The 59,098-nt window shown below is 47.0% G+C and overlaps 2 protein-coding genes across 9 annotated transcripts; one reads left to right on the top strand and one right to left on the bottom strand.

The window, feature by feature from the left end:
• Positions 1-2,357: 2,357 nt before the first annotated feature.
• CUL4A (cullin 4A) lies at positions 2,358-40,624 on the bottom strand. Of its 3 annotated transcripts, XM_073212311.1 has the most exons (20): positions 40,324-40,624; positions 39,705-39,820; positions 29,247-29,351; positions 25,098-25,166; positions 23,830-23,903; positions 22,780-22,942; positions 22,259-22,348; positions 21,138-21,220; positions 19,559-19,626; positions 17,145-17,263; positions 14,796-14,988; positions 13,366-13,470; positions 12,958-13,068; positions 12,791-12,876; positions 12,289-12,396; positions 10,604-10,717; positions 9,454-9,559; positions 9,122-9,294; positions 5,230-5,382; positions 2,358-3,665 (listed from the first exon to the last, which is right to left on the bottom strand). In XM_073212311.1, the coding sequence occupies exons 1-20, from the start codon at positions 40,475-40,477 to the stop codon at positions 3,570-3,572; spliced, it is 2,286 nt and encodes a 761-aa protein (XP_073068412.1). In that variant the 5' UTR covers positions 40,478-40,624; the 3' UTR covers positions 2,358-3,569. The 3 variants fall into 3 exon arrangements, with proteins under 3 accessions (XP_073068412.1, XP_073068413.1, XP_073068414.1); XM_073212312.1 differs by lacking the exon at positions 10,604-10,717; XM_073212313.1 differs by lacking the exons at positions 29,247-29,351; positions 39,705-39,820; positions 40,324-40,624 and adding an exon at positions 28,255-29,161.
• A 134-nt stretch (positions 40,625-40,758) lies between these two features.
• PCID2 (PCI domain containing 2) lies at positions 40,759-57,289 on the top strand. Of its 6 annotated transcripts, none has more exons than XM_073212323.1 (14): positions 40,759-40,933; positions 43,662-43,751; positions 45,301-45,374; positions 46,446-46,511; positions 47,441-47,482; positions 48,411-48,465; positions 51,116-51,219; positions 52,291-52,366; positions 52,954-53,095; positions 54,242-54,342; positions 55,204-55,277; positions 55,420-55,545; positions 56,359-56,482; positions 56,824-57,289. In XM_073212323.1, the coding sequence occupies exons 1-14, from the start codon at positions 40,898-40,900 to the stop codon at positions 56,911-56,913; spliced, it is 1,200 nt and encodes a 399-aa protein (XP_073068424.1). In that variant the 5' UTR covers positions 40,759-40,897; the 3' UTR covers positions 56,914-57,289. The 6 variants fall into 6 exon arrangements, with proteins under 6 accessions (XP_073068424.1, XP_073068423.1, XP_073068427.1 ...); XM_073212322.1 differs by having other exon boundaries at positions 40,883-40,954; XM_073212326.1 differs by lacking the exon at positions 40,759-40,933 and adding an exon at positions 41,074-41,182.
• Positions 57,290-59,098: the final 1,809 nt, after the last annotated feature.

Here is a 59,098-nt window from a genome sequence, read left to right on the forward strand (position 1 = left end):
GTTTTCAACTTCTAGACAGAACATGTGATGCCACCTGGCCACAGCTGTCAGAAATTAGAAGAGGGGGAAGCCCCAGGGAGTATAGGCATCACTTACTCACTTCCATCCATTTTCTTCAGAAAAAGTAAATTCATGCATTGAGAACATGGAGGTTTCAACATATCATTTACATAAAGGTAAATATTAAAACTGACAATGATGTGGCACGGGGCACGGGTAGGGCGTGGGTCCCCATGGGCTGGCTGATGCCTCCGCTTTCACAAGGGAGGGGAGGCTCTAGGAGGTGGGAGGTGCAGCCATCATGTCTTAACAATCTGTGACTCATTAGTTTTATTTATACCATAGTTTCAGCAAAAATTCAGGAAGCATAGTGGGTATGCGAAGAGGTCCCCATCCTCTGTCCCGTCTCCTGGGCTGCAGAGCGCAGCCTGCGATGTCTGCATGGCCCAGCACCCTCCTCCAGGCCTTCCTCACACCACATGTCTCGTCACCCACTACTACCAGTGTCCAGGTCTCCTCTTGGTCAAAGCTTCACAACAGCCTTCTGCAGACGCCACTGAACCAGCCAGCGGGTGGACCCTCAGGACTCTGTTCTGCACCTGCTGTTGAGGGATGGGGAATCATTCCCCGTGAGCAGAGGGCATGGTGGGGAACCCTGGCTGCTGGCTGGTGGAGCCCTGCCCCAAGGCTGAGGCTGCCTGCCTCCCGGACCACATGAACCCCAGCCACTCGGACCCTGTCCACCCCGGGTCCATGGCGGCTTGTCACCCTGTCCTGGGGCTTGGACACTCCAGGGGGCTTGCCGACTGCACGCCAGTTTCCCGCTTTGAACCCCGGCTTCTCTGAAGCATACCCAAGGCCTGCAAGCTCCCTCCACAGGCGGTGCTCTCCAAGCCCGTGGCCGCTGGCCACTCCTAAAGGTCCCCGTGCTGCTCTGCCGGCCCTCTGTCCACCAGGTCCTGTCCTCCCAGCGACGCCAGACCACCTCCAAGCCCTTACCACTTTCCACCTCTTGGCCAGCGCCCATACATCCCCTCCCAGCTGATCCTGGGATCGTGTCCTAGCCTACCTGTCCCTCACTCAGCACTCAAACCCGGGACAGACCCCCAAGGCACCCCCTCCCCTCTGGGTGGCCTCCCCACAGGTTGGCCCAATACCTGCAAAGCCCCCCTTCCTCCAGGACCCCAGGGCTGACTTGTAGGTCTGCACTCAGTCTTACTTTTATCCAAAAGTTTTCCAGCTTTTAAAACTGTTCCCTGGGTAGACTTTTAAGAACATCACTTACCATTTGTAACAAATAAAACGATCTTAATTCATGAGTAGACTTTTTTCCACTTTGAGCATTAAAAAATTGGGTCTCATGTTTTCTTACATTTATGGCTTCATTAAAAAAAAAAAAAAAACAGATCTTTGACACCTGGAATTTTAGAATTAAAAATGAATGTAGTTCAACTTTGTTATTCTCAGGTGGTAACGCAAACCTGTCCCTGGCAGCACCCATACCCCAGCCAGACTCTGTTCAGCGCCTGACTGGGCCCAGGGAGCCTGTGTGCCCTGCCAGCAGCAGCCATCTCACTTCTGCTGTGTTGTGACAAGGTTTTAAAACCTTTTCTGGCTATTCTTGTCTATTTGCTCTTCTGACTTCAGACTCAACTTTGCATCTGTGTTTTAACACGAGGGAGTTTGGCATCTCGCGATGCTGCGTGGGTAAACGGGTAAACAGGAGAACAACCCCCTGCCTTCCCTTATGCAGGTTCTCTCTGTATCCTAAGTCAAAGTGTTTTCATTTGGATATTTTGTGCTGGCTACGTATTTTGTCATTTTTGTTGCTATTGAAACAATCATCTTCCATTTTATCTTGACTTTTGTCAATTTTGTGTTCAGTTAAAAACTTGCTTAACTTTTTTTCCTGGTCATAGCTTTTCAGCTGCTTTCCTTAGATTTTTGGAATACGCTACCATTTATCCATAAATAGCCTCACCTCCTTTCCAATTTTATGATTTTTCTTGTCTAAGTGCCTTTTCTCTTCAATCACTTCCTCTATACTATCTGTTTTGCCACACTGACCTTTAATCCAATTGAATGACACTGGTAAGTGAGAGAACAGAAACAATCACAAGAGAGGGCAGAGTGTGCCGCTCTGAATCACCAGGAGCCCAAGGGCAGCCTGCAGACCTGCGGACCCTGCGCTGGGAAGCAGTCTGCCCCAGGGCGTGGGGGAGGACCGTCCCCAGGGCGGTGGTGGGTGTGGCCCTGCTACTGGTCCTCCACTTGCTGAGCTGGTGACAGAATCTACGTTGCTAGAGTGATGGGAGGAATGTTCAGTTTGCATACCACAAAGTGTAATTAGTGTAATGTTAAGGCCAATTAAACTGATTTTATTCAGGTAAGTCTACATTAAATTACAATATTGACACTCTCTAGAGACAATGAACTTAAAACTTGACTAGTAAAAATCTCTTTAGTCTTTTACAGACCACATACTACAGAGCTCACAAATGAAAATTCACAGATACAGAAATCAGGATGATACCTAAGAATGAGGATTTTCATATGGAAGCCCACAAGATATCAGATTTTAAACACGCATGTTTCAAAAAGGGAGAATCTTTTAATAATTTAGCACAAAATCAAATTATATAAACTTTGTATATTCCAGAAAATATTGCTTTAAACACTTATACCATGATCAAAATTCCTTTGGTAGCTTTTAATCAAAATGAAACATGCTATTATGTAAAATATAAAGTACTTTTAGATGTTACCACAAAAGTATCTTTGTTACAGCTACAATGACAGCCACTCCCCTCCAACCTCACTTGTATACATACACATGTGAAGCCAGGTGCCAACGAATCCTTTCAATCTGACAAAATTATCTCTGCCTCCCCACAGCAAGACTCCAAGTTCCCTACAGAAGTGCTTGCAGCGGCCCTTCCGTGTGCACGGCTGTGAACACAAAACCAGACTTTCCCAGAGCAATCACACAGTGGTGCAATTAAAGCAATCAAACAGGACTGCTAGACTCAGTCTCAGAATGGGAAACACAAACACACTCAAACCCTTCAACAGAAAATTCACAAGTAACTGTGGAAATAAAGCCACCAATGGCTTCATGGCATCAACACGTCAGACCCAATGCTGTCTTGGCATGGCAGAGACCTTACCGAGAAACCTCATTATAAAGAAACCGGTCCTCAAAGTTGGAAACTTTCTGAAAATAAATGAAACAGATGCCAGCGTAGCTTGCGTAACTGATTAGCCTGTTTCAACACTGACCGTTTCCTCCTAATGTCTCTCGGCTACAGGATCTTCTGGTCCAATCTCACAGTCATTCTGCAGAGCAACTGAAAAGATTTAAATGCCGAGAACAACCAGAGGGAAAGACACATTTACCATCTGCAGGCCCTTAGGTCTTGTCAAGCAGGGCCAGGAGCCACCTCCTGTCCTTCTGATCCACAAGTGCCCGCGCTGGCTCGGTCCCAGCAAGGTCCAGGGACAGCGCGGAGCACTCACTGCTCTGAGATGCCCTCTAGTGCCTCAAGGAGGGCGAGCGGCCGGCCAGCGCGTCAGGCCACGTAGTGGTACTGATTGGGACTGTCTCTGTCTCTCTCCATGTAGTCCCTGTCTATGAGAGATTCAATTCTCTTCTTCAAATCTCCAGGCTGAAAAAGAAAAAAAACCCCAATTATGCTGGCATTAAATTTACAAAAAAGGGAATATAACACACATGAGCCAAGTGTGTGATTATAATTATGTATGTATATTACATAATTATGTCATTATGTATACTTATAAATTATTTACAAGCTAATTATAAAATGAATAGCACAAAACTCTCTACCTCAAACACAGTATTACTACCCACTGAGTTTCCTGTAAGAGTGGGGCTTCCTGGGGGAGTGGTGGCTCTGAGCCCCTCAGTCAGCAGCTAAGGACACATAAGCATGACAGATCCTAGGGGACGCATTTCTGTACGCTTGAAAGGCAACTCTGCTATCCCAGGGCATTTTATCCTTGGCAAGGACATTTCTCCCCAGGTACCATGCTGTGCTGTTACCATTTACTCCACAAGCTGCTTACATGGTACAACCACAGATCCTGAGTCCGTCTGTTAATAAAACAGCTGGCAAAAAAAAAAAAAACACAAAAAAACAGCTGGCAGAGCTGAGGTACCCAGCCAGGAGGAGCGCCCATGCTGACTATAAGCACACATTTCCTGGGTGAGTGTGTCTTCCCATCTTCCAAAAGGCACACATTCCCACTCGGTGACAGAGGAGACATTTATAAGATGTGTCTGAAGCCCAGTTACCTGTCAAAGCCACCCCAGGTGCCATGCACGGCTAGACCCCTTGCCATTTAGTCCTTTGTTTAATTGCTGGGTTTCTCATCTGCAAAGGGGAAAGTCAACCCTTGCCCTGGCAGGTGGCAGGAAAGAGGCACTGTTTCACGACTGTGCAGAGCACATGCCACCACTGGAAGGCGCAGGAATCCAGGTTAGTCGGATGGCCCTCCTGCCCGCAATCTCAGTGCTGGCTCACTGGCCCAGCTCCAGTGACTTCCAGTGACCCCTCCTTGATTCTCTAGTGAGAGGAGGGTCAGCTGTTCTCCGAAGTGGACAACACAGAGTCAGGGAACTTCCACCCCAAAGCACAGACAGTGCTTTGGTCCCTGAGAGGCCAGGCTTCATCAGAGTCCCACACTTCCTAGGCCAATACGTGAATTTTAAAGAGCTTTTCCTAATGCTTTCCTGACAGTCCAGGGCTCCACATACAGGCAGGACAGGCCCAGACTGAAAGGTTTCAGGGCCAACTTTCCTACCTGACAGCATGAGGACATGTTGCTGAGGTGGGAAATGCCTTGGCTTGTGAAAGCTGAGTGATACTTGTGAGTATGATTTCCTCAGAGTCCCGTGAGATGACCTGAACTGCTGCAATTACTGAGAACATGCGTGTCCTGGTTTCCAGGGAGGCCCTCCCCTCCCTGAAAACACTGGCTGCACGGCATCCCCGCCGGCCGCAGTGGCGGGCATCCTCACTCCTGCAGTGACGACCAAGAACACTTGGGATCAGACTCCACGATCACCACCCGCCTTCTACACTTGGTGTAAACGTAAAGGATCCCGTCAGTGTAGGACAGACGATGTGATCCTGAAGGGACGGGATGAAATGCGCTCTGTCCGCTGTGTTCACACAGCGCCGCACGGTCGATCAGGCAACAGACACCCACCTTCACTGGGAATTTCAGCTGATCATACAGCTCGGAAACCAGGAGGTTGTGGCCGAGAGTCTTCCTCGTCTTCATTATTCTGACGATAGCGGCGTCGATCTGGTACTGCCTGTCCTGGAATACTCGCTCGGTGGTGCTCACCTGTTCTTCAACCTGGATGGGGAAATGATGGGAGTGTGAAGATGTGCTTCAGTGCTGATTATTTCCTACTGTTGTGTTTGATGAGAAAACTTTGATGCAAAGGCAGGCTAAACTTTGGATAAATCCTACTCCGTTATGCATTTTTATTTATTCTAATAAACTGACTTATCGCAGAAACAGTGCAACTTCAGTACCAAAACTGGAAAAAAAGAATTTTCAAAGTTCCATCTCCCTTACAAAAAAGCTGCACAAATCCTCTATGATAAAAAAAAAAAGAATCCTCTATGATCATGGCTCAAACCAAGCAGCACAGTAAAGAAACAGAAAAAAATCACATGAGCCACCATAATTTATTCTAGGAACCTACTAATGTCACTGAAATCGTCATGAAACTTCAAGGTTGGATTATCTGATCACCTTGACAGAAGCTGCAAAGGCATAATAAAAGTGAAAATCTATTTGATTTAAATCTAGCATATAAGAAATAAGGAAAAGAACCTGACCCTGGCAACAGGCTGTTAGAAGCAAAATGCAAACACTGGTAAGGGCCTCGTCAGTCACAGAGCCACCTAATAGGAACCTGCAGAGGGCGGAGGCAGCAGCCTGTGTGTGTGTGTAAGGTAGGCGTGGTTCAAGCAAGATCCAAGCTTTTGTCTTATTTTCCAAGAGTGCCAGTGATCCCGAAACGTTAATGTTCTTGCGCTGGAGAGAAAAAGTTCAGCAGGAGGGGGTCTGGCAGGACCACGACTTTTTCAAGGTGCCAGTGAAGCAGCAGGAGGAGCTGAGGTCTGACCCCTTAGTGCGATGCTGAGCGGGGAACACGGGACCTCTGCAGATGCACAGCAGAACCCCAAACCCACAAAAAACAACAAAATGCCATCAGAGTCAGTGAGAGTCATGTAAAGTGGCTGGACACAAGTAAATACACAAACAGTGTTATACACATACTGGCAATAATAAGTTATACATGCGGAGACATGTACGGCCTCTTTACGAGGTGCCAGTATTTCACTGGCCCTTTGGTGCCTCCCAAACCCTTCCTGGGTCTGACCCATCTCTCTATGACTGGCCTGGCCTGCCTCCTCACATCTTACCTGGCTGGGCTTCCCCTTTAGTGGGAAAGCCTTCCCTGACCCATAGGGTCAGACTTGACCTCCCTGTGCTTCTCCACTGCCACTTTTATCTCAGTTGTGACAAGTTCATCAATGTGTGGTCATCTGGTACCTGTTTGCTGGATAAGACTCAAAACTCCTTGAAACAATGACTTATTCTTTATTATTAATGGCTGAATTCTCAGGGTTGCACAGAGGACCTGGCCCATAGTACGTGCTTAGTAAGTGTTTATTTAATAAGAAATATCCAAGACTTTAACTTGAAAATCTGAAGAAATTTATGCATATTCATGCATACACACATATTTATAAATCAGAAGATTTAGTATGATAAAGGTGGAAACTGAAAATTAATGTAATGCCTCTGATAAAAAATGTCAATGTTTTATTTGGAGGGGCAAAGACATGACAAAATCATTCTCAAGTTCACTGGGAGAAAAAATTTATGTAAATAGTTACATTGACTCAAATAATTTAGGTGCTGACTATGAAAACAGATCAACAGAATTAATAGAACAGAATTGAGAAACTGACCCATAATATGTGAACTTGGTATATAATAAAGATGAAAATTCAGATAGGTTGTTGGAGACGTGTACTTTCAATTCAGTTTTGGAATAATGAGGTGTAGTTAGACTGCTTTCTGATACTAAAATTTCTACATTGCTGAAGAGATTTAAATGAAAAATTAGTAGAAAATACAGGTAAATATTCTTAAGATTTTGGGTTAAAGGAAGGTCTTTTTCTTAGGCATGCTCCCCAAGTCAGAGACCATAAAAGAAAAAGACTATATTTGAGAACTTGAAAATTTTCACATGTGAACAAACCCACTCAAAACAAAAAATTACCTGTCACAAATAACAAGGGATCAATGTCCTTAATATATAAAGACCATCTACTAATCAGAGAAAGAATATTCCAATAAATGTACCACTGACTTGAACAAGCAACTCATCAAAAAGAAAAAAATACAAATAGCTGCCCATAGAAAATAGCTGCATCAACACCTATCAAGTGCTTCTGACCAAGAGTTTTATAAACACTGTTCATTTAATTTTCACAACCGGAAGTAATAATATGCATATTTTTCAAAATGAGGAATTGAAAACTGCAAAGATCATGTAATTTGTATAAGCTACCGAATGGCGCAAAGACACACAGACAAAGTCACACTGAACGGCAAGGCCCGATTTCCATGCCTGGGGAGCAGGGGGAGAGGGCAGGCTACCCTCTCGTGAACGGGGAGACTGGAATCTGGTAAGTTAGGCCAGACTTCCCCTGGGAAATGAGTGGTCAGACCAACAAAATGGCACCTTCTTTTCAGCAATTCCAGGGTAAAGATTCACACTAAAGAAATGCTCTCACGGGGTTACATGAATGCCTGCACCAGGACGCTGACTGTGACCTTATTTCCAGTGGGGAGAGACGGCAGAACCCAGATGGACACCTTCCAACAAGGGCTCTGCCCAGCTCCCAGAGCCATACGTGGATCACTCTGGGCCCACTGGGTGCCAAGTCCTGACAGGAAAGAGCCCAGGGCAAGGAAGGGAAGGCCAGGAGGCAGCACACGCAGCGACCCCAGGAAAGGAAGATCGCAGGCACATCAGAGGAAAGCTGTGGAAGGGGCTGTCTCCGGGGAGGGGCTGGCCGCCATGGCCCCTTTGGGATTAAAGCTCCAGAATTCTCCATTTAATCAGTCTCTTATAAATTCCTAATAGCGAAAAAAGATGGATCAAAGGATACGTGCATGTAAATCTTTAACAGATATGTCAAATTAGCTACTAAAAACGCTGTACCAGTTCAAACATCTTAAAAAAAGAAGCCTGTTTTCCCATACTTGCCAACCATGGATATGACCAAACTTTTAAACATCTCCCAAACTGGTAGATGAAAAGTGGAATATTATTCTAATCTGAATTTTTAAGAAATTACTGGTGGGAATGAACATCTTTTACACACGCATCAGCTTCTGCATTTCTCCCTGTGTGACTGAGACCTGTCTCCTCACGGGGCCGCACCTGAGACCTGTAGGTGAGCAAAGCAAGATGCATCGGTGGGCCAGCGGGGGGCATCCTGCCATAAATGCAGGTGCTGGGGTGCGTCTGTCCCTCCGCCTAACAGCAGCTGGGGTGCAAGGGTGTCTGTGTCTGCGTTAGTAAGGCCCGGGGGCAGTGTCCCAGTGGACACGGGGTGCTTGAGAATCTGATCAAAACCATAGCTGCTGGTCTGGACACAGGGCAGGTCCAACGCCAGCGGGTCTGTGACACCACGACCACCCCCACTTCCATCCAGGAGGCTGCGGCTGAGGGAATGACTAGAATGTGCTATGCAAACAAAAGCCAAGTTCCTGGGCATTGCAAATGATGCGCTCTCTGTGCCAGCAGGACCTGATACGGGGGGGAGGCCACCTTACTAGCATGCCACTTGTGAACAGAAGTAACAAACCCATCTCATTCTGATTTTCATTGCTACTGTGAATATGAACCGAAAAAAGCTACATTAAAGTGAGGACGTTTGAAAACATAACGTGTTTAAATTAAGTATTTAAATGCTTCACAACTTCTAGTCCAGAAATTACTATAAAACTAACCATTTGTTGGTGAAAACGCCCTGTAAGAAAATGGATAATGTTTACGTACAGTTTCCTTCATCTGGATTTGGTTGATCTTTATCCGAAACAGCTTATGCTTGAACTCGCCATTGAAGACGAACCTGTCCCCATCTTCCACCTCTTTTCCTTTAGGGCTTTTAACCAGAACACGCGCTCTGCCACAGGCCAGGGACTGCAGCGTCCTTCGCAGCTCACTGTCCTCTGAGGGGGAAAAACCAAGCACAGGCCAGCACTAAAGTGAACAGCAATGTTCAAGTGGACAGCGGAGAACCGCCACCCTCCCCAGGGGACCAGCAGAGGCCAGGCGCATCTCCCAGAAACCGGGGCCCTCAGAGGCGACCCAGTCAAACGAGACCATACCGATGCCCGTGGCCGTTCTTATCTCTTCGAAGCCGAACCCGTCCCCATCATTGAACATGAGCAGCACCAGCGTCTGGAAGAGGGACACCTGGAACTCCTTCTTCCCCTGGAAGAAAGCAGGCATCACATGGGGCTAAGCACCTCCGGGGAATTTTAAGAGGTTTTGTTTTGCTCTCAAACTTTGCTGGGTGGGGAGGGCTAAGAGACTGCCAATCAGCCACCAAATAAGAAATGCTGATACGAGAATAAAATGACTCTGTGTTGCACTCAGAAATTCTTCTTCTGAAATAATGTTTCCTAAGGTAGTGAAAAGGTTTGCTGGTAAATCCTGTTGAACAAGAAGGGTGTTAGTGTCCCCGCGCCCCTTTCTGGCCTGCAGGTCCTCTTGGTGACCAGGCAGGCATGTGATTTACATGCCATTGCAGGTGCGCATACACAGTTTATATGATAATGCACAGGTGATGTTTTTAATAGCTAGCAAAGTAGGAATTTTGTATTTTTCTGCTTAGTGTACATAATTGAATTTTACTTACAAAATTGAAGTTAAATGCAAATATAAAGGGGCTGTTTTGTGTCATGTTTTTCACTTATAAATATGTTGTATGCTTCTTAAATTAAAACTTTCAATAACAGCACTGCAACAAAAATTCATATTCAGTGAAAACATCTTACTAAAATGAATTTGCAAAACTGGAGTTTCTGCAACCAAGCCAGTGAGTTTAAGGTTTTCAAACGCACCGCCTCGCCACCTGCTCCTCCTGGAGTGGGACGCTGCCATTCCAGTTTTATTCCTCGTCAGTTTTACAGGCAGGAAGTGGCATTTTACCCTATTTTAATTTATAACCTTTAGAGAAGAGGTGGAACACGTGTTCATGGATGTCGACTCTTAATCTTGCTTTTATGAGTTGCCTCTTTACATCCTGTGCTTTTTTCCAATTAGGCAGATACTTTTCTTTTGTATTTATTTATTTATTTTTATTGATTTTTATCGACAGGAATAGTAATCCTGCAACCATTAAATTTTATTGACCTAGAAAAGCCAGTGCTGAGTTATATTAATCTTCTCCATTCTTTGCTACCAAAGTTTAATTATTATTTTAAAAACTCTAATAACGTACTTAGAAAATAAATGAAAAAGACAAGAACTTACTTCCTTAAACTCTGCCTTTAAAACGGCATGCCCCAGAGTAGCCTGCCACTGCAGTTTTCGGCCACTGTGCTTCCCGAGATAAAATGTCTTAAATACTTCCTGAAGCTTAACCATCTGCCAAGTGCAGGAAAACAGATTTAATTATGCTAAACACCATTGCCTAAACAATCACAGACCACTTGGTTCACAAAGGCTTTAAAGCTCTTCACAGCCACTGAGGAGTCAGGTCTGAATGGTGGCAGCCTGTTCTGCACCCTTCACCTGTGGAGGCCCTCAGAACAATGCTTGGACATTACATGTGGGAGGCTGAACTGGGGCTTACACAGACAGGATGTGCTCCGCAGTTTCTACCCCCCACTCCCAGGCTTCCTGGCCAGTGGCACGTACAAGACCCAAAGGCCATCCTCAGTCTCTGTCCCAGGGCCCAGCTGTGCCCTTCCAGGTCTCTACTCTCACTGCCTCACCTGTGGACCAGCAGTGACAAGGCCCTGGCCTGTGCCACTGAGGGAATGGTCTCTCTGTGGGCCACTGTGGCTGGACACGCATGTCCTGAATGCAATCACACAAGCCCAAACTGAGGCAATCTATGAAAACTAGCCTGTGTTTTTAGGGCAGGTGGGCACAGAGGTTCCATCTAGAGAGTCACACCTGGAGGCCAGGGCCATGGTGCACTGGGTGTGTTGGGCCTGGACAGAGGTGGCAGGCCACCCATGTGGGTGAGAAAGGCCATACAGGGCCTGCACACCAGGGACAAGCTGGTAACGCAGCGGACACACTTCCACAGAGAGACTCAGGGACGAGGGGGTGATGACAGCAGCCCTGGGTACTGAGTCTGGGAGGACTGTGCACATTCACTCAGGTGGGCGAGCAGACCCAGGGCCAGAGGCACAGTGCCAGTGGGGGCGGAGCTCATGGAGAAGGGTAGGGAGGGAGCTGGGAGGGCTCTGGAGGACGTGGGCATCTGGGTGCAGGTGGGGAAAAACAGAGAAGGAAATTATATGGGCAACTGGCCAGCAGGGTCCCACAAAGAAGGAAGAGACAGGACAGTGCGTGGGAATGTGAAGGACAACTTTCAGACGGGTTGTTTCTGATGAAGGACCCAGCTTCCATGACTCCAGGCCTCCGCCCACTCTGGAAGGCCCACCGCTGTTCAGCCCTTGGTCCCACACAGGAACCAGCACTTTCCCCATCATCTGGTGCTCTAACGGTGGGCCTGTGCTGCCCTGCTGGGCCCACTTTAGGTCTTCAGCCCAGGATTCTCCCTCATCTCTGCAAATGCCCAGAGGACCCAAGGCTGCGCTGACACAGGACGGCAGCCCTCAGCAGTGCTAGACACTGGCTCTCACATGCCTGACATGTCTGTGACGCAAGGAGATAACGAACAGACAAGAGCGCCCACAACCTGGGCAGTGGCTTTTAAGGAGAGTGTCTGTGAGGGTCAGCATGGGGCTGGCAGGTGAGTCAGAGGAGCTGCAGGCCACGGCAGAAGCGGGCACTTCAAAACGCCACTTTCCAGACTCTACAGGAACTTGCTGAATTTTGCTTGTCTGATTTAGGAAACCGCCTTAAATACTTCTTCAAAGATAATGTGTCTGTTCACAGAATGAGGGTAACGGAAAAAGTCACCGTGTATCGGAAGCCCTAATTACTAGAAACAAAGGACCAACAGTCTTTCAAGCACTTACTTCTGGAGTCAAGTGCACCTCCACAGGCGTGCATGTCGGCCAGTACCCCATGGTGAGGATGTTCACCGTTAGATCGATAGAGCCTGGGTCGCTCTGGTTCTGCATATACTGAAAACAAAGAGAATCCAGATAAAGTATGTAAGATTATCAAGAAAAATAACTTATTTTTAAAAAAGGAAATGGTGTGATTTTCAAAATACAGTTCAACATGTATTTCTTTTAGTCCCTAGAACACATTTCACTGATGCCAAGGTCACTTGAAATATTTTTTCTTCTCTGGTTATGTTACCAATAAAATGTACCAGTAGATTCACTTAAAATTAACTTTTTGTTATGTTTTCTTGGGATTTTTTCTTTTCCTTTCTGAATTTAAGTTATTTGAATATAAGAGATAATAACTGTAATTTTTAAGGACAAGGGTTTTACATAATTTATATGATTTCACATAAATTCCAAGTGAGATACTTTAAAAAAACTTTTACTTGAAGAAAACACAACTTGCCTGCTTGAAGTGAATCATGATGTCCTTGGAGAGCTCCATGTCCTTGAACATGCCTTCCAGCTTGCTGGTAAAAGCCGCACCACACTCTGGGACACGGGGGGGCGGTGAGGCACCAGGACATGCGTGGGGCCACACTCCCCACGCGGAGCCCCAGGCCCAATGCTTACCGTGCTTTAATTTTGACAGCATAGACTTTTCAGCATCGACAGAGGCACTTTTTCCAACAAGGAGTCTTTTTGCCAAATCTTTTTTATAAAATGCTTCAAAGACATCTTTACCTATTTGCAACCAAGTGAGAGTAATGAGTCATTAGACAGTTAATATGCACACGTCCACTTTAGCTGGTGAAACCCCTAGGCATGCTCACAGCTCTACGGCACTGAATCTATGAAATTCCGGCAAAGGACCGCTTCCAGCTACAACAGCGGGAGCTCACCCCCCCATTTCCCACGTTAATGTGGAAGTGGACATTCAGCTGACCTCCCCCAAGAGCCACGGGCCCCATACAGACATTCTGACCCCACGGCCCTTTCACGGAGCCCGATGTCAGTGGGACAACACGGAGCACGCCTTACCATGCAGGAACCGGAATATGATCATGATTTTGTCCAGCGTCCTCTCCAGTTCTTCGTCCGTGGCTTCTTTATTACCCGCTCGCAATTTCGAATCAACATGCTTTGCTGTGGGATCAGAGGTTTCAATTACATGAAAAACAAGGATTTGTTATGTAATACACCTTCTAAATAGGAGAAGGGAAAACTTCAATTTCTACAAGTGAAAACTGGACAGTAACATTCTAGAACCTTTTCAAAATGACATATTATGAGAAAAAGGAAAATTATGTGTTTTCTGAGATGGATAATTTCAAGACATGTGAGAATAAATACTTTAATTATATGCTTGGATTTTATGCCACATCATTGCTCCAGAAACTGGAATACCCCATCTTCAAGATGTGCTTCAATAAATTCGGATGACTTTCTTATAGAAAAAGGATTTTTCTCAGGGCTTAGAGGGGTTACATGTGAGGTGACACTGTCTCATCCCCGAGTGCAGAGGTCAGAGCCATTCAACTGGGGCTTTATGTTTCTGGGACCACACACAGCAAGTGCGCTCAGGAATCTAGAAGCCTGAACTTCCAAGAGTTGAGTTCATCTTTATAGAGACACCAGAGTCAGTAAAATGGTACACGGCCCAATTAAATTGCCTTATTGCTGCTTTTCTTAGTTTTCTTTATAATTTTTATTATGAAACATTCTGAACACACACACAAGTGGAAGACTGTATAATGACTTCACGCTCCTCCGATACACCCTAATCACTGAGAAGCCCGATTCTGTAGTGCTGTATTACACCTTTCTTTGCCCTTTGCCTCCTGTGAATTAAAAAAAATTCCAACTACTGAAATTCTGAGTCCAGAAATACATTTTGATAGGATGACATCAAAGTGGTAATTTAAAAAGTTTTTCATCTTAAAATATGCTCTTTTGAGACCCCATCCAATTTTACTCATTTCAATACTGATTAAAGGATGCAAAGACAATGACCAAATGGTATCTCATGCTAAATAAATACTCTCTACAGATTGATAAATTGTCCTTATAACAGAGGCATTCATACATAAGAAACCTTCTCGATCCCTTCTCTGAGCAGACATTACTTGTTTGTAATCAAGATGGAACTGCCAATCTCCACAACCCAAAAACAGCCCCTCCAGACAAGAAACGCGAACTGAACAAGCCCCTTCTCCCTCTCCTCTTCCATGAGGTCACGGTTCATTTCTTTACAAATTATGACTGTGTTCTCCCTTGGGGAACTGCCCCGACTCATGCACACATGTAATACACATATGCATACACGTGTAGACGGCTTTTTTTGAAAACGTGTGTCTTAATAAGGTGAGATTCCCCACCCTCCCAGTGAGGAGGTCTGTATTCTGGGAAGACATGCTTGCGTTCCGCCCTCCTTCCCCTGTTAAGGAAGTGTGCAGGGCGCGCTCTCCTACCGATGAGCTCTGCAGGCTTGTTTGGCCTCTTGTTGATGAACGTTTCAAAGGACTCTTTCATGAGGCTGACGAACTTCTCATTCCTCTGGAAGCAGACCTCTACCACATGGTCCACCCTGTCCTTGAAATCCAGCAGGTCCTGCACCATGTCTTTATCCTTCTCAGGATTGATAACAATTGTTGTCCCAAAAGTCTACAGAAACACAAAGTCACCACAGTTTTGATATGTACATTTCTTCTGCTATCAATCATGATAGTTTAATATAAATGATTACTATTAGTGTTAAATATTAAATAATTTCGTAAGTTTCACAAATTCAGTTCACATTCTAAAAACTAAACAAATATACATTTAATACTGTTGTGTTAAAATTTTGCTTCTGTAAGAATTTATAAATTATTGGGAAAATGTCCATTGCTTTTTAAAGAACTTGACTTATAAATTCCTCCACAAAAAGTTAATTCCTGTTAATCTGCTTGGACTTGCCGACTATAGTCCCCTTCCTCCTCCACTTCTAAATATGAATAGCCCAGTTTTTAGCCTGCACTTTTTAATTAAGAAATGCTATATTAAACATTAAGAAAAGCCTAGGTGTGACAATAGCTAGGTGTCTGATGATATAAATTACCAGCCTAAGAGGTGTTAACTACAATTACTATTCCACATGTTAAAAAAAAGACAGACAAAAAAAAAAAAAGACAGACAACATGCCCCAAACGGGGCTACCTGTGCTAAGCCCCATGTCACAGAAACAGATCCAATACCTAACTTGACTGTGGTTTCGGCCTCTCCCGGGAGTGGAATTGTGACCAGCCAACCCGGAGTCACCTGGTCAGGACTAGTCGTGTGATCTGCCAGAGGGACCCTCTTTGCCACAGCCAACCTGCCCTATGCCAGGAGCTTCCTTGCTCCCAACCCCTTCTGCTACCGTGCCTTCTGTTTTGTTCAGCAACTCAGAGCAACCTTCTATCTGCTACACTGGATGCTAACTCATGAATCAGTGAATAAAGACATCAAAGGTCTTTCCATGAATAAAGACATCAAAGGTCTTTCCATTTTATTCAGTCTAATTTTTTCTTTTAAGATGTCACACATGCATTTCTGAAAAGCTGGTGCCACTGCATACACACATGTATGTCCCTGTCATACACATGGAGGCAGATGACTGGAGGAGGTGGGGCTGAGTCCTTCCTCTGTACCCTTTTGTCCTGACAGCATCTGAGCCACACACACACACACACATTGCAGGACCAACTTCCTCTGGACAGGGGCACCCCATGCTGAACGCAATGTAACTGCTTCTTGTTAATGGGCATTAGGAATGGTGGCCCCAGTGCTGGTTTTTCCTACCCAGACTAACTGGCCATAGGCTGGACTCTGCTTTGTTAAGCACCAGCTCCTGTTCCCAGAGGACTGTATGTGGGCAAACACTCCACCCCCTACCAGCCTTTCCATGGCATCAGGTCGTGCTGCTGGCCCATCTCAGTGGATCAGGATCAGCTCAGCAGTGCTGTACAAAACCCCGGGGGTGTGTGTGCGTGGGTGCAAGCTTCCTACGCATACAGAGGTATGTGGCTCCAGGCCTGGCGACTGCTCAAGGCAGCATGCAAGCTCTCCTTTATCTTTCTTATTTAATTGAAAATTTTCCTGCAATAATTACAGATTCACATGCAGTAGAAACAGGAATGGGAGCCCTTGTACCCTCAACCTAGCTTCCCAGATGGTGAGACAGCAAAACGACAGAGCATCACCACCGGTGTGCTGGCATCGATGCAGCCCCCGTCTTTCCCAGACGGCCCCACCTTCGCCTGCAGATCATCTGGGTGTATACAAATTTCTCCTGACTTTATCCCCAGGCTGGTCTGTGTGTCCAGCATCACAAGGATTCTTCCTCCTCCTGCCTTTTCATGACCACATGCACGCATGCACACACGCACGCACCCTACAGGAATGGGCTGGTGCAAGTTTCAGCAACGAATCCGGGATTGCTAGGATACAGAGCAGCACATGCCAGCCCGACACAAGTGCGTGACTGCTCTCAGTGAGCAAAGGCACAGGGCCATGTCTGAAGGGTAGGAACACAAAAGTGACCGTGTTCTGAAAATCATGATCACAGAATTAAACCAGTACTTATGCTAATGGCAAACCGCCCAATAGCAGACTTTCAGGTCCCGTGTATACCTGGCTGGTATCCCATCAGTAATGGTGCTACCTCTCAAAAAAAAAAAAAAAGGTCTGCACAGGTGGCCTGGAAAGAGATTGAAGGAGCTGCCCACCAACCACCTGCAGTGAGTAATGGCACAGCACCTCTGCCAGGGAGCCACCGTCCCCAGGGAGCCCCAGCCCACCTTGATGTAGTCGCTCCAGTGCTGCAGGAGACTCTGCTGCCCGCCCTTCACACGACTGAACAGCTGGTACATCTGAGTGAGGTCGGGCACTCTGTTCTCATCAAGCAACTGGTTCAGCCCTGAAGCCACACAGGAAAACATCAGCATCTCACATTAGAGGTCAGCACAAATACAAACTCAACTAGAACACAGTGTGTGCCACAAAGAAGTTAGCGTGTAGCTTAACGATTTGGGGACAACTGCTTACTGCTTATAGGCAAGGGGTACCCGCTGAGAATCTGGACAGACCCTGCCAGCTGAGCTTTATTTTTCTGAGCAGGCTGGGAGATGTGGTCTTCATTTCTCCAGGTCACAAAAGCCCTCTTATTTCACCGAAGTAGCAATGGTGTGAAAAACGCTCACACCGACTCTTTGACCTGGGCTGTTCATGACTCCAAGTTACTTCTGATTTAGTCCCTCCACTGGAAAGTACATTTGTCAAAGATAAGCTATCCAATCTAATCCTTCAGTTGATTAATTTCATTCAAACATATAAAAAACTGTTAGAGAAACACAGTTCTTTCTTATCAAATATTTTGAAGTACTTAACACAGGATTTAACACATTTTCGCTTTTTTAGGTATTTAAATTTTACAAAGCTTTTCTAAAACCGTACCACAATCAGAAGAGCTTTCACACCAGACTTCCTAAATATCTGCTTTATGATAACTATGGAGAGGCATCTAAGTTAGAGAGACTGTGAGCCAGTCATGCTGCCCCAGAGTCTCAGAATCTCCTGTAAAGTGGGCACAATGTCCACACAATGTCCTTTTACACATTAAAGGCAGAGTAAAGATGTGCAAAAATATAGAGTGGGACTATAATTACAGATGCTAAGGGCTCTAAACGTTTGTTATTTCTTTAAATTATATTCTGATTTACTGATGCAAATTTTTTATTTTGTAATTTATCTTACTGAAACCCTAAGTAATGTCTTTAAGAAACCCCAAATTACAGCTAATTTTTTTAAATGCCTCTAACGAAATTTAGATTAAGCACTTACATATACACAATTTACCATTTCCTTGAAACGATTTTGCTTATCAAAATATGCACTGAAACAATTTATGTAAATTTCTACTATTTACTTCAAGTCCTTTTTCTTATAAGATAACTCCTTTTTAAAAGCTACCTAGCATGAATTCCCAACACACTTGTTTGAGGTGGGCAGTAAATTAAGACCTCACCTGTGTGGAAGCATTCCAGCGTGTGGGTTTCTGTGTGGTAAGGACTGGTGCCCCGGCTCTCAGCTTATCGGCTGTGACCTGAGGACTCGTGTCCAGCCGTTTATAGCCTCAGTTTTCTTATTTGTAAAACGGGGGCCATCATTTCTCAGCGCTTTTCTGGACTACAAGGTCTCTGTATGAAGGACTGTATGTGCTCAATGGTGCTCCGCCCCGCTCTGGCTTTATTCTGGTGTCACCTGGAAGCTCCACTGTCAGGCATCTCATGAGAGGTGACACAGCTATCTGGCAAAGTACAACTCAGACCAGAATGTATTTGGGACTATTTATGGTCTTCCCAAAATTAAACTTTAAGGTTTTGAAACTTTGAAACAGATCCTGGGGCTCCCAAATGACTTTCAAGTCGTAACATTAAGTTTACAGATTCTCAAAAGTAACACCGAGTAGTACGGGGTTGCCATAGGCTGGACTCTGCCACTGTGACTTGCAGAAAGTCAAGCACACACTGAGGGGTGGACAGAGACAAAGAGACGAGACCAAGTGAATACTTCAGACCAACTCGCAAAGCACAGGCCTCACAGAGGCAGTCCTGCTGTTGCCACAAAGCACTGAGCTTGAATTCCTCTTGAAGCTTTAAGGGCAGAGGCGCTGCAAAGTGGGAGTTACACCTGCACAATTAGCAATGCAACGTGCTCTCTTTTCTGCCTGCCTATTTCCCCAGGTAATCAGGACAGAAGAGTGGACTCTAGCCTAAGCAGCCCACGTATGGGGTAGCTCTCCTGACGCTTACCGGCGAGGGCAGGGGGCCCCTCACAAGCCTGACAGCCCATCCAGCCATGCCCACCTGCACCTGTGGACACTCCGAGGGCCACCGTGACAGCGCACCCAGATGTGCTGCCCCAGGGTAGCGGCGAGCCGTCTGCAGCTGGGACAGGGGGTTCGCAGGGCCTCTCAGCCTTCATAGTATTTAATGCAACCTTTACAGAAGCTGCAGTGCCACCAGACACATTTCAGTACTTCTCTTAGCTGACTTTCCCCTCGAAACCTAATGTGTTCATTCTTTTTAATGATTTTTAGTGACTGGATTATAACAACAAACAGGCTTGCTTTGTTATTATTTATAGCATTCACTTTACTTTCTTAATAAATCAAGGACTGTCACATCATAACAACATGAGTTAGAAAATCTACCTTTCTGCAGAATTGCTGTTAAATGTTCTCCTAAGAGCTGTTTCTCCACACACGCAATCAGCGGTTTCCTAGAAATGGAGAGAGAAAGCGTCAGAAGTTGCAGGAGAGCCTGATCAGCTACAACAGTGGGGCGTTTACGTCTATGCAGACACAGAGTGGAGTCAGTCAGGAAGCAGAGGGCTATAGGATGAGCATTTCCGTCCTGTGGACAGTCTCCGCTGCTGTCCATACACGACACCTAACAATCCACTGAGTGACGCGCGCAGACCAGCAGGCGGCCATGGAGCACAGCCCTAGGGCTGGCGGGCTCGCTGGTCCTGGGTCCCTTCTTCCTGCTCAGAGAACCACCTCTCGTGACGTCTGGAGAAGCCACCTCAGTCAGGGCTCCTCACAACCCCCGCCTGAGCCTGGAGGGGAGCCCCCTTCACCTACTGTTCCTTTGCTTGAACACTGACAGGCTCCTAAGCAAGGTATGTTTTAAGTTGAGGTTAAAATGTAGCCTATACACAAAAGCGTGTGTGTATGCGCACATAAGGAGTGCAGGAGGGGCTCTGCAAACTGCCCACAGGCCAGACGCATGCCCCGGCACCCCACCTCCACCTTGAGGCCGAGTGAGCACCTTCCTAATGAGTACCGTCTGGCTTGGCCTGTTCTGAACTCCCACACATCTAAGTGGGATAATGCTACACAGAAACTATCATTAATAGAAAAAATGTCACAGACACTCAACCAAGATCTTTACCCCCCGCGACTGGACTCTCCCGGCACGAGCTGACCGGCTCCCCTCGCTCCTCCCTACTTCCTGGAAGCTCCCGCTCTGCGCCCGCCCTGCAGCCCTTCCCACTCCCAGGGGGGTCCTTACCCCCCGAGCCCTGAGCTGCCCTGTGCTGGCTGCAGAAGGACCGTCACCCTGGCTCCACAGGCATCTCAGACTCAGCGAGTCTGAAAGAGGGGTCACCCCTCTGTGGCCTCCACCTCCTTGTTCTTGAGTCATGGAGACCCGTTCCTGTCAGCTGCTGCCCCTTCCCCACCAGCAAGCAACACGTTCAGCTCATTTTCTGCTTTAGTCTCTTAGAATGTCCCTTTGTCTTCTCCCGTGTTTCTGTTCTTCTCTCTCCTCATTTGAATAAATATGTGCCTGACACAGACATTCACAATCTTTCCCCCTTACCTTTTTCCCTAGCTACTCATCAACCTGGGGTTTAGAGAAAACATTAGATGGAAAGAGAAAATAGTATGACTACCACAAATAAAAACTATAGTTACACTAAACGTGTAACTAAACATCTCTAACCCAAATTGCCTAATATTCAATTACACTCCAGTAACAGTACCTTAAGCCAAGACGCCAAGCAGCTCAGCCTGAATCATTCCTTTTGGACAGTAACTTAAGACAGGGCACCTGGTGCTGTAACTGACAGGTGCCCGGTAACCACAAATAACGTAAGTGAACGCACGCGAGTAAACATTCCCCCAGGAAGCACAGGGTGAGCCCACAGTGGCAGCGCTCACTGCAGTAACCACTGGGAAAGGTGCCTCAGATCAAACCCCAAGAACTGGACAGATGAACAGAACTCACTGTGTGCTGTGGTCCAAATATGTGATCACTCGGTCTCCTTCTTCCTCTAGACGTTTACTTACATGGTTAAGATATTCTGGAACCTTCCAAAGAGAACAAACACATCAGAAACAAAGGATTCTTACATTACCCAGGAAACAAAAATACTATTTCCCTTGTAAAATTTTAAAAAGGGCAGAATAAATTCTCAAGTCAGACATTAACACAGACTGAAGGGTGGAGTGGCGGGAAGGCGGGAAATGCATTTTAGGGAAGTGGTGTACAGTGGGAAGTCCCCTGAACTCTATTCTGGAGCACTTCATCATCATGCCCTGCTCACATGAAGGTCCTGGGTCAGAGCCCCAGCTCCCTCCTGTCACCAAGGTGCCAGGGCCAGGCAGGATCAGCACCTGAGAGCCTAATAGCACCGCCTGGCCCATTCACAGCAGGGTCAGCAAAGGCCAATCAACAGACTGGCTGTGCATTTGGGAATGTCACACAGAATGGCTGCAGATCTCAAATGAACGTCCTGTTTCCAGGGCCAAAGAGCTCCCTGCTGTCCTCTGGCAGCACAGGAAAGGCCCCAGAACAGGACCTTTGAGGTTATGTCCTAGTGGTGGGAGACAGGCCTAGTGCCTAACACAGAACTCCCTCTCCAAAGCCAAGAAGGAACCAATGGTCAGGGCCAGCCTGTGCAGAAATAAGGGACATGTGGGCAATGGTCCCAAGGACTCCCTTTGGACTTGAACACCCAAGGAGTTGGTCATCTTGTTTTTTGAGTTCACGCTGTTTCATGAGGCTTTCAATGCCTTGCAGGATGAAGAATTTTAATGTGTTAGATTTATCTTTCATATTTAATAGGTACCTTTCACCCACATGCTTCACTCTGAGCTCCTTAAGTATTTCATAAGCTATCTTACCGATTTTTTTATTTGGGGTGAGGACAATAGAAGTGTTTCTAAGTTAGGGGAAAGAAATTAAGCCTTTACTATAATAAAAATGAAGCTCATTACTGGGGATCTTAGTTAGACTGTAGTTCTTGGAAGATTTTCGATGAAAAGTCTGCACATGTGGGAAGACATGCTAGGGTTGACACTCAAACATGCATTCACAAAAATGGGAACCCCCCCCCATTGCCTCACCTCTCTTTCTTGCATTAGCCTCTGGCCTTCTGCAGCATATAAACAATTAGTTTCTTCCAAAAATTTCAATTCAAATGAGTCTTTATATACCTAAGAAATGAGCAGTTATTGATTACAGTAAAAAAAACCCTACCTTTTGAAGTGCTGACGTATCTCAGATGTCAAGGCAGTGCGCCGCACTGGCACCCAGCCTGTACCTGCGGCTCCCGGCTCTGCTGGCCCCGGAGGCTCAGCTGGCCCCTGCTCGGCTGCTGCAGCGTGGCCACCCCACTGTGCTCTCAGCAGGCCCTTGGCTCTGTGGAGCCCAGGTCCTCCAGGGGAAGTGTCCGCCTGCAGCCAGGCCCCTTCCAGGGACTTAAAACATCTCCCATATTTTCAACACATGTTTTTACAATTACATTTTTTACATTGAAGTCTTTGACACATCCATTTATTTTGGTGTAGTCACTAGGCAGGGGTCTAGGTCTTTCCTCATCAATTATTAAGAAGTGCAGGTACATGGGGAAGAAGGAGGCATTTACCTGAAGGTCAGAGAGCATGCTCAGCAGGCCTCGCAGCAAGCTCCGGTCCACAGCTTCACCATTTCTCTCTCGTTCGATTAATAGTAGAATGCCATCAATAGTTTTACTCTGAACCATTCTGTCACTAATGATATGGTTTCTAAATAGTTCTAATCCCATATCCCTGCATAAATGGTAAAACAAAACTGCATTTCAGTCTCACTCTCTACAGGCAGTAGGTGAGGCTGCAGCCATACTGTGACTAGGACCACAGGGGACCTGCTGACTCCAACTCCAGGCACCCAGGGTCCCTTCAACTGTAAATTTTGGCCCATCTGGGGTGCCTGCCATCTCCTTCCTTCCAAGCACCTGTCACAGAGTGCTGAGCAAGGCCTCCCTGGTCAGGCATGCCGCTGAAAAGGACATTAATATTGCAACCCTGCCACCTCAGCCCGCGGCTCCCACCATCCTTCCTAAGGGAGTGACAGGGACACCCAAGGCTTCCTCAGTGGCTAGAGCCCAGAGCCACAAGGGCGAGGAGCTCCCAACTCACACCATTTTAGAAGATGAAGCATGACATGCCTGCGGCTGGGCAGTGGGATGGGGCAGTGTGGGGGACTTTGGGACCCTGGGGTGGCTACCTCACCAGGAGCTGATCTGTGTTTCACCAGAGCCCCAGAAGGAGTTGCTCTGGGCTCAACTCCAGCCGTGGGAGAGTAACTGTGTTGCTGAGCCTCTTACAGCAGAGGGTGAGTGGCGCAAGTGGCTCCAGAGGGTCCTGAAGTCCAGAGCCCCACGGCAGGGCTCCTGTGCTCACCTTCCACCTCTGCTGTGACTGGCCAGGCAAGGCAGAGATGTGCCAGAGCTTGCCCCTCCTGGGCATAGCCAGCCCTGGTGATAGGGACACTCCAGGGCTAAGATGCGCGTGGGCCGACTGGTGCACTAGTGGCTTTGGCTGACACAAGATCACAAAGGGCCCTGTACCAGCGACAGAGGGAACAGCGGCCAACACCACTGAGATGCACAGCTGGGACGTGCGGCAGTCACAGCTCCTCTGGCTGGGACACTCACCAGACAGAGGGAAGCATGGAGTTCTGGAGGACGTAAGTGCGGTCCAAAAACAGAAAGATACTTCTGATCATGATCTGGCAATTAGAAAAGGATTACTCATTCATCTGACAAAACATTCAAGGCCAGGCCTCTGAGCTATAGCCGTGTTGTCTTTCGGCCACAATGACTATTTCTCAATGAAACATTTCCATCAAGACGCTCAGAGGGGATTTGCTCCTAAATTTAATGGTGTCTGATTTTCATCTTTCATCCAGAAAATGTGACTGTGGGTTTTACAGCACACAGCCTAAAGGATGCCTCTGAGGTTCGGTCATTTCCTGACTGATACGGCAAAGCTCAGTGCGCTCGGCAGATGCTCTAAGCTCTGTAAACAACCAGCTGGGCAGGTCAGTATGAGGCCCCTGGCCACACAGGTGCGTCTGGCTCCCCCTTACAAGCACAGCGAGGAGGGCGCAGGGCACTCGGCTGGCCCCTCTGCTGGGCTAACAAGGCTGCTGTCTCTGTGACTCTCTTGGCACAGCGCTGACCAGACTCTCCTGGGAAGATTTGCTCAGGCCTGAGAAGAAAGCCTCCCCAACAGGCACCCGTCTATTTCCACCGTCTGCAAGATCCCTGGAAGAAATGCTCATTCCCTGAGACTGCATTTATGAAACAGAAGTTCAACCTGCCTAGGAAAGCTCTTGACACTATCTTTTCTCTCACACAGTTAACAGCCAGGTCACACTAAAAACTCACACATCAAATCAAATCAAATCAGAGTCGATGTATCTAAGATGTTGCTTGTTTAGTTAGAATTAAGTTCTGGAATTCAGGCTTGATTTATCAGGCATAAACTAGGATTCAGGAAAAACTGAGAGACTCATTCAGGAGGTGTGGTACTAGTGGGCTATCTGTCAGGGGGTCTGAAGGCCAAGTTAGCAGCCAGCCCCAGCTGGAAGAACAGAGGTCACCTTCCCTGCTTCGTTCTGCCAACTGTGTGGGAACCAGACAGCAGCATATGACTCACACAGAACCCTGAGCAGACCTGCCCTGTCCCAGCTCACGAGCTGGTGCACACCTTCTTAGGGAGGCGAGGGAAGATGCATGAGGCCAGGTTTTGACTAAAAAAGGAAAAAAAGAGAGTGGGCCTCACAGAGGGCACACAACCCCAGCTGCTCCAGTCTCCCAACTGTCTAGCTAAACCCAAAAAGGAGGTGTGCGGATGCGATGAGACCCAGGCAAGTGCAGCGCAGATTGGATCAGCAGGGTAAGAAAGTCGGTATGCTTACCATTTGTCTGCAGTGGTCTTGCCAACATGTGTTAATCTTCTTTAAAAATAAAACGCTATCTAGTGAGTCTGTGCAGACCTGCTAAGGAAAACTGTGGAAATACTGGCCAATTATTGCTGTTTCGACCCCTGAATCTATCTCAGCTCTCCCAGACACAGAAGACTGCACGTCCTTTAGGTATCACAATACTGAAGACCAGAAGCTCAAAAACCGTGAGCGTGGGCTTTCTCACCTTCCACCTCACCACCCGTTGTAGAAGCCTGCCCGCAGGCCCGTCTCCCACCTCCTGCCCCTCCCCTTTCCTTGTACTCTAGGCCAGGTTACTTTCAGAGCCCTGCAAGCTGAAACTAACACCCAGGCCATGGGCTTCGAGGGGCAGATCCTAGCCCTGACTCCTGGGGATGCTGGTCCGGGGACAAGGAAGCAGGCCTGCTGCTATGAGCACTGAGACCATCAGCCAGAGGAAAAGCAGAGGCTCGACCCTTACTTCCAGTCTTGGAGACACGTGACAGGGGGTCTCCTTCGTACACCCAATCAGGGATCTCAGTTCCACTCTTCGATGTTTTTAAAGAGAAGCTCAAAATGCTGTTTATAGGAAAAAGATAACCAAGTACAGGCCCCAAAAGCAAGGCACAGCAAAAGCCTGGAGAGCTACCTTTGCAGGCTTATGCAGCGGTCGTTAACATCTCCACGCTGTCAGGCAGGCTCATTTTACCTCCCACTGTGGGCACAGCCCTTACTCCTTTTGCACAGACGAACAGAATGGCTTGTTGGGGTGCAGAAATGGGTTTTCAAGGCTTCTCAGCTCCGGGGCATGGGGCAGCGATGACCTTTGCTGGCCTCAGCCTCGCACATGTAGCAGAACACACACTTCAGAGAGCTCTGGTGGGGTCCAACGCAAGTTAGCACAGAGAGAGAAGCCAGTGTGTGGCCTGGAAAATCAGACAGGTAAAGTCTTCAGCTGTGGGGAGGCCTGCTGGGGAACGCAGGACACACAGGTAGCTGCAGAAGGCCAAGTACCAGCCAGGACTCTGGGAAGGGACAGAAGAGGAGCAGGACCCTTGTCATACTAGTTTGGTGACTGACCATAACCACAGGGGCTCTGCATATCTTATTTTCTTGAGGTTTTGCTAATAAATTAAAAATTGACAGAGCAAAGAACTAACAGCTGAATGGTTGGTGAGTCATTCTGGACATTCTTTCATTACTGGTCAAAGTCAGGATGGGCCTCTGTCTTAGAACCTGGCACAGTTTGAAAACACAAGCCAGGGGTCAATCCCAGGCACACGCAGACAGGTGCGTGGTAGCAGTGCTCCAGCCCCTCACCGTGCTGCAGACAGCTGGCCAGTGTTCAGACAGTCCGCCCAGTGGGCAGGCAACACAGGGTCAGCCTGTACCGACCCGAACACCACCAGTGGCTCCGGTGCCCCCTGGGTGGCAGCACGCTGCCTGGCACGGGCTCCACACTGGTGGAAGGGCCTGCACACGGGGGACAGCATCTGGGCATTCCCCGAGCTCCAGCCTTCTGGGTGGGAAGCCAGTGCAGGCGTCACAGGCACATGAGCACCGCCAGGGCGCAGACATGCTACCAGCCTGGCAGCTGGTTCTCCGCACAGGTCCCCGTAGCCGGCCCTTCACTCCATTCTGAGAAGGGCCGGTCCTTGTTCGTTAAAGGGTTTACACTGTCAAATCTTCACACAACCAACCAAAATCCAGCAGCAAAATGATCATAATACACCATGGAACAAATGACAAAGATCTGAGACTTGTTCCTGGAAACAGAAGAAACGAGGAAGACAGTGCTTACACTGGGGCAAGAGAGTGACAGGCCCTATTACCCCACGTTTTCTAAACCTGGTCATCCTGCTTCTCTAATCCCAGCACAGACAGGGACACCTGAGCGGCCCTGTGGCACCAGACAGAGCCCAGACAGCAACGGCCCGGCATCCCACCACATCAGTAGTGGTCATGCACCGCCTGCCATTCCTCACTTACATCAGGTCCCTTTGTTAAGGCTGCTAGGATTAACTTCTTCCTTCACAGTATTTATCAAAGCTCTTGTTCTAGACTCTTTCATCATGGCCTCCCTCAGCAGCACAGCCTCGAATCCCGCCAGTCCAGGCTCCAGGCACACACCACCTACAGCAGGCTGTCCTGACCCTTCTCACGCTCTGCTCTCTGGTGCCTCATGCATCCTCGGAGGCAGTTCCAGCAGCGCCTCCTCTGGGAACCGTGTCCCCAGCACTTCACTACTGCAGTTCCTGTCCCGGCGTCGACGGTTTCACACTTATGAACTCAAGAGGCTTCATGCTAATAGGGACAATGAGTATAGTGCAGCGTCTTATCTTTCTTCTTTCACACCATCAAGGACATACAGTAATTCCTTTCCCTCTGTCTCGGTGTCTCTTGGAGGACAGAAATCAGGTGTGGCAGTCATTTTTCCATTTTCTAGTATAGTAGACAGGAAATAAGTATTTGTTGCTGTGAATCAATGCACATTTGTGCAACCCACAGGGTAGGATTAACTGGCAGGAGGCTAACTGGAGTAGGTAATAAAAAACCAGTCTCCAGTCAGCTGGGACAACCATCAGATTAGGACACATCCCACTGGCTCACCCTGTAAGCACCTATGTGGAGAGAAGCTTTGGGAATCTGCTGAGGGCTCCTGGCAGCCTGGGAGTCAGGGTATTTTCAGATGCCAAAATCCTGGACTGGCTTCCTGTACTCACCATCCAGCCCCTGGGATTCCTGAGTTGGGGTACCAAGCCAGGACAGGCACCTATGTATGCCCTCAGAGGATGCCTCTGTGATGTGGGACACACTGGCCAAGTTCCAAAGGTGTGGGCACCATTGTCCTGAATGACCCCATAATCTTTAGGACAAAGCTTTCCCAGAGAAGACCACAGGTGTATTCAGATGGCAACACCACAGAGCCAGAACCAACTTCACTCACCCATTTGTGGGAGCACTGCAAACACTGTCCTAAGTGGAGACACCTCACTCTGGCATTATCGTCATGGGTCACCGAGAGCCTGCACCCCAGACAAGGGGGTGGCGCACTGCCCTAAGGGAGAGTCCAGAGCTCCAAATGCCTCTGTTTCTCAGTATGGGGAGACTTAGAAACAAGCAGGCCCCTGTTGGAGCCAAAAAAAGGATATTCTCTGAACTGAAGAATCTGACCTCACGCACGAAGACAGCGGCCCAGGAAAGGGCGTCATTAAGCTGCCTGCCTGCCTCCATACATCGACTTCTCATTCCTACCAGTGGGTGGTGGGGGACTAGACTGAGGGACTGTAAAGGATTGTCTACAGGATGCTAAGGGGCTTGGTTTCCCTGGTGGATCTCTGGTCACAGATGGTGGGGCAGCAAACTTCTAAGATACCCCAGCCCCTGAGGGCGTGCGATACCCCCTTGCCTGTGATTGGGCGGGGCAGCGGGGGGGAGGGGGCTGTATGATGGACCCATCACATGAAACTCTTAGCAAACAAGAGGTGGAGTCTCCTGCCAGCCTAGGCACAAACAACCATGTCACTGGAAAAGGGGTCTCCTGGCAAGAAGTCAGGGGTAGCCACTAGGGCCCCAGGATGACCTCAGCCCTATGGCCAAGGGAGCTGAACTCTGCCAACACTTGAGTGAGTATGGGTGACAAACTCAGGGGAGACTACAGGCCTGGCCAACACTCTCATTTCAACGCGAAGCCCTGAGCAGAGCCCCAGAGCCCAGCCCCGACTCCCCGCCTGCAAGCTGTGGCCTGACAAATGGGTGTTGGCTTACATCGCTACACCTGTGGGAATTTGTTACACATCTTAGAACACTGACACAGATGGTTTAGAAGAATACAGGATAGCAGACCTCAAACTTGAAGACATTTTTCAGAACTTTTTCTAAATACTTCAACCAGACCCAATAAATGGACACTGCTCTAATTAGATCAGCAAAGTAATGTAAATAGTAAAAATTCCACTTAAAAAAACTCTAATATAGTGGGTCATGAAACTAATGTAAGGTTTTTGTTCCATAATAAACAAAAGGAATTTAATAAGCTGCATCTTTAGTGTTAAGGATACTCATTAGTTCCTTATCTTATTAATATTCAGTTTCAAATGATCAGGTAATAAATAGAAACTTCATGGAGCCAAAAAAAGGATATTCTCTGAACTGAAGAATCTGAGCTCGGACACGATCCTCACAGACCTGGCGCAGCTGTTTGTACAGTGTCGGAGACACTTTGTGAGAACAAAGATTTTCAACAGCCTAAAAACAAAAGGAATAAATGAATTACTGTGAATAACACATCAGTCCTTTCTGCACATATTTCCATGTATAGCCATAACTGTAACAGAAAGGCACCCCCCATACTTTGCAATACACAAGTACACTATTACATTTAAGCTTAGGGCAGTTATTGCTGGAACACCGGAATCCAAAACACTTTTGTAAAAATGGGGTGCAACAATAGCTAACATACACCACAGACCCAACAGCACACCTCCAAGAGACCTGGGCCCCTGGGACCCAGGAGGCTTTCCTGAACTACGTCTGAGCATCACAAAGCCCTCCACTTTTGTCCTAGTGCACTAGTCCCAACACCTGGCTGCAGACCGCCATCACCCAGGGACAGCACAACTGGTCTGACCCCAACGGCTATGTTTCTGGATGTTCTGATTCTCCAGTTGGAGGTGAGGGCCCCAGGAATTTGTGGTGAGTTTACCCTGAGAATTGTGATGTGTCACTGCTCTAGATGTTCACCGACCGCCTTCTAAACGGGCAGGAGGACAGGGATGCAGCACCCTTCCCTCTTACTAGCACAATGGACCTGCCTAAGAGCTGAAGGGAAGGCATCCCGGCAAAACACTTGGGTGACAGAGGTCAGGTGGCACCATCTCCTACTTATGTCTGCAGGCAGATGTGTAATCTACTTATGTTTGTCTTAATAGTGAAATAAGCTTTTGAGGCAGAAACATTTTTCTTAAAATATGTTTATCCATATCAAAGAAATAATATTTGTATATTCCTACTAGTTCTAATAAAATTTCCTTTCAAATCTTATTCAATACAAATATGACATACTAAAAACAGAAATGTAGTTTTTCTATTGACTAGTTTTGAACCATTTAAAAAACATGGGGGGATATAACTTTAAGCTCTACTACAAAGTCACAGTAATCAAAACAATTTGGTACTGGCACAAGAACTGACCCATAGACCAGTGGAACAGACTAGAGAGCCCAGAAAGTAACCCAAGCATATATGGTCAATTAATATATGATAAAGGAGCCATGGACATACAATGGGGAAATGACAGCCTCTTCAACAGCTGGTGTTGGCAAAACTGGACAGTTACATGTAAGAGAATGAAACTGGATCACTGTCTAACCCCATACACAAAAGTAAATTCAAAATGGATCAAAGACCTGAATGTAAGTCATGAAACCATAAAACTCTTAGAAAAAAACATACGTAAAAATCTCTTGGACATAAACATGAGCAACTTCTTCATGAACATATTCCCCGGGCAAGGGAAACAAAAGCAAAAATGAACAACTGGGACTATATCAAGCTAAAAAGCTTCTGTACAGCAAAGACACCATCAATACAACAAAAAGGCAACCTACAGTATGGGAGAATATATTTGTAAATGACAGATCCAATAAAGGGTTGACATCCAAAATATATAAAGAGCTCACGCACCTCAACAAACAAAAAGCAAATAATCCAATTAAAAAATGGGCACAGGATCTGCACAGACACTTCTCCAAAGAAGAAATTCAGATGGCCCACAGACACATGAAAAGATGCTCCACATCGCTAATCATCATAGGAATGCAAATTAAAACCATTATGATATATCATCTCACACCAGTAAGGATCGCCACCATCCAAAAGACAAACAACAACAAATGTTGGTGAGGTTCTGGAGAAAGGGGAACCCTCCTACACTGCTGGTGGGAATGTAAATTAGTTCAACCATTATAGAAAGCAGTATGGAGGTTCCTCAAAAAAACTAAAAATAGAAATAACATTTGACCCAGGAATTCCAAGCCTAGGAATTTACCCTAAGAATGCAGGAGCCCAGTTTGAAAAAGACGGATGCACCCCTATGTTTGTTGCAGCACTATTTACAATAGGCAAGAAATGGAACCTACCTAAGTGTCCATCAGTAGATGAATGGATAAAGAAGATGTACATATATACACAATGGAATATTACTCATCCATAAGAAGAAAACAGATGCTACCATTTGCAACAACTTGGATGGAGCTGGAGGGTATTATGCTCAGTGAAATAAGACAGGTGGAAAAAGACAAGTACCAAATGATTTCACTCACATGTGGAGTATAAGAACAAAAAAAAAACTGAAGGAACAAAACAGCAGCAGACTCACAGAACCCAAGAATGGACTAACAGTTACCAAAGGGAAAGGGACTGGGGAGGATGGGTGGGAAGGGGGGGATAAGGGGAAACAAAAGGGGGGGGGCATATTACTATTAGCAAGGGCAAGGGGAGCGCTGTACAAGTACAACACAAAGAAGACAAGTAGTGACTCTATAGCATCTCACTACGCTGATGGACAGTGACTGTAATGGGGCATGTAGGGGGGACTTGGTGATGGGAGGAGTCTAGTAAACATAATGTTCCTCATGTAATTGTAGATTAATGATACAAAAAAAATATGGGGACATACAAAATGCAAACACTTTAGAATCTGAATTTAACTTAAATACTACATTCTGGAGGGAAACTTGAAATTTTATAAAGCTATTTTAGCAATACTTATAAGTATTAATAAACCCAATAATTAACATTAGAACTGCTAAATTTTAACCTAAATTAAATAAATACAGTAATTACTACCATTTAAAACACATGCATATTTATAAAGGCCAAAAGAAACATGAAATGATGACTTAAAAAATTATGACCTGTTTTATAGCAGGTTTATTATCAGTATAGTAGCAACAAGTACAACTGCCCTCTACACTTTGTCTTCCTACACAATTAGGGATTTCCATCAACATTTTGGTTTTACATCTTCAATTCCATCACCTTGTAGTCATGGCTTTATATAGTCAAAGACCTACTATCCTTTTCTTTCTTAAAAAACTCAGGATAATCTCATGTCAAAGGCTTTTGCTCCAGTAAATCATTAGTGAATTCTGCAAACATCATTATTAAAAATAACTTTTTAATATACTACATGAAGAAATATATTTTCTTTGGTAAAAATCAAGGTAAGCTTAGAGGTCCTGTCTCTCCCAGAGCATCGTAACAGAACATTTCCTGAATGCTCTAATTTCTCAACTGGGAGTCAGTGTCCTCAAAACAGTCTTCTTGCAGTGGTGACACATTGTCACTGTTGATTTTACAAACAATTCTTCTGGCACATACTTACTATTTCCAGGAAGCATGCTGAGATTTATTCTGTTTTCAAAATCAAGAATCTGGGGGCCTCAAGCAGCTGCCTGGAGGGGTAGCCAGGCTCACTGTGGGCGCCGCGTGTCTCCACATCCTTTGCTGAGTCACTGCCGGCCTCTTCAAGTTACAGGCCTCTTCTGGCCGCCTCGGAGGACAGAGGGCAGCCCTGCTCACCACGGTGCTGGCAGAGGCCCTGGCAGACTTCTGTCTGCTGTGGCGGGAGCAGGCCGACATACGTGTGCCCCTCCCCAAAACCGGTCTTGGAGATTCAGACCTGCCTCCTCTAGTGTATCAAGTGTCTGCTCGGACTTTGATGCGGTTTAGGCATGTTAGTTTGTTCTGCTGTGCACACTTTTAGGAGCCATCACACAGATGAGGATTTAAGTAACCAGGAGCTGGGGGCGGGGAAGCAGCAGGGCCAGGACAGAGAGGCTCTCCTTGTGCTGGCTCAGCCGGGATGGGGGAGTGGCGCGGCCTGAACGTCCCTAGTCATGGTGGCTGTCTAATCTAGGTCTGCCAGGCCGCCACACCCAAGTTCTCCAGATGGCTGTCTTCATGAGGACAGACCAGCGTGTTGAAGACACAGGCATGCCCACATCAAATGGTTGCCTGTGTATGGTGTGGTCACCACTGCAAAGGTAGAACGCTTCCCTCAGGTGGAATAACAAATCAGGAAGCTGACATGAGCCACGGGGCGAAAGGAACGATAATGTGTTCGTGAAATTAGTGGTCCAGTTTACGTGGCCACCACCAGAGCTGAGATAAGAGGAAAAGGAGTGAGACATACCAGTGGGGGAGACCAGGCGGGAAAAGGCAGGCAAGCAGAAAGAGCTATTTATGTGGACAGAAGGGGGGTGGCAGCCCTCCCTGCCCAAGGCCCCAGGGAAACTGTGCCCATCAGCCACCATCAGGAAAGATGTGCCAGCCATGTACAGGGCAGGACACATGCTACCCCACAAAGGCCGGCACAGCGCCCATCTTAGACTCAAGCAGGGAAGCAGTACACAGTCCTGGAGATGGCCCCTACTCAATGGCTGGCCTGTTAACCAGCAACCAGGGACCAGCTCACCACAGGTAGGTGCTCACAGGGCTCTACCTCTAAGAAATGAGTACAGAACAATGTAAAAATTAAATTAGGACTCAAATCTGAGCAAAGGGGAATTTTTTTTTTTGGTATCATTAATCTACAATTACATGAGGAACATTATGTTTATTAGGCTCCCCCCTTCACCAAGTCCCCCCATTACACACACCCCATTACAGTCACTGCCCATCAGCGTAGTAAGATGCTGTAGAGTCACTACTTGTCTTCTCTGTGTTGCACAGCCCTTCCCATGCCCCCCCCACATTATACCTGCTAATCGTAATGCCCCCTTTCTTTCCCCCTCCCTTATCCCTCCCTTCCCACCCACCCTCCTCAGTCCCTTTCCCATTGGTAACTGTTAGTTCATTCTTGGGTTCTGTGATTCTGCTGCTGTTTTGTTCCTTCAGCTTTTTCAAAGGTATTTTATGAGGGATGTTTCCTAGGATGAGAGCTTTTAGGAAAACAAGTGGCCATCCATGGGCTGCATTACTAATCTGGCCCGCACAGCAGACCCTCAGGCCCAGGGCTAACTAAGTACCTAACACAGACAACCAACTCTATTGAGCAGTGAAAGCCACTGAATTACAAAATCCTTTTATTAAGGTCTAATATATCTGAGTCTGAGTATTCTCCTATGTTTTTGAATAATTTATGTATTGAATTCACTCAATTAATTTGATTAATTTATTACATTCTCAAATTGGTCCATCAGACACATCTATCTGTCTCTATTTTCTGGGCTTTTTCTATTCATTTTTAGCCATCCACTTAGTGCATTCAATACCTAACTGCTCCATTCCCCCACACTAACATCACCAGATGGAGGACTTCACGGAGATGTTTCTCCCAGGTTCAAGGCAAAGAGCACAGTTTTTCTCAGAGCAGCAAGTCCTCCGTGACAAGTTTGTTTGATCCACCAAAACCAGTCTGAAATCAACACATAGCCTTCCTTTCTCTGGATCTTTCTCAAAACCGTAGCTTCAGTGAAGCATGTGGCTGTAAGACACACATATGCTTTCTTCTTCAGCGAGTGGTGACCACAGATCTAACCTCAAGTCCTTAAAAACAGACAGAAGAGATCTATTCTCTTAAAACACATTCCCCTCCTCTCACTCAGGAGGAACTCAACCCTGTGTGCAACATGTGCACACAAGGACTTTCTCATCACCATGCTCTGAAATCTCCCTCTTTAAGAAACAGAAAGTGACAAACAGAAACAACATGCAGGCTACAGGCGGCTTAACTGATTTCTCTCCCCGGAGGCAGGCCTCCTACAGAGTCTGGGGGCAGAGAAATTGACAGGGCGATTAGAGACCCGACACTGAAGAAACCAATCAACATTAAAACAAGAGGTTCCCCTCAAATTACCCTGAAAATTACTAAAAACAAGAACAAAAACAGAAACAACCCTCTCTCAAACACTGGTTAGAAGTGTTGCTTTCACCTAAGATTCTTAGCACAGTTATATGCCACCTCTGCAAAAACTTAGCCTTTAATTTGCAATACCAGGTCAAAAGCAGTCTGACAACTTTGTCGGAGACCATGACACGCGAGCAGGCAATCATTTCACAATGACGGCACTTACTATTTCTATCCCACTTGCGCAGGATCTGAGCAGCTCACTCTCCAGAGATGGACTTGGACTTCCTAGGGCTTCTGTCTGTGCAGCCAGAAGCCTGCCTTGGAAGGCGGGATGCCATTTTGGGAGTAAGCATCCCCTGGCCCTCAGGGTCTCAAGACATGCACATAGACACCCAGGGCATCTGGAAGCATCATAAGATCTCTGGGAACCATTATGATGTACCGCTGAGTAAAAGTATGGCTAAGTATTAAGAATGACGACGGGCATTGATGGTACAGAGTTACATCTCCAGGAAAAGAGGAATAGTAAGTTCTAGATGCAAGACAAACTATTTTATTGAATTAAAAACCTTTAAGAGTTTAGGCAATCAGCGGGACTCCTGCTTTAGATCAAGACAAAGTCAAGGGACAGGACTAACCCTTCTGCCTGAAATAAACAAAAACCATGCCAGAGGTATGAAGCACTGGCCCCCAAAGCCCTGCATGCCTCTGGCAGATGGGAACAAGCCCGTTCGCCCCAGCTTCTGGCTTCCAGAATTCCCAGCTGCAGAGCACAAGGTCCATATCCGCGAGGCGAAGGCCCGGACAGAGGACACAGCCAGAGGGACCTGGAGACGTGCAAGGGGCACCATGGGTGCAGAGCATTCGGCAGAGCTGGGCTGCACGCAGGTGTGAGGAGACCACCAAGGCCAGCAAAGGAGCTGCCCACTAAGGGAGAGGCAACAGTGGCTGCCGCTCACACAGCACCTTCCCCGAACCAGCCTGGAAAACCCCAAGAGAGAGGGCATAGTACTTAGGAAGGCTTTGCTTCAGTAGTGGGGACACCGAGCCCTGGACAAAAAGCAACTCAGTCTTTCCTAACAAATCTTAAAAGCAAGACTGAAAGGTCAAACTGTTCCCCCCAGATTAACTACACTTAAAACAAAGCTCACAAATATTTATAGGAATACAAAAATATCTAGTATGCAAGTCAAAATGCACGATGTCTGATATCCAATCAAAGATTATCCGACATGCAAAAAGTGGAAAACAGCCCTCAGTGGAGAGAAACATGTCAGACGCAGCCTGGAACTGACAGGTGACGGCAGCGGACGAGGACAGTAAATGCTGTCAGAGCTGTGCTCCACTGGTAGTGAGGGAGGGAGACACGCCACACAGAAAAGATGAGCACCCAGACAGAAACCCACACATGGACCAAAGTATCAACGGCAGATTAGATGCTGCAAACCTGAGGACGTGAATAACCTGAACCGTTCGAATGTACTCCAGAAACCTGTGGTTCAAAATCTGTCCACAAAGAAAGCCAAGATGGCTGTACTGGGGAATTCTCCCAAACATTTAAGGACAAAATACCAATTCTATACAAACCCTTCTACTTCTAGAAAAATGAAAAGAACAGAGTATTTCCAATTCATTTTATAAGGCCAGCATTACTCAGATACCAAAACAAGGCAAAGACATTACCGGAAAACAGCACACCACTACCCTTTATGATCACAGATGCAAAAATTAACAATATGTTTGCAAACTTAATCCAACAACATGTAAAAAAGGTTAATACATCAGGACCAAGTAGGATTTCTCCTAAGAATGTGAGATTGGTTTAACATTTCAAAGTCAAAGAAGAATTTGTCAAAATCAATGTGTATTTCCGGAAAAAAACTCAGCAAACTAGGAATAGGAAGGAACTTCCTCCACCTGACAATGGGTATCTTTGAAAAACGCACAGCCAACGCCATACTCAGTGATGAAAGACTAGAAGCTTTCTCCCCTAAGATGAGGAACGCGACAAGGATGTTTGCTTTCACCACTGCCATTGACCATGGGACGGGAGGTTCTAAGCAGTGCAGCGGGGCGAGAAAAGGAAGTGGAAGAATGCAGACCAGACAGGAAGCAGCACTATCTCTGTTCACAGGCAACCCAACTGTCCGCGTGGAAAATCCAGTGGGGGCTAGAACACTACTGGAAGTGAGTGAGGCAGAAAAACAAGATCAATATATAAAAAAATCACCTGCATTCTACATACTAGTGAGAGCCAGAAATTAACTTTCATTACCCCTTATAATGCCTTCAAAAATATGAAAGGCTTAGGGATAAATGTCCCAGGAGATGTACAAGCCCTGTACACTGGAACAGAAAAAACACTGCTGAAAGAATATGGAGGACCTAACCAAAGAGAACGGCCCCATGATCAATCGGTATTGTGGCATCGATTCTCCCCAGACTGATCTGTAATGTGACACAATCTCAATCAAAATCCTAGTAGTCTTTTTTGATAGACATTGGCAAATATATTCTAAAATTCATATGGAAACACAAAGGATCTAAAATAGCAAAACAACTGGGAAAAGGGTAAAGTTGGAGGGCCAGTGCTTCTCAACTTTGAGACTTATCACACCCACATGCATATGAACAGTGGGGCAAAGGCACTTCTGTGGGGGTTAATCTCTTCAACAAATGGCACCAGAGCAACTGAACATGTGCGGCAACACAGACAACTTGGATTTTATACCTCCCAACATACACAAAAATTGATTTAAAATAAATTATAGACCGAAACCCCTAAAATGTCTAGAAGGAAACACAGAGAAAATCTTAATGACCTTAGATCAGGCAAAGATTTCTCAGGTAGATACAACCCATAAAAGACCAAACTTACAGACTTCACCAGAATCCGAACTCCTGCTCTCTGGATGCCAGTTAAGAGAATCCAGAGACAGGATGCAGACGAGGAACACAGATCTGCAAGGCGAATACCTGGCACACAACTCATCTCCAGAACATATGATAAACTCAAACACCCTGTGATAAGAAAATAGCCCCATAAAAATGAGCAAAAGATTTGACACTTCACTCAAGAAGGTATTTAAAATAGCAACAGGTGAATGAAACGATATTTAAAATACAAATGAATAGCGTGATGAAATTTCATACACACCTACCAGAATAGCTAAAATAAAAAAGACTTATAATACCAAATGTTGACAAGGAAGCGGAACAACTGGAACTTCCACAGTGCTGGTAGAAATGCAAAATGGTGCAGCCGTTTTGGAAAATAGTTAGAAAATATCTTATAAAGTTAAATATGCACTTTCCATATAACCCTGTGAACCTACTCCTATGCATCTACCCAAGAGAAATGAGAATGTATGTGCACATGACAACTTATTCATTAATGTCCAGAACAGCTATAATTCATAAAAACCCCAAACTGGAAACCCTGACATCCACGCCCTCATGAAAGGATAACCAGTTGTGTCGCCCATACCACTCGGTGATGAAGAAACAAGTCACTGCCACACAGTGTGCAGGAGCCTTACCAGCCCTACCCTAAAGAAAAGAAGCCAGGTACACAAGAGCAAAGTGCATGACTCCCGTTCAGATGAAGAATCGAAGAGATGATGGCCACATACACAACCGACGTAAATCACCGTCATGGACTGGGAGTCCAGGGAGTTGACTGAATGCAAAGGGGCCCAGAGAACTCTCTCGGCTGACGGGGATATGCTCCATCTTGATTGTGTGGTGGTTATACAACTGCATACGTTTGCTAAACCTTTAATATTAAAGTACATGTTATATGTAGGTAATACCTTGGTAAAGATGAAACAATAGTCACACAAACTTAGAGAAGGGACATGTGTCTATCAAACTGTCAGTAGTGGTTTTGGGTGATGGGAGTACAGGTGACTTTAATTTTCTTCTTTGTGCTTTTTTGTTTTTCAGTTCCATAAATTTTATAATGTAACCAGTAATGTAAATAGAAAATTTTAAGTGTCTTAATAGAAATTGTGGTATTATATTGTTACCTAAAATATAGGTAATATCTATCAGACTAATGAATGTTATTCTTTAAAAACAAGGTATCAGAAAAACCAGTCTGCTTGTATGGTATATGCCAATAGCAAAATGTACTTTTGACCATTTTTTGTTATGTTAGAAATGGTACATTCAAATTAATTTAAATCTGTTTCATGTTTTGATTATAACAATCACAAAACACAATGGAGAGAGGAAAATATCTGAATTAACAAGTGAAACTGTAATAAGAGCTTTCTATAGAACATAAAAGAATTATAGTAATTACATGCTGCATGTTTAGAGTCAGGCAACATTTAGAAACATCTCTCTCCTCAAATAGGATAACTTTAAATACCTTTCTAGGCAGTTTCAGACTGAAAATAGAGTAAAATGCACAACGACCAAAGAACGAAACACTGGCTGACTCTGGGGACAATGCTGTCACAGAATTCCTGCTGCTGCTGGAGGCAAAAACTTGCTTTTCTATCACTTCCTTATTATTGACTGTGAAATGGTACTGAAGACCACATGATCCGGGCCCATACTGCATTTCACTGGATTTGGATAATTGTGTTATTTGGACAACTATAAAAACAACGAGGTAAGTGAGAGACAGGAGGCGGGTCCCATCCTGTCGGTTAGTTCTTCTTGTCTTAGAAAATCCCGCAGTTCCATCTGGATGAGATTCTAACGAGCTGCGCGTTCCGCCGGACGCAGCATCTTACCTGGTAGAGCTCCTCCAGGTTGTACCTGATGGAGGTACTGCTCTGTATGGCTTCCACGGCCTCATGAAGCTTCTGCCAGGTGTCCTGAGTGTAGTTATCAGGCAGTTTAGGTCTGTCTGTAAATCCAGATAGAATCAGTGGCAAATGGCATCCAGGCTCACAACCGTACATCTTTTAAAAAACATTCCACAAAAAAGTACTTGGCAGACACACAGCTAAGGAACACAGAAATTAGGATTTCCCAGTACAAGGTTTGTAGTCATCAATTTCTGGGGTTAAAGACCACCCAACCGTATCTTTGCTTGCTGAATATATTCAGTGTCGATGCGCAGAATGAAACACACACAGAAAACGCACACATCTTCAGTTCCTTTTACTTAAGTTAACTTTACGAACATGGAAGCCCGGACCAGCGAGGCTCCGCGCCCCACTTAAAGTTGACTCGAATCAGTCGGCGCCGGAGAAGCCGTGTCCGCCTCCCGGCTGCCCGCTCCGGGGCGCGGCCGGTGAGGAGCGCGGGGAGCCGTTAACCACCGCGCCGCGGGCGCCTCCGAGCCGCCGCTGCTCCCGGCCCGGCCCGCCCGCCGCCCAGGCCCCTCCGCGCCCGGCCCGCACCCACCTCGGAAATTCTTGATGACGAGCTTCTTGGAGCCGCCGCCGCCCCCGGGCTTGGCGGAGACGGCGGCCGCGGCCAAGGCCGCGGGCTTGGTGAGGCCGTTGGTGTGTCCGACTAGCGCAGTCAGGCTGCCCTTCCTGGGGGCCTCGTCGGCCATGGCGCGGCCGGCCAGCTCGACACCGCCCCGCCCGGCCGCCCGCGCTCCGTCAGCGCGGCGCCCAACCGCCCCGCCCTGCGCCGCCGAGCGCGCCCGCCCCGGCCCGAACCCCGGCTCTTGAGCGCGGCCAACCGGCAGCGGCGCGCTGCCCGCAGGACCAGCAACAGGCGAGGGGCGGCGGGCGCAAGCCCGTCAGCTCCGGGCCCCGCGCGCCCGGCCGGCCCGAGCGCCCGGGGGCGCGCGCCAGGCGTGCTCACGACGGGAGGCGGGGGAGCGCGGAGCTGAAGCCGGCCCGGCGCGCTCCTGCGGACGCTCTGCCCCCGGAACCGGCGCGCGAGGGGGCGGGCCGGAAGTGACGCGCGCCCGTGGGCGCAGGCGCCGTGCGAGCGGGCTCCGTCGGGACCGGTGGCGGGTCCCGCCATGGCGCACATCACCATCAACCAGTACCTGCAGCAGGTGACGCGCGCCGTTCGCGGGGTGCGGAACGGGAGCCGCGGCGGCGCCGGGAGGGCGCGCAGGCCGGTGTCCGGCGGCGTGTGCTCGCCGACTGTGCCTGAGCTTTTGCGCTGAGCAGGAGCGCTTACTGTGCCTCCGGGGCACCCAGGCTACCGCGATGGTCGCCGCCCTCATTTAGGGACGTGCGGAAGGGGTCCTAGCGGGTCCCCAGGGGCCCGTCACCCACGCCGAGGGCTCGGGGCTCAGCCGGTGCGTAGCCATTCGACGCGGACCGGGAGTTTTGTTTCGGAGGTGCAGGTGGCAGGCCCTCCGGCTGCGCGCCCTGTGTCGGCCCTGCGGGAACGGCGTCTCTCAGGGGCTTTGTCCATGCAGCTTGTGGCCCGCAGAGGCATGCTTAACACACCGGTATTTATGGACTCGAAGCTTGTATTCTTCCCAATGAACTGCTAATTCCAGACCTAGAACCGTGGTGATAAGGAAGAGAGTGGATTTTGAAAACATCTGAAGGGAACATTATCAGGAGTTGGTGATTAACTAGGTGTGGTAGAATGATTCCCAGGCAACAAGTAAGCAGATGAACAGGTTCCGAGGGAAAAAGAAATTCAGTTTTGGACATGCTGAGTTGGGGCTGCCTGTTGACAACCAGGTAAAGATAACTAGTTGGCACCTGGCTATAGTCTTGAGCCCTGCCTTGCTTTCTGGCTCAGTAGCATCCACTCCAGGCGCACCCCATCTTTTCCCTGCCCTGGCATTGGGTCAGCCCTTTATCCGTGGAGCTCTGGTTTCTTTTAGTGGGGAATGGAGTTTAGAAAACAAATCTGAATGCTAGGTGTGCTCATTGCTACCAGGGAGTCATTGCTTCTAGGCCTTTTCAGCAGATGAGACTAGTAAATGTATTTTTAAGGAATTACAAGTTCCAAGAGTAGATGATCCCCCCATGCACCAGCTTGGAGCCTGAAGGACCAGCAGCAGCCTAGAAAGAAAACTTCCAGGAACCAGTGAGCTTTAGCTGGTGAACTCTGCAGTCCCTGGACAGGCCCACAGGGTGCTGCTAAATAGGGACTCTCCTGGAATCTGGCTGCATGGTCCAGTGGGGGTGTTTAAATGAAATCAGGGCCGAGGTTCTGGGGCATGACTGTCAGCAGTGCGTAAACCAGGTTCCATGGCCCTAGCATCCGCTGAAGAGTACATCAGTCCTTTAAGATGTGCTCATATTCTCTTGCCATCCGTTTTCCTTCACATCCTGGTGGCGGGAGCTTTGGCAGCAGCACCAGTGGGACCAGTACTTTGTGATTACTTGGGATACATCAGGAAGTAACCCTGCACAGATACTTTTGTTTCTTGTTAGGTGAATTCCCAGGAGTAGGATTGCTGGCTTAAAATGCAAGTGCATGTGTACTTTGTCAGATTCTTTCTTCTACCAGCTGCCTAAGGGAAGGTGGGGTAAGATTCCTACGGAAGCCTCGTGATGCAGGTGAGGAGTCAGAGCCCATAGGTGTTTTTGTGCTCTTGCCTCCATGTCTTCCAACCCTGGACGCCTGGCCTAGGATTACTGCGGGAGGGTAGGTACATGCTCTCTCTAGAAGGCGTTACCCAGAGTAGACGCATCTCCTCACACTCAACCAGCGACGCTTGAGAGTTCCACTCGCTTTATGTTCCTGGTGGTGCTTTTGGTGAAGCCTCTGAATTCGATCTCTTCCGGTGGGTGTGTAGAGGGGTCCTTTTGCATTCAGCTGTGTAGTGATGTGAGCGTCTCATGTGTGTGCCATTCAGAGATCTTCTTTATGTTGTCCCTGGTTGGAGTCTTGTGTGGGCATGAAATTTACATATTTAATTGTAGGTAAGTTATACTACATATGCAGTTTATACTTGGATTTCACTTCACTTACATAGTTAGGACTTTGCCATTTTTTGGTAAATATAATGTGTTTTTCTAATTACAAAATGTCTGCTGTAACACAGGCATCTGGTCTAAAAATATGTAAAGTAGAATCGCAGCCCCCGCCCCGTCTGACTGGCCAGGGCTCGGCCGGTGTGGCCTGGGGCCCTGCCCTTCTTGCTGAGCTTACACACCCTACATAGGTTTTCTTTTCTCCCAGTCAGACTGTGCAGTTTTCCGGCAACTAGTTTTTTGGTTTTTTTTTTTTTTTTGCTCAACAATAAGCTTATTGCTTATTTTCCATGATATCACACACAGTGGGAGCACTTCCCTGCATTATCACACGCAGGGCAGCACCTTCCTGAGTCACTACATGTGCCACAGTGCTTTCCAGTCCTGATTGCAGCTCACAGGCATTGTTGTAGGAATAACATCATTTATTTAGCCATTGCTGTTCCCTTTTTCGTTTTATATTTAGGCTGAATGGAAGCCTTTTGAATTTTGGATAAGTATGGTTTTTAAGCTGTTTTTTTTCTCATAAGCTATATATCTAAATTTTCGAATGTTTATTCATATGACTGAGTAAAGCTAGAAAAATTCACCTTCACTAATAACCAAATAATAAACCACTGGTTTATTCTGCTTTTTCATTGTTTTTAACAGTAAATCACCTGTTTATTTGCCTCCAGAAGATCTCATTTTGAAATTACTGTATGCTGGCTACGAAGTGCACTGACTTGTTTCAGAGTAGGGAAAGTGAATGTTAGTGGCATACAATGTATCACTTAGGTTCTGTTAGAATACAGTGATTTATTTTCTACGTAGTCTTTCTCTTTTCAAATGCTTCAGGTCTATGAAGCAATCGACAGCAGAGATGGGGCGTCCTGTGCAGAGCTGGTGTCTTTCAAGCATCCTCACGTTGCCAACCCACGGCTTCAGGTAGATGAAAGGACTGTGTACAGGTGTCTGGGAGGGTCACAGGGCAACCAGCCTCTTAAAAGAAGCTTAGAGTTCCAGTAAGAAGGAAATTGCTCTGGCCACTCTTGTTTGAAGATTTCCATCCTGTTACAATTTATGTAATTCCAGTTCATTTGTTCAGCACTAGTATCAGATACTATCCTAAGACACGTGACTCATGCTCCCATATTTCACTGGAGGGTCAGAGAAGTAAGGGTCATCCACGGACGGGCGGCGGGGCCCAGGCTCTGACCCAAGCCTTAGATGGGACCTGCTGTGAGTACAGCCTGCTGTCTGTGCTGCGTTCCTGCTTTGGGGGCACCGCTGGGTGGGTCAGCAGAGCTGTGCAAAGCCAGTGGTATTTACCATGTGGTCTTCTGTGGGAAGCATTTGCCAGCCCTGCTCCAAAATACCAATGTGTCTGATTTTGTGGATCAGTGATATCCGACAGTATCTTCCATAGAAAATGTTGATATTTGTGCAGTCCCAGTTCCTCGTTGATTCCCACGTAATAATGGGGTGTGTTCCTACTTGGGAGCACAATTCTTCGACAAGATGAAGGAGCCTGCACTGGTGATTATATTCACAGCCTGGGGGCTACACCTCAGACCCAGTAAACTAGTTTCTGGAGTGGAGGCGGCCTTTTTTAGCATTTCAAGTTCCCTGGGTGATTCTAACATGCAGACAGTGTTGAAACCATTGCTTTAAGTAGAGGTTATACCAGAGACTTGGGAGGCTAGGGTTCAGTTTGCTGACCAGATGCTCTGGAGCAGGTGTCCAGAGGCGCTCGTTTGCCCAATATAATCCAAGGCTGGTGGTCCCTTCATTATGAAGCCCTCGCTGCTCTTCCTTCCCTGACGGCTCTGTTCACTGGTGGCTAGTGTTTGACCAATCATTTCACAAGGGGCTGTGGGATGATGATTTTCCAATGCTGTCATCTCCCCCCACATTTATAGATGTGGCTGTGCATACACATTTACTGTGTCAGTGTAGATGCTGATTTTCTTTCTGTTAATTCAATGCACTGTATATACAACTCATTGTGATGCTCATAGTATCTAAAATTTGCCTATTGAGAGGAGAGGAAAATTTGGAAATAGACAGCAGCCAGTCTAGCCCAGGACACAGAAGGCGGTTCTCACCAGGAGGCAGGGAAGGCTGACCCCTAGCGTGACGTGACCTCTGCTCGTTCCGCAGAGCGCGCGCGGTCATGTGGGCCTCGTTGGCTGTACCTGACTTACGAAGCACTTGGTAGCTGCTTAGCAAGTATTTATTGCTGTTAAACATCAAGATACATATGGAAGTGCTTAGAGCATTCCTGGCCTATGACTAAGCAGATCGTGTTCCCTCAGTGCTCATACATAGCTGTGCTCGATGAACCCGTGTGGTGGTGATGAGCCTTTTATTTAGGAGCCCTGAAGTGTAAAGTACAAATTCTTTTTCAAATAGAGGTTTGTCTTAATCTCATTCTATATATTGTATTCTTTCTGTGCTGTTAATTGTTTTTTTTGCCATGTTTCTTACCACTTAGATGGCCTCTCCAGAAGAGAAGTGTCAGCAAGTTTTGGAACCCCCTTACGACGAAATGTTTGCAGCTCATTTAAGGTAACACATGAGTGAAGGAGAAAAACGAGCAAATCTGGAAACTGCTGAATTGACTAGGATTTTATTTAATATCATCTTATGCTTGAAGCAGTGAATAATTTACTTTGAAAAGAAAAATGCATTTATAATTTCATTTTGGTAAAGCCTGTGAAAATTTTGTGAAGTTTAAAATACCTTACAATTTTAATTAGCTTTTTCCATTTCAAGGATCATATGTTTTTAAAAGTTAAAAGTAAGTTGTGGTCATGTATCTTTGTCCATGTATCGCGTAGCCCCGTGAGCGTCATTCAGTATTCACCGTACTGGCTGTACAGAGGCCCTTTGTTCAGCAGAGCGTAGAGCCCACCATTGGCTTGCACTCCTCATGGAAACATGCTCATTTTCTAACCTCTTTGCCTTACCGGGAAAGAGACTGGAGCTGAGTAAAGCCAGTGAACGACTTGGGCTTTATTTACATTTCATAGCTACTCCTCTCATCTTTAAAGCACTGATTCAGGAAAAGCGCTATGTCCTAGAGCATGTGATTTTTGCCCCGTGCCCACATGCCGCCAGTGTCTCAGAGCAGGCTGGGAGATCTCGGAAAAAGTTGGGGTGCCACTGTTCCCTGTAGTGTAATTACAGCTGGAAATCCCCATGATTTCCCAGCTCTGTGCGGTATGCAGTCGGGTTGCAGGTTTGGTGATTAGCTGACTGATCCTGACTCTTCCCGGCTAGACGTCTGCTATGAGCATGGCCACCATGGGCACCATACAATCACCGCCCCATGTCATTAGTGCCTGTGGCTAATCACACTTGCTGCAGCCAGGTATCTCCTTCCGGGGCCTCAAAGAACAGTCTCAGAACTAGTGTGTGGGGGTCTCATCTCACACACACCGTCTTAGTTCAAGGAAGTGTGTGTGCCTCTTGCCTTCCTTCAGCCGTGTGTAACCTGCCAGAGAGGCCCCAGTCCTCAGCGCAGATCCTGGAGGGATGGGGTGTGTGGTGGGAGTAAGATGTGTGGCCTTCACAGTTCACATCCCAGAGATGCCTCTTTGCTGCCTCCATCCTCAGTCTCCGTCGTTTCTTTCCCAGGTGCACTTACGCAGTGGGGAACCATGACTTCATAGAGGCATACAAATGCCAGACTGTCATCGTCCAATATCTTTTGTTTGTGTTAAAGTTCACTTTACAACAGAGAGGGTTGTTTGGGGCCTAAAATCTTGAAATACTAGGCCAGTTTTATTTATACCTTTAATTAGGAAATAAAAGCCTTTGGGAACTGATTTAGCTGTTTCACTCAGATACTTAAATTTAGCCTGGACCTTAAGACTGTCATCCAGTTACTTATGTAGTAAGGAAGAGCATTGCTTATGTTTAAGGATTTATTTAATTTTATTATGAACAATGTCTTATTGCCATTAAAGCACTGAGGATAGTTATAGGAACTGGTTAGTCTGCTTGGTGAAATATCAGAGCTGCAAACCATAGATGGACAAGAGTGGACACAACACGCAGGTCCCTTAGTTGTGTTCACTAGAGACTCTGACCAGGCCTACGTCTGATTTAAATCATTTAAGCAACATCTCATAGCTAAGACCTAGTCAGAAAGTGTTTTAGTCTGTCTGTGTAGCTCTAGGCTCGAGTTTGCTTATTTTTAAAATCAGCTTGTTTAAATATACAGAGAGGAGAGATGGTTAGTAATTAACTAAGTCTCCTTTGAATTCAGGAATTCTATAATTATTGAAATAAGCCTATAGTACAGATTCTAAAGCACATTACATATAACTTGTGATCACCTGGCCTCAGAGGTGCCCATAAAATGTTTGAAAATGCCAATTAAGAAAGTCTTATAGTAGTCTTTTTCTTTTGAAAATGTATGAAATAAATGTATTTACTATACTTAAGTTAGTGATACTCAGATAATTATAATGTGGGCTTATATGTTTTTTCTAGAACTTACTGTTTTGATTCATAGTCTTCTGGATGATGGGCAAGCCCCTTAACATTTGGACTCCTTCATACTACTTATTCTCACCATTTGTAGCGTGACTTGAATTTCTTATGTCATACCTTCCTTAATCTAGTACATCATTTCTGCGGGCATTTCAGGCCCACAAAGAAGAAAACTGGTGAGTAGGAACAGTAACAGCTGGTAATTAGCAAATGGCATTTTTTTTTCTTTAGCAGAAGCTTTAAAAACATTTATTCTAAGTAAATAGGTAGTTTGTTTTCTATGTGGATATTGAATGTCATGTGTTGACGCATAATATCAACAAGGAAATGGAGTTTGTTGGTATGAACCTAAGTGGCAGATCAGCCAGATCATTTGCAGTGTGTTTATAAAAATTTGAAGTATTATTTTTATTTCAGCTCTTCCATGCCCCAAATAATTATTAAGTACTATTTTCTCCTTCAGTTGTCCAGTTTGAACTTACTGTTGGTTTTAAACTTGGACAGAAGAGGTAATCACTACTGTTCATATGGGTGATATAATACATAGTAATTGGGTTACTTAAAATTCCTTGACAAATCTAATTCTTAATTTTATGGCATATTAAATTGTACACAAGTACTGAAATTTTGTTTATTCTAAAATAACTGAAGGCTTGCAAATACCTTTTACTAAAAAAACAGAAACAAAAATCCCCTTTTGAGGTGAAGACTTATCTTACCCATAAAACCAGTTCTGCCAGCTAGATTTTTTTTTAATTGTTTTATGACATGTCTGTTACATACTCTGGGTCTCGTTAGGGAATCTTGCCCAACCACGTCTTGTTGAATGGAGCTGTTAGAACAGTGTTGGGGTTGACAGGAAGGAGCCGGGACTGTGGGAGAGCTGCTCCCAGGCCGAGGCCCCCAGATGGGCCAGGGTCCAGGCCTCCGAGGAGCCCGGGCCGCAGCCTGCCCTGGAGGAAGGTGAAGGAGGCGCCGGCAGCCTCAGACTCTGGGCGGGGCGGCGACCCCCCCTGGACAGCAGCCCTGGGAATCGACGTTGCTCCCGCCTCTGGTGGCGGGTCCTCTGACCCCACCGGACGTACTTGCTCTTTTGCCCTGTAGGGCTCTGCCTGTCATGTATGCTGTGGCGCTGGACCTTCGGGTGTTTGCCAATAATGTAAGTTCAGTTTCTACCACCCTCGTTTTCAAACCCACACTCAGGTCTGTCTGTGGCTTGATTTCACAGCATCCTTTCCAAAGGTTTAGGGAATGAGGGGTTGGGTGCCCCAGGGTAGGACGCGAAGAGTAGAAGTGCCTTGACTAACTGTTCTTTCTGGATTGATGTGAACATATTTAGACAAACATTGGGTTTTCATGCTCAGACAGATAGGGAGTTGTTTCTGTATATGGTTGATCATTCGTGGCATGCATTTTTTTTTCATTGGGTGGGTCGATTCTGCATTCTCTTCTGTTGCTGTGATGTGGCCTGTCCCTGTCTTAAAGAATTCCACTTGCAGAGAATTATACAAGAGCTAAGGGATGAAGTCTGGAAGAATTCCACTTAATACAGATTCTCGCAGTAGCTAAGGGGTTCTCTGGTGTCAGAGGGTAGAGATCCTGAATTTTATAGAATTGGTTTCTCCTTGGGGGTCAGCATAAGCCAGTTTTAGAGCAACAGTTCTCAAAACTTGTTGGTCCTAACACCATTTTCAGTTTTAAAAATTATTGATGACTTATGATTCTGGACAAGGAGGAGTAGGCACATATTTCCTATCCCTTCTGCTGGGAATTTTAAAGCCAGCACGGCTTGGGAAGGTAGAGAGAAGGGGCTGGGACTCCCGCATCCTTGAGAAATCTGAAACCTAGAACACCAGCAGGCAGAAAGGAAGAAGCCCCAGAGGGAGAGCGCGAGTGGGGAAGGCGGCTCAGCAGGACAGACCTCAGACAGTTGCTGCTGCACTACACCCAAAATCTGCAGGTCCCCACCCCTGTCTGCAAGGCCCACAAGGGGCTGGACCCACCCCAACCTGCAGCGGAGAGGTGGAGCCTGTTTCCCCACCTGCGTGATGTCAGTGGGAGGCCTTCTGCCCCGGGGTGGACAAGGCCCTCAGTCTCCAATGATCCCCCGATGTCCAGGACGAAGCCCAAAGCTACTTACCAGACACTCAGCCCAGTCTCAGCCTTCTGAGATGTTGAACAATGAGAAACAGCTAATAGCAAGCTGAGGCAGGCAGTGCTGATTCCCTGGTGAGGGTTTTACACCAGCTGTCACAAAGCCTCGGGGCTGCCGTGAGCAGGTCTGAAGCACAGGAACGCAGCCTCAGCAAAGACATAGGAGATACAAAGGAGAAGTAAATGGAAATTTAGAGCTGAAAAGTACAATACCAAATAAACATTGTTGAGGGTCCCAAGAGCTTTTGTTTGTACACATATACATTTACTGTATTAAAAGTTTAGGAAAATTCTTAATGTTGATTCACCTAAAATAATAATAAACCTTTTACATGGGGACATAATTAGCTTTATAAATAAAAAATAACTATATTTTCAAAATGAAGAAAATGTACCTAGAAGGGTGGCGTTTTGCATGTTGATCTCCTTAGTGTGTGACTTAAAAGAAGCCACCAGATTCTCGTATCTGCTGTATTCACTCTGCCTCGGTCTTGTCTTGGTTGACTGGGGGAAGACGGTCTGGCCCCACACTGACATGGGAAAGGGGAGGAGTATTTTCATAGCCTTTTCAGATAATTATAGATACTCTCCTTTGAGCTATGCCCAAACTCCAAGAGGTGGTTTTTAAAAATTAGTTACATTGTGGCCCTTGAAGAGTCAGTGAACTTTTTCTACTGTTAAGTCAAATCCATGGTGTGTCATGCACTTTGAATGCATTTTATATGTCCCATATTGATCATTTGGAAATTCTGGTTCACTGAGTTACACAGATGTCCCAAATGTGGACATCAGTCGTTGTATAAAAATAACCAAAAGCAGAAAAACTACATTTGTTAATGTCGCCAGTGACCTCAGCCAAAAATGTCTTAAAGTAATGGAAAGTTGCCAAGCTCATGGTGATTGATTCAAGTTTTTCAGAATTCTGATTTTTTTCTTGAAAGCGCAAATGTTGTCTTTGGTAACAAATGTGTTGTCAGTTCTTTGCCTGGAAATGACAGGCTTGTTCTATTCTATTGAGCAAGTGGCCCTTCAGACCCTGGACCCAGAGCACCCCGTGTGTGTCGGTTGGTTCCACGTCACAACTTGTAGCTCGGGCAGCTGCCCCAGGGCTTTTCCTCAAACAGCCGCCGTACAGCAGACACGCTTATACATACTTCCCATGTCATCACAGAGTAACAGTCATTTTTTCAGTTTCTTCAAGGACCAGGGCTTGGGAAAGTGAACACTGTGTCATCAAGGACGTTTTAAAGTGACATTAGCTTGACTGGCTGGTCGGCTGGGGACTTGCACCTGTGGTGTTGGGGTACAGGGACCCCTGGGTCAGTCTGGGGCCTCGGAGGGCTCCAGTGTCACCCACCGCTGCTTTTGCACCTCAAAGCAAATGTCAACACAGCAAGAAGACAAGTGGTTTGGTGTCACTGTGAACACTTCGGGTCACATGGGTTATCTGCAGGTGTGCTGGAGGCTCCCCGGGGATCCTAGACCGTTCTTGAGAGCCCGTGTTAGGGAGCATGTCAGGACTGTGGACTGGAATTCACCAGAACCCTCAGGACTTTGACCTGTAGCTACAGCCACTTTTGTTCATAGCTGTTCTGTGACTTTGTCATTAAGAGATCTGGAGAAAATGCAAAGTGAATGTTAACATGTCCCATCAGGCAGACCAGCAGTTGGTAAAGAAAGGGAGAAGCAAGGCGGGAGACATGTTGGAGAAAGCAGCCGAAGTGCTGATGGGCTGTTTCCGCGTCTGCGCCAGCGACACGTGAGTGTGTTGGGGGGCGGCCTCTGCTCCTGCACAGACGTAGCCCCTCGCTCACTGTCCTCTGCTCTAAGTGGTCAGTTGTTCTGTAAAGGAAACAAGCACTCTGGTTACCTGCAGGCCGCCCACCCCCGGTGGCTCTGAGCCACCCAGTACTGCTGACCACTCTGAGCAGCTTGCTTCAGCCTCGTGCTTCCAGTACAGGTCTGCCGGCAGGGAACCCTGTGAGCTTTCGTTTTCTGAACTGTCTTTATTTTCTGTTCACTACTGAAGCCTCCTGCTGCTGGAGGGAGGGTTCTAGAGTGGCCGTTTTCTCTCTTCGGCACATCGTGCCGCCCTCAGATCCCGCGGCCTGATGAACATCATCGTTTGGCCGCTGTCCCGGCACGCAGGGCCTCTCCTCCAGGGTCTTCTTTCCTCGCTCATTTTGATGCATTTCAGAGTTAACTGCGTACATGAGTATAGTTTCCCCTAAATACAGCAGTTTCTCTTTTGTATTTTGAGTCAAAATTTACATACAGTGAGCCGCACAGACCTTGCCTGTGTATTGGCCAAGCTCTGACGAGTCTGCAGGCCTCGTGGCCCAACCTGTGCAGAGCAGCGGGATGTGACTCCCCTCCCGGCAGCCCCTCGCTGGCTCTTGTCTTTCCGCTGGGGTTTGCTCTGCCTGTTGGGTCGCTTCATGGGCCGTCTGCTGCTCTCTTGGAGATTTATCCACATTGTTGGCCTATTTCGGTTCATTTTGTTGTAATGCTAAGAGAACTCTTCTTCCAGTTCTCACAGATGCTCTATGACGACTAGCTTTCACACACACTGCAAACTGAGTGGTTCTGAGCTGCCGCGGCGGTGGGGGCGGGAGGGGGAGTATGTTGCTCGAATAGGAAAACGCGTCCGGTTCTGGTTTGGTCTCTTCAGTTTTGCCTTTTAGGTAAGAAATCTATCATGCCGTTATTTTATCATGAGTATGACCGGAGCCTGTGGGATTTTATTCCAGGACACTGATTTGTTTAGGCAGCTTACTTCATGATTTATAAATGAAATTTTCTGTTTTCTGTGTAATTTATTCTCCCACAGTCGTGCTGGTATAGAGGACTCTAAGAAGTGGGGGATGCTGTTCCTGGTAAATCAGCTGTTCAAGATTTACTTTAAGGTACACTTCTGTTTGCATTTTACAACATTATCTGCCTAAGTTTTCTTTCTCCTTGTCTTCCCAGATATCATTTCTATTAATTAGTAGCTAGCCTCCCTGGCATCGCCTGGGAGACGGTAGCCGGCCAGCCATATTCATAATTCTAAGAGCTAATGTGGAGTGCCTGCTAAGTGAGGGTGTGACTGTCAATGCTCGGCATGTGTCATCTTATTTAAACCCCAGGGCGGCAGGGCTGGGGACACCGAGCAGCATGCCTGGTGTGCTGGGGCCAGGCTGAGGGCGTTTGCCCCAGCACCTTGTGCCCACTGTTGTGATCCCCCCAGAACAGCTGGGTGTGTGGCCAGCAGGAAGCCATCCTTGGCCATGTGAGGTCAGCCAGATGCAGGTGGCTGTCCTGTGCCAGCTGCTGGGGCCTGGCCCCACCTGGGGACCCCCTGAGGCTGTGCTCGCTGCTGTCACTGAGCGGCCAGGTTTGATGACGTACCAGATTTTGAGACTCCCACCAAAGAAGGCCCGTACTAAGGAAAGTAGAAGTTCGTTCATCCTGCCTGTTTTTTTTAATTGAAATGGATTGTTTTTCATTATAGATCAACAAACTCCATTTGTGTAAACCCCTGATCAGAGCCATTGATAGCTCAAACCTGAAAGACGACTACAGCACGGCGCAGAGGGTGACGTACAGGTACTACGTCGGGCGGAAGGCCATGTTCGATAGCGACTTTAAGCAAGGTGCGTTGCCCATCTTTTTCCTGGGTTTTAAAGACACCGCATTATGAACAGCTTATGTGATACAGTTTCAGAGAACAGTTATTGTATTTTATTATTACTTAGGGTGGAATATAGGCATAAACCAAGCCCAAGTTACATTTCTTTTTTTAATTTTGGCACTAACGTTGGTTAAATACAAGAAGACCCTATTTGAAGTTTCTTAGCCCATATTGGGCCTCTGAAGTCCATGACAGAGCCTCAGTCACTGTGGGTGTCTTTTTGGTGGGAGGTAATTGAGCACCGCTGCTCTTCGTATGTAAGAAATGGCTTCCTGCCTTTGCCTCGGCCGCTCACGTGGCACAGGACATGGAGATCAGGCAGCGCTTGGCTGCCGACTTCCTGCTCCAAAGTCCACAGATGCCCGCATACAGTGGCAGTGTGTCCTTGGACTGCTGTCATCGTTGGTGTTTGTGCCACGGACAATGGCCTCATCGCCACATCAGAAAGGCATTTTCGTGAAGTCACAGTGTTAGTTTATGTCACCAACTTTCTCAAGAACATGAAGCCAGTGTTTTTCCCCTTGAACTGCTTGATAAGCTGGCGTGAGGTTGCTCCTGACGATCGCTTCTGTCGTACTCAGACCGAACTTTCTAGACTCACTTCAGCAGCAGCATTTGCACGTGGAGCAATGTGACGTCAGACGTGCACATTCACAGTCTCTCTGCTCTCCACGTGGCATGACCGTGGATTCCGTAGGAATAAAAACAACAGCCCTCTGTGATGGTGGCTCTGGTTTACTCGGCACGATTATAGAGACCGACTGTTCATTTTCTTTCCAAAATTTAGGCAGATCTTAGCTTTTAAAGAAGGGTTTTCCTTGGTTGTTCCCCCATCATTTTTTCCCTTAAACTATGAAGAGTAGAAGCTTGTAAGTTACGTTCCATTGAAGTCTGTTGTGGTACTGGTATGTTTTTCTCTGAGGAGTCTTTTATCACAGCAAGAAATGATTTATTAATATTGCCAGTTTATGTTAGGTTTCCGAAACCATTAGGTCCCTTCCTGTGAGGATAAATGGTGGACTTGGGCAGGGAGGGAACCGTGTGGAGTGGAGGGGGCAAAGCCTGCTCATGGGCTGGTCTGACCTACCGGGCGCCGGCACCCCCACAGCCGAGGAATACCTGTCCTTTGCCTTCGAGCACTGTCACCGTTCAAGCCAGAAGAACAAAAGGATGATCCTGATATATCTGCTTCCAGTGAAAATGCTGTTGGTGAGTGACTTTACTTAGTTCTTATAGATCGTGCTGCTTTCAGGAAGTTGATAGACTTTCAAATGCAGCAGATGGGGTATAGTTGATCACAATCTGGGCTATACGTAAGCAGACCCCCATCTTAAGAGTATCCACCTCAAGAGTTTAACACGTGAGACAAAGGAAGTGAGTGCATGGGACTCCTCCCCCTGGAATTCTAAATTAGTAGAAATGAACTGATGAAGAAAGAAAAATGTCATTTCAGCCAGTCTGTAGGTATCCTATTTGGTCAGCAAAAGGTATTTGTGATACTGGAAAAGAAATGGTAAGTAACTAGCAATTAATCAACTAAAACACCCTCCAAGTGGTAGGTAGAGCTTCCTTTCCTCTCATTTAAAAATTTAAGAAATTACCAAAGCTGTGCACATGTGTGGTTAAAAGGTGGATCACTCAGGATACAGCTGGTAATGGAAAAGCGATGAAGACATACCCACCCCTCCCCACCTCCAACCCTGCTTCAGTCTTAACTTTTTAGCTGACTCTTCTGGGAGAGATTTCTGTGCTCCTAAATCTCACCCTAGTATTTTCTCAGTTATCACTCCCCTGTCATGACGTGAGGGAATAAGAGACATGAGAAGGTCAGTCAAGGTCACGTGTCACTGAATGACCACACATACTGTACCTGGGCTTCTGATTCTAGACCAGTGTTTGTTTTTTCTAATATACTGTCATGTTTCAGTCCTCATCAGCTACTTAAAAAGAAATTCTAAGAAACACAGGTTGCAGATTTTCAAAATTTAATTCCTTGATAAGGATTTTGTCAATGACAATTCTGTTGAAAATGAAAGGATCTTATTCTGAAAAATTAACTCTTTGTCTTAGGGTCATATGCCAACCATTGAGCTTCTGAAAAAGTATCATCTCATGCAGTTTGCAGAAGTAACCAAAGCCGTCAGGTAGCCTGTTTCCTCCTTTTCCATCTGGGGTCTTTCCAAATAGAAAAAAGGAATTTTATACACGCATGAGAGCAAATTGCATTTGGTGTCTCTTGTCCTGAGACTGTTTTGTGACCACGCTTGTACATCTCTCCCCACCCAGCGAAGGCAACCTCCTCCTCCTGAATGAGGCTCTGGCGAAGCACGAGACCTTTTTCATTCGCTGCGGTATTTTCCTTATACTTGAGAAGCTGAAGATCATTACCTACAGGAATCTTTTCAAGAAAGTGTAAGCAAAGTGTTTCTTATTAAGTGTGGCATCTTAGTGAGACTCAGGGCATGAAAACTTAGGGCAGCGGGTGCTATTTCTCCTGAGATGGGATGTCACGTGTGTGAACGAGGCCCCTCACTCTCCTTTACCGTGTAGGGTAAGATCAGACCCCCACACGCCTGGCCACGCACACCCCAGCACTGCACAGATGAGTGGGCAGGGGCGCTGTCCGCCCTTGGCAGGTGGCTGGCTTTGTGTGGGGCACGTGCTGGGTGCTGCAGACGCTCGACCTGTGAGGCAGGCGCCCACAGCTTTCCGCAGCCCCGAGACTGCTTGCCCTTCTGTGCTCACAGCTAAACCTCCACCACGCCCGTTCCTTAGAAAGCTGAATTCTTAGGCAGCTGTGCCTTTCCTCCCATGTGTTGCTGGAAGCTGACTCTTCTCTGAGGCCTGGTCCCAAGGAAAGCTGCCCCGTAGCTGTGGGCAGTACATCAAAAACTGTTAAGGACCACGTTTCATGGACTCTATAGGACACTGCATTGTAACGTGCACCCTGATGTCAGAGGCCTCAGCATGTGAAAACGCATACATTTTAAACAGTAGATATAAAAAACTTGTATTTATGCTCGTGGCTTTTTTAAACTGAAAAGTCGGAATTGTACCCCACAGCTCTTATTTTTAGAGTATATTTAATAGGTGGGAAATGTTCTCATTCCTCCTAACAGTGGTTTATTAGAAGATGTCTTTCCAGGGACCCAGCACGCCACTTGTTAACGTCCCAGGTGCCCACATGCGGTAGGTAAGCAGTGTGGGCCTGCTTCCCTCTCCCAGGTGCCTGTTGCTCAGGACACACCAGCTGTCCCTGGATGCGTTCCTGGTCGCCTTGAAATTCATGCAAGTGGAAGACGTGGACATCGACGAAGTGCAGTGCATTCTTGCCAACCTGATCTACATGGTGTGTGCGCAGCTCCTCCCAGTGGGGCTCGCCTACAGTTTGACCCTTGGACGTGGTAGCACTGAGCTTAGCAAGCCGTCTGCTTTTATGAAGGCATTTTCTGGTAGAGCTGATTTTATCCCAGGAAATACCTTGACATTCAAAGGGCTTATAAGGGGTGTAGTGGGCAGATAGGTATTCTCTACCCTCCACCAGGTGTGTATTCATTTGCTGCCCTCCCAGTGAACCGAGTTTTGCTCTGGGGAAGGATGCACATTCCACAGGGCTAAGTGTTAATCCACTCACCATTTTTAATGTCTCAGACTCAGAAACACAACCCAACCCTCTCTTCTCTCTTACAGGGTCACATTAAAGGCTACATATCACACCAGCATCAAAAGCTAGTTGTCAGCAAGCAAAACCCATTCCCTCCGCTGTCTACGGTGTGCTGAGTGTCTTAGACAGCCCTGAGGGTGGGCAAGTGCTGTGTCTGCTAGTTCGGATCCTGATGATGAAGTCAGTTCTACGCCAGTTCGCTACTCTCCGCAGCTGGGGTCTCAGAGACCCTTCCAGGGGTGCTGAGACTGGGTTAGTCAGTGCACGGACACCCTGAAGTCTCCATCATCACCTGTCACTAATGTCAACCCTACAGAGACCTGGAATTTCTTTCTCAGGAAGTGAGGTTCCTGTGTTGGCTCTGGTGCATAGGTGCGGCTCTGGGGCACAGGTGCTTCGCCCGCACAGCAGGCCTACTTCACCCCTCCTGGAGCATCTTTGTAACTTTTTACATACCTCTTTCTATAAAAAAGGCATCCTGAATTTACACAAGTGGCATATTCTTTATCTTATCTTCTGAGACACATCTATCATTAATGTTAAACTCAAACATTTTGTGTGATCAAAATGCTTGGTTAACTTCAGGCTTCTTTTTACAAGCTGAATCTAACTTGCCATTTTTCAGAGTATGTGCATTTCCTGTTCATGCTGAACTCACAAAGAAAACTTGTAACTATTTTAGAGCCACCTTTGCAGCATGACCAAGTGTGAAAGCTGCTTGTCCCCTTGTGCAAAGAGCAGCTATTCTAGAAGGTGTGGATTCCCTTACTCTACAGGCCACAGCCCCAGACTTCCTCCCACTGGCCAACAGGCTCCCCAGGGCATGGCATGGAACAGCAGCACAGCTTGGTTTGCTCATAAGTCTGCAGTTTGATGAGGGCGCAGTGGAAGTTTGAGCTTCTGCTCCATGTGGTGACCACTGGGGGCTCCCCCGGCAGCCGGGTGACCCCCTCTGAAGGTGTGCTGGAGCTCGGCTCTCCTTCATGTTCAGCAGGGCCGTAGGCAGCCTCCTATTTTCCCTCATGGCAGCTCAGGCTTCCTCGTGGCACAGAGCCAAGTCCCCCACCAGAGCGCGGGGGGAGCGAGTACGCCCATTGCCCAGAGAACCAGGTGGAACTGGCTGCCCTGCATGCCCTTTAAGCCACAGTGTCGCTTCTGGGTGTCGAGTGTGGAAGAGGTGGTTTCACAGGTTTCACCTGTGGGTTTCAGCAGGTTCTTGCCCCCTAGGGCTGCCTCCCCCACTGGAGGAGGTTTTTGTCTCCTTACCCAGTTCCCTGAGCAGAAAGCAGGGCTGCTGGGTAGGCAGACTGACCGCACACTGGCGGTCCCCCCAGGGCCTGGACGACTGCCTTCCTGTTTCCTGGGGCACTGCTCTCAGCCCAGCGTTGGGAAGTCTCACGTTCTGCTCAGCAGGGCCAGAAGCATCGGCTACTACGAGTGATGCCCTCCTAGCAGAGTGGATGCCGGAATTCCCATAAGCTGCCTGGATTCAGCCTGGGCTTCGAGGCCGTGGGAAGCTGGGCCTGTCAGCACTGTCAGGCACCTGTGGGCGGCACGCTGCGACACTGAAGGTGGGAACATGGGGACCCTTGGCCGCGAAGGACCCGGCCCTGGGTGTAAATGCCGTGTGCAAGTGGCCCAGTTCCTGGTCACAGGCTCGGACACGCCATCCTCATGGAGGTATGCACTGATAGGCAAGCAGACGTCTGACTGCCTGGGTGGGAGTTGTTCAGCCTTCTGAAATACCGTCCAATTGGCGTCCCCTCTTGGTCTGTTTGACGTGCTGTCTCAGAAGGTTTCTAGCCGCCTTACAGAGTTTTATGTGAACAGCGGTTCTCGCTTTGAACAGTCCTATCTCCTCACACTTCAGGCCCATTACTTCCTCTGATGCTCCTTGTTTTTATAAAGCTATTAACACCATGTGAAGTTTCACCTCTGCCTATGCTGTGCTTGTAATAATTTACAAGTCAGCTTTCTCCCTAGTGGAACGGCCCAAGGTTTGTCATGCAAATTAACACCATAAATGAGATTACAGGTGTTCCTCCATTATTAACTTGAATCATTAATGCTCGCCTGCTGGTCAGTGGGTGTTCAAACAGTGGCCTTGTTGAAGGTGATGTGACAACACTGCTGAAACCTGAAAACAGGCTTGCTCCCTCATGGCCCCCAGTGTGCAAGGTCGGCCTATCTGGTGTCACCAAGGTCCCCTCAGAGAGAGGGGCCAGAGCATCTGCAGATCGGCCAAAAATAATTGTGATCCTGGGGTTAAAGGGTAGTACCAGAAACGAGAATTCCTTGGTG

This window comes from Manis javanica, chromosome 9 (genome assembly GCF_040802235.1).
Source record: "Manis javanica isolate MJ-LG chromosome 9, MJ_LKY, whole genome shotgun sequence".
Classification (NCBI taxonomy): Eukaryota; Metazoa; Chordata; class Mammalia; order Pholidota; family Manidae; genus Manis; species Manis javanica.

Excerpts from the sequence above, each read along its gene's own strand:
- CUL4A (XM_073212311.1), bottom strand. The coding sequence starts at position 40,477 with ATGGCCGACGAGGCCCCCAGGAAGGGCAGCCTGACTGCGCTAGTCGGA. Across the intron at positions 22,349-22,779 it reads GCATGCTCTCTGACCTTCAG|GTATATAAAGACTCATTTGA; the intron begins GTAAATGCCTCC and ends CTCATTTCTTAG. Across the intron at positions 5,383-9,121 it reads AAATCCAGATGAAGGAAACT|GTTGAAGAACAGGTGAGCAC; the intron begins GTACGTAAACAT and ends TTCCCCATCCAG.
- PCID2 (XM_073212321.1), top strand. The coding sequence starts at position 41,508 with ATGAACAGGTTCCGAGGGAAAAAGAAATTCAGTTTTGGACATGCTGAG. Across the intron at positions 45,375-46,445 it reads ATGTTTGCAGCTCATTTAAG|GTGCACTTACGCAGTGGGGA; the intron begins GTAACACATGAG and ends TTTCTTTCCCAG. Across the intron at positions 56,483-56,823 it reads TTGCCAACCTGATCTACATG|GGTCACATTAAAGGCTACAT; the intron begins GTGTGTGCGCAG and ends TCTCTCTTACAG.